General features: G+C 45.2%; 1 protein-coding gene across 4 annotated transcripts; it reads left to right on the top strand.

Moving 5' to 3' along the window:
• The first annotated feature begins 5,793 nt into the window (after window positions 1–5,793).
• LOC100273670 (transportin-1) lies at window positions 5,794–30,012 on the top strand. Of its 4 annotated transcripts, XR_002265647.3 has the most exons (31): window positions 5,794–6,251; window positions 9,062–9,349; window positions 9,452–9,541; window positions 9,758–9,835; window positions 9,906–9,986; window positions 10,226–10,276; window positions 10,487–10,572; window positions 10,840–10,906; window positions 10,991–11,047; window positions 11,138–11,167; window positions 12,276–12,335; window positions 12,418–12,534; window positions 12,997–13,110; window positions 13,624–13,722; window positions 13,924–14,049; window positions 14,156–14,230; window positions 14,342–14,413; window positions 14,564–14,674; window positions 14,914–14,997; window positions 15,607–15,714; window positions 17,214–17,315; window positions 17,399–17,461; window positions 17,537–17,611; window positions 22,788–22,859; window positions 22,943–23,067; window positions 23,163–23,214; window positions 23,286–23,354; window positions 23,434–23,493; window positions 23,577–23,829; window positions 25,969–29,537; window positions 29,619–30,012. XR_002265647.3 is itself a non-coding variant. In XM_008665535.4 (29 exons), the coding sequence occupies exons 1-29, from the start codon at window positions 6,075–6,077 to the stop codon at window positions 23,658–23,660; spliced, it is 2,673 nt and encodes an 890-aa protein (XP_008663757.1). In that variant the 5' UTR covers window positions 5,794–6,074; the 3' UTR covers window positions 23,661–24,174. The 4 variants fall into 4 exon arrangements, 3 of the variants coding, with proteins under 3 accessions (XP_008663757.1, XP_035819482.1, XP_035819483.1); XM_008665535.4 differs by lacking the exons at window positions 25,969–29,537; window positions 29,619–30,012 and having other exon boundaries at window positions 23,577–24,174; XM_035963589.1 differs by lacking the exons at window positions 25,969–29,537; window positions 29,619–30,012 and having other exon boundaries at window positions 5,849–7,566; window positions 7,648–9,349; window positions 23,577–24,174.
• The last annotated feature ends 42,077 nt before the right edge of the window (window positions 30,013–72,089 follow it).

A 72,089-nucleotide genomic window follows, 5' to 3' on the forward strand; every position in this document is an offset into this window, starting at 1 on the left:
CGGCCATTTTTCTAATTTCATCCTCCTCCTTTGCTTTGGGGTCCGCCAATGGCTCGGCGGGCTCTGAGGGAGGAGATAGTGCGACTGTGATGCAAACCGTAAATAAGTTCGAAGTCATAAAATTAGAACATAAAATCAAAAGCTATTAATTAATACCTATTCGCCTCTCAAGATCTGCACTTTTCTCAGCGGCCTCTGCTACTTTTCTAGCATCGTGAATACCTTTTTCACTTTTCCTTATAATTTCTTGAGCCATCTCCCGACCACCATTTTCTCATATGTCGGTGAAAAATTTTCCACCAACCAAGCTTGCTTCGGCTGAGGGGTCTCTTATACCTTCAATGCATAAGGTAGCCTCGGTCTGCGCCAAGGATTTCACATGTTCGCAGTCTCTTCTCTCCAAGATAGCGGCTATCCCCCTAGCACCCGAGAAGGCGCATATGTCCCCGCGGCCACTCAAAATTTCTTCAAAAGCTTCGGCCTCGCCGTTGATCCAGTCAATTGGACCTTCAGAATCTCCCAGTACGAAGTTGCCTTAATTCGAATATGCGCCGACGCTAGAGAAACTAGTCTTAATTGTTTCCACACATTTCATGGATTTTTCATAACATCTTTCTTTTGAAGACCGAAGTTCTGCAGTTGTTTTCTCCTAATAATTTTTCCAATAATCGCTGGCGTCTCGGTCAGCTTCGGCAATTGCATACTTTAGTTTCGCTTCAGCCAGCTGTTTCTGAAGATCTTCAATTTCGCACTTCTGGGCTTCAGCTTGGGCCTTGGAAGTAGCTTCGTCTTCTTTTATTTTATTAAGCAACGAGTTTAATATTTTATCTTTCTCAAGACCTTCGTTCCTTAGTTCAATCACTTCGGAACGAAGGTTATTCAACACCATGGTACATCCTTCGTCTTCAGCGCTTTTCTGCGCTCTGAGGGCATTGCTAAGAATAAGGCCCTGTAAAAGGAATGTGGTATTTAAAAATAAGCACACGAATTTTAAACGTACAAAAAGTTTATTTTCTCACCTTTAAGCTATTGTACGCCAAGCTGTCGACCAATTCATCTTTTGACAACACTGAGAGCCCGTCTTCTAGTGTTGGGAATCCGAAGCTTCTTGCCATCTCCCGGCAGACAGAGATCTCCTTGCTGTCTGGGAGACAATACAAGAAGTCTTCTTCTCCGCTGCTGTTGAAAATCAATGCCCCCTTTGGATATTTCAATTTTTGGGCATAAAACCGAGCCTCTTGCTTTTCTTTTTCAGTTAACTTTTTCCCCGAAGCATGTCGTAAAATATAATTGAAAGCTTCGGAAAATGCTTCGGGGGCGGCAGTGCCAGTTTCTTCAGCCAAAATTTGTTCTGCTACTTCTGTTTCTTTGGTTTCAAAGGATTTCACCTTGGCGGGCTTTGAAGGCCCAGCTTCAGCCTCAGCTTGCTGCTTTTGTAGCTTCGGCACCAAAAGCTTCAATTTGCACTTCGGGAGTTTCGGCAATTTTCTTCGGGGTAGTGCTTGAAGACTTTATTGTCTCCAGTACATCCAGAACGTTAACCATTCTTTTTCTTTTGGGGGTCACCGTTGGACCTTTCTGAGTTTGTGGCACTCCAACTTCTGCTGAAGGGCTTAAAATTTCTGATATTTTTGTCCCTTCAGCTTTCGGCTCTTCAATTCTTTCAGCCTTCGGTGTTGCAGTCAGCTCTTCAGTTTTCTGCGCAGGTATAGGTTTTTTGGCTTCGGTAGCCGAAGAAGCCTCACCGACAAACTCGGGCACTATGGCCGGTTCAATAAAGCGCGGTCGGTGAGTAAGGACTTTTACCCTTTTCCTCTTCGGCACAGGCTCGCTTGGAGCAGACGAAGCATCGTCTTTCCCGGAAGTTGCTTCTTTTCTCTTTCGCCCCCGTAGAGGGTAGCGGTAGTTAGGGTACATAAACCCAATAGCATCAAAAACTCGGTTGAATCTTTTCTTCTTTCGGCCTCCGAAAGCCGCGGATAACGCAGTATCTTCTGCCTTTGAGTATGGCCCAAGCAATTCATCGCTTGTAGCTTCAATACATTTCAGCCAATCATCATCTGGCTCGACAAATTTACCCTCGTATCTGAAGGTGAACTTCATCCTAACCAGCCCACCTTCGTCAGGCTTGGTGATAGTTTCCTTTGGCATTTCCCACTTTTCTACAAGTGGTCAAACTCTGAAGGCTATGTGCTCTTGGACTAAATCCCTCATTCCGATGAAAGAGTAGACTACGCCGAAAGCCCTCTAGCATTCTTCGACTACTTCGTCAACATTCACCTTCAGTTTCCGGAGTCCGAAGCGCTGCCAGATAGGGCGCATGATGACATCTTTAATATCTTCTCGTGCCTTCAAATCGTTTTTCACATAGAACCATTCCTTCATCCAGTCCCCGGGCCATCTCTTCCGAAAAGTCGGCACGGGACAGCTTGACCCAGAGCGAGCACCGAAGCTATAACAGCCAAAATTGTTATGATATTGCTCTTTATCCCAGGGTTTTGTCTCATATACTAGCTCATGTATATTGCAAAAGCTTTTTGTATTTGGCTCCAAGCCCTGGCTCCTCACGGCCCAGACGAAGATTCCCATTCTTATGATTGCTTCGGGCGTAATTTGATGAAGGTAGATTTGATAAATCTTTAAAACCTCAACCACAAATTTGCTTAATGGAAACCGAAGCCCAGCTTTAAAAAAGCTTCGGAAGATCACAACTTCATTCTCTTCGGGAGTAGGCACAGTCCTCTCTCTGTCATCAGCCCTTACAATAGACATGTCCCGAAAATATCTTCCCCTCATATTATCGAGATGACTCTGTTTAATAGCTGATTTTCCAAAAGCTGCATGACTTGGTCGCCAGGGTCGATCTTCGGAGTCTTCTCCACCACTTTCCACATCATAACTGTCACTATCACCAGTGTCTTCAGATAAACCTTCTAAAATCTCCCTAGTAATCTTCTCTGTATTTGTCTTTGCTATCGATTCAATAAAGCCCAGATTCTTCTCCTCAGAAAGGCTCAGTTTCATTTCGGCAACAACTTTCTTTTCCTGAGACATCCCTTCGAAAATGCTGAAAATGTGCTCTTAGGGCCGAAGCTAAAAATCTAGAAAGCTGGTCAAGTGTTTGTGGGCAAAGAGCTGTTTGAGCAGGCAAAGCAAATGACAAGAAGGCGTGCCAAATGAGCTCGCGGTAGTAACATATTTATACACCCAGGGCATTGCAAGTGGGAGGGTTCCGCTTGCCATTGATTGTTGCTATTCTAGCAAGAGGAAGGTGTTTTTTCGGACCTTCGGCTTAGGGCCTTCGTCCATTTCGTAATCTGAATTTATTATCCTAACAAATTAATATTGCGAGCGGCTACTGTTGGGGGCCTTCGGCTTCCGAAGGTCCTCAAAAACGTGATTTGACAATGTTTCTGGAGTGTAATACATGAACAGGTACCTTCGGACATGGACCCTTCGGATATGTCAAAATCACTGTATGAAGAAACTCAAGGAGAACGAAGGATGAAACAGAGCCGAAGCTGTGTGCGAGGAAGCTTCGGCATGTTGGCAGAAAAGAGGAAACCGACCTAAAGAGGAAAAGACTATCTAGACCCCGATAAATTACTATAGAGTTATTATCAAATGCAAAGGGTCTGGATGTAATTTTACATAGGCTGCGACCCGTGTCTATAAATAGGTGAACAATACTCCCGTACTGTTCACGCTGACTTGGCATTTGCTTTTGCGTCACACTTGTACTTTTGATCTCTTTCAAGCCGAAGGTACACTTGTAATTTAATGTCATTTCTATTCTATGTTAATAAAATAGAAATGAGTTAATAATGATATATAAATGTTCATGATATCTTTCGTACTTCATGCGTTTAACATTTTCACTATCATATGCCGTAATGATGAATGTATGTCCTTCATGACCTTCGTCCGAAAATCATTATCTCTCAAGGGAAATAATGCTTCAAAGGACGAAGGGCTTTAATATTTAACATTTTCTGTGTTGCCTTCTTCTTAACTTGTAGCATTTGAGAACAAGTCCCCAACAATACCGAATTGCATAATTATCTACACAGTGTGGCATATTTTGTATCAGTATATATCATAAAATGGTCATTACGAGTATAGCTGCATGGCTGTTGCAGCGATCCTAAATTTATGGAGGAAATAAAACATTTAAAATAGAAACCGCCACACATATCTTTCCTAAATTTACGCGCATGCAAGGGAACGTGTTTGACTCATGCATACATTTTGCCATAATTTTTGGATCTGTATAACCACATGCATGCGACTGCCATGTTTTTCGGATCTGCCATAAAAATAGGATCGTAATAACAACCTACTAGAACTATCAACCTCTCACATTGTCTCAGTATTTACGCTTATAATTGAAGGATTTTATGCTCAAAACTTAAGGTTATTACGCTCCAACCCGGAGATGCGTCCACCAGTGAACAACATGCCAGATTTTTTACGCAGTGTAACGAATTGCATAAATAGCTACACCATATAGTATAATTTATATCAATATATATCATAAACTAGATCTAATGTGTTTAGCTGCATGGATGTTGGAGGGATCCTATATTTATGAAGGAAAGAAAACATTAAATACGATTTTTTGTTTCTATGCGTGCAATTCATTTCCTTTCATTGCACATTATTTTCATCGTAAATTCATGTGCATGCAGCTGGTAACAGATTTTTACGCAGTATACTGAATTGCATAATTATCTACACATGGTAGCATATTTAGTAGCAGTATATATCATAAAATGGTCCTTACGAGTCTAGTTGTATGGCTGTTGCAGCGATCCTAAATTTATGGAGGAAATAAATCATTTAAAAATAGAATCCGCCACACATATTTTTCCTAAATTTATGCGCATGCAAGAGGACGTGTTTGACTCATACATGCATTCCTTTTTTGCGTGCACAGACGTGGGCGCGGGTGGTGCAATCGACAGCCTGGTCCAATCGGTGCGCTGAGTTGAAATATATATATATATATATATATATATATATATATATATATATACACACACACACACGAGACGAGGGCAAAGCACACGGACAGGCACGTACGGTGGCAAACGGATTTGGGGGAAGTCGAACTGCGAACAGGAAACAGGAACGACGGTAAATGGATCTGTGGCTGGCGAGCGCTGAACACTAAACGATTCGACGACTCCCAACGAAAGGACGACGACTGTGACGGAGGAACGGCGAGGACGGACCTGGCAGCGACTGTGAGGCACCGACGACGACGAAGACGCAGGCGGAGGAGCTGCAACCGCGTTGGAGCAGGCACAGGCGTGGGCCCCGGCCACCGGATGCCAGCGCCTCTCCCGGAGATGTCGGCGCGTGTCGCCATGACCACGCCCACACACGGGGACGGATGTGGAGGCGAGCTGCGTCGGAGATCTGAGAGACGGCGACGGATGCGAAGGCCAGATGCGTGCGTGGGGAGCTGTTTCCAGAGGCCAGATGCCGTGCGGAGGTGAGACCAGAGGCCGGACAACTGTCATGTGGGGACGACCGGGCGAGCGTGCAGCGCGACCAGGCTGCGAGCGTGACACTGCACATCTGTGATAGAGAAGCGTCCGCGTGGTGCACTGGTGCGTGTACGTGTCGGCAAGCGAGAGGACTGTGGCGCGGGAATGCGGAGAGAGGCCGAAACGCGAGCGCGTTTTAAGACTTTAGATATATATTATTTCGGACTCATATTCCTGGTTGTAACCTGGTTTATATAATTTTGTAATAAATATTTATACTATACCCTTTAATTTCTGTAATGTGTATAGTTTGTATTTTGCAAAAGAAGAAAAATCCGCTACGTACAAGTCGACCGAGTGAGGAAGTTGAACTAATTGCCGAGCGAAGAAGCAAAAATCATATCAATAGCCATAGAAGCACATCATTAGTCTTGCGCTTTTCACTAGTTTGGATTCGGACTTCCTGAGCTCCGCCGATTCCTTCCTCCTCCACCTCCTCTCCTCCCCCAGCCGCCGCCGCTGCTCATCTTATCTTTATCTCATCCCCATCGCCCGCCCTTGCTCCGCCCCCGGGAATCGTCGATGGCGGCGTCGGCGTTGTGGCAGCCGCAGGAGCAGGGGCTCCGCGAGATCTGCGCCCACCTGGAGGCGCATATCTCACCCAACTCTGACCAGGCCCGCATCTGGCAGCAGCTCCAGCAGTACAGCCAGTTCCCCGACTTCAACAATTACCTACTCTTCATCCTGGCCCGCGGAGAGGTGATCCGTCCTTTCCTCCTAGTGCCAGCTTCATCTCAATCGCTCGCTAGCTTCTTCCGATAGCCACGCCGTCAGCAAAACCTAGGATTTTTTTCGATGATACTAGAGACTTCGAAGCTTCTTGTTTGACTCCATAAACCCCTAGGTCGCCATTGGAGTTTTAGCGCTTATATCGCACGTGCTAACTTCTAATCCAAATCGATATTGATATCCTGGTGTTTTAGCGTGGAAAATAATAACGTACGTCATGCGTGCTATTTGTGTGCACACAAAGGCGGAAAAGATGCTCTGGCAATCAAGCTAAAATTTCAGTGCCGACATAAGGCTATACCTACCCGTGTAGCATTTCAGCTTCATTCGCTGGTAATTTAAACAGTCATGTTGTGGCGTCTGAGGTTCAAATAGGGCTTAGGGCATGTACAACCCTGAGACGATGGTTCTGTCTAAGTAAAAGAGACACTTAAGAGACTCTGTGATACAACCTTGAGCACCTAGACCATAAATGCAGTCGTCTTTTGTATTTTTTCATCAAACCCCTTAAGAGACTCCATATTAAATGGGGTTGTACATACCCTTAGGGTCTGCAGATATGTGCCGATGGACTGTGCAAAATACTGTTTTGCACTGTTGAAAATGTCAATGAATCTAGGCGCGTGGTGGCAACTCCAGCTTGTATAAGTCCAAGATTTCCTCTCCCTCCTGAATTCTGATCCTACTACCATACCCAAAAGCTTCATAAACCGCCTCAAAACCTGCACTTAGACTATCTCCAGCAGACTTCCTATCTCAAACTTCACTCTGTAAACAGTGCAATCTATTGTGCAAAACAGTGCTTTGCACGACCGTTTATATGGCCTGCTGGAGATGGCCTTATTGTACCTACATGCCCATTGAGGTCCCTCCTACGAAAAACTTCTCACTTAATAGGTATAACTCCAACCATGCCATCTATGCTTCCTAGAAAAGTCACTTAGCACTCTTATCGTGGCCTACTTGGGGGCATTCACACTAATTACGTTCAAGACCAAATCATCCACGACAATCTTGACTAAGGTAATCCTATCTCCTTAGAGCAACTCCAACAGCCTAGGTATAAATCCTAGCTAAATATAGAGTTTTGAGGGCTGTTTAAAAAGATAGATAAGTTCCTATGGATAGATGGATCCAACAAACTCTCCAATTTTAGATGATGATCGGAAACTGTCAACAACCCAACGCAGTACCGTTCCCTTTTTGGCGCAAGATATTTCAGGGTCACAGGCGTTGAGATCGTTCGTTGGCGGCGCTGGGTTCTTGACTCCCGTGCAGTTTCTAGGTACGTTTCGTTCCTAGCTCTGGTGTGCACATACGGCCGATTGCATAAAGGCACACGAAGGCTCACTCCTTTCATTACCAGGACCGCGACAAGGGGACACATTGGATGACGACGCGTTACTCCGTTCGTGCCCAGCAGTGCGACAACACGACGCCTTGGACATCACCTTGTACCACGTTTGTTGCCAACACCGACGACGTGACGTCTTGGACGCCTGGTGCTACGTACATAGTGCCTCGGGGTGACGGAGAGATCTGAACATGGCGAGACAAGGGCGAGGGCGGAAGGTGGCGGCGCTGCTTGGTTGCGGTGGCGACCGTGAAAGGGCGAGGAAGCCTAGGCAAGCCGCGGAGGTGAAGGGACGGAGCGGGAGGAAGCACGGGCAAGCTGCTGCGGCAAGGGCGCGGAAGAGGGCTGAAGCGCGGGAACAACAAACTGCCACGACCGGGAGGGCACGAGGGATGGAGATGGCGAGTCCTACGCCCTCGGCAAAGATGACGAGCGAAGGGGATGAGATACCGAGCATGATGGAGAGGAACGGTAGAAAGCTAGTCTGTTGGATGCGATTTAACCGTACTTTTCTTTTTTAGCTAATCTATTTAGTTTACCTAAGCTGTTGGAGTTGCTCTTAACTCCTACACCACACCGTTCTTGAGACACTTATCGACCAAAACTTCTACTCCATTTCTATTTGCAGCTGCCCCAGTGTGCCAAAGCTTGAAGCTGGTATTGTCCACCTCCTTCGCCTTCTGACCCTTCCATTTAGTCTCTTGGACACATAAGATATTTATATGCCTTTGAGTCGCTGTCTTAACTAACTCCCTTAACTTACATGTAAGCGACCCTACATTCTAAGTACCTAAACAAATCCTAATTGTTTCGACTAGCTTCCTTACCCTTCGCACCCATCGGTGGTGCGAAGACCCTTGCACATTTTTCTCTACACCTAGACACTGATGTAACGTGACACTAAGGAAGCAGCGACCCGATCCTTGCTCATTTGACACGGTGCCGAGATCGCGACACGACGCGTCACCAAGAGAGTGCTGACCCAACCCTTGCCCATTTAACACCATCCTCGAGTTCTGATATGGCGTGTTGCTAAGGGGGTTACGACCCAAGAGTTTTCTTTTGGGTTTCATCTCCATAGAATGGCTAGGTTTAACGTTGGCTTGCCAAGCCTAACACAACCTTCCCCTTTACCAGGGCTTGGGACCTACTATGTTGAGGCAACATAGGCGGAGTTAATGTTAAACATGGAGTGAATGTGTGATGAAAATTGTGGATTGTGTGCTTCCCTTGTGTTCTTTTCCACGCTTATTCGTACTAAAATCTTTTCGATGTTGGATGCCTTTTATAGGTAGCCATGCTTGTAGTTCATAAATTATCAAACTTGTTATGGAGCAAAATTCTCTTTCGATATTACTATGCTTGTAGGTCCAGCTATTTTTTCTTCGGCATATCTGACGTCGAGTTACTTTTTTGTTTGTACCAGGGGAAATCTATTGAAGTTAGACAGGCAGCTGGTCTATTACTGAAAAACAATCTGCGAACGACTTACATTTCCATGCAATCTTCATCCCAGCATTATGTTAAGTCTGAGCTGTTACCATGTATAGGGGCAACCAATAGGGCAATTAGATCCACAGTTGGAACAGTGATCAGTGTGCTTTTCCAAATTGTACGAGTTGCTGGATGGATTGAGTTGTTTCAGGCACTCCATAAGTGTTTGGAGAGTAATGACCTGGATCACATGGAAGGTGCTATGGATGCGATATACAAGGTAATGTACACTCCTGTCATACTAGGGGTTCCATGCATTAAACCAGTATGGTGTAATGTATCTTACAATTTGCTTTTTCAAAATGTTGCTTTCTGATGACAGATCTGTGAGGATGTCCCTGAAGAGCTTGATGTTGATGTTCCTGGTTTGTCTGAACGACCGATCAACGTGTTTATGCCAAGAATACTGCAGGTCTATATCCAACATCCAGAAACAGCCAATTACATATCTACACAATTGACACTTTGACTCCTCTCTGTAAATTGGTCATATTTATGCCTTCGTACACCAATTGTCTATAAATCAGCTAAGCATGCATGTGTGGTGGCATATAAATGCTTAAACAGTCTGGTTTAACAAATTTATGGGGTTCCATTCTGATACATGCTGCCTTTTTTCTTCCTTCAGTTTTTCCAGTCACCACATGCAAGTTTGAGAAAACTATCATTGGGTATCATAAACCAGTACATAGTAGTGATGCCATCGGTAAGAGTCCTTAGCCCCATCTTCAGCTTATCTTTCTCAGTGCTTTTGACTCACTGTTGGATTCACACAGGCACTCTACATGTCTATGGATCAGTATATTCAGGGATTATTCAACCTTGCAAAGGACTCTTCAGCAGATGTTCGGAAACTGGTATTTACCGTACATAATTACTTAGCATACCAACTTATTTGTTATAATGAAATTGCACATTATGGTGTGCTACTTATTTGCAAGAGATTAAGACTCAAAACCATATAAATATAATTATTTAATAATTGAAGCTGGATTTATTTTCTAGGCTTATAGCTGAGTGTCAGCAAGCATAAATGCCAATAACGATTGTTCTATGGGACATACCATCTTGCTAATTCTCTGTGTTTACTTGATAGGTTTGTTCAGCCTGGGTTCAGCTCATTGAAGTTCGCCCATCAATTTTGGAGGTGTGTTGTGTTTGCTGTCTTTTAGACTTTTTTTCCTGCTCTCACCTAATATGTATTAGTGATGTAATGTAACTAGTGCTCCAACCATTCCCATTTTCCTTTATTTTTCCAACAATTTTTCTGATGATGAACATGTTTTTTGCCTTGACTTGTATTAGTTTGGTTATTCCCTTGACATAGTGGATCTAACATTGGATATTGAAACTGCAGCCACATCTTAAAAATGTTACTGAATTGATTCTGCAAGCTAATAAAGATTCAGATGATGAAGTTGCTCTGGAAGCTTGTGAGTTCTGGTATGTTTTAGTAAGTGAGTGTAATGAGGGCTGCACAAAGAATGCACCTAGTAATTTGCATTGACTATCTGAATCTAAGTTATATTAGTAGTACTAGGGGGGGATACTGTGATGAATACGGCCCTTTTACAACAATTTAATTAACTATTGGTTCTAACTTTTGGCGTTCACATTTTTTTGCTCAATTCAAAGCTAAGTCTGAATAACTAACTATATTGTGAGGAATTAGAAGCCTATTGTCAATTTTTAAATTGTTAAATCTTTCAGGTCTGCATACTGTGATGTGAGCATGCCTCCTGAAGGTTTACAGGAGTTCTTGCCGCACTTAATCCCGGTATATATCTTTCTTGTACTTCAATTTAGTGCAACTGTACCTTGGTGCTTTATATAATTACTTGCGTTCCAATTTTTTTCCTAGACTTTGTTGTCGAACATGGTATATGCTGACGGCGATGAGTCCCTTGATGATGCTGAGGTGTGATAAACTTTTAATATCTTTCATGTTTTATTCAGTGGATTGTCAATGGCGATATCTTATTCTGATAAATATTAATACATTTTTTAGGAAGATGAATCCTTTCCAGACAGGGACCAGGTTGGTTTTATTCTTTTTGAGCAATATTTATAACCAATAATAGCCTAATTTTATGAATGATTCTATCTGTGGGCATCCATTGTAGCGGTTAGACCTGTGTCCCCAGAATGAAATGATCACATAAAAAAACTTGGTTGGGGAGGGTTAGACCACCCGTGACAATGGTCCTGACTGAGAAACCTCTGAACCCTATCCTCCCATCACTAACAGACTGGTTCAAGCTGTCCACTCTACAAAGGTCCACCCAGGCCCAAGGGTGCCACACAGCCGAGCCGTAACCTGAGAGTGGGCGAGGAACACGAGGGGATTTTTTGGTGCAGGGTCAGAGGTTGAACCCGTAACCTGGTGAAAGGGACCCCGCTGCCTTCACCACTGGGGTATTACCCCATCTGCAAATGATCACACATAGCTTTAGCTCATTTCAGGAGTATCACTGAGATCTATTTTTTTGGGTGGGGGTGGAGTGGTGCATCAGCAATGCATTGACTGTGTATCATCACACCCCCTCGCTCACAGTGGTTCTGTTTCAGGACTTCTTTTTTTGCTGTATTTTACCTAATAACTTTTGACTGGCTTCGTCACTCGGGTGTGTAACTGTGTATCATCACACCCCTCGCTCACACACGTGCTGGAGGTTGAAGAAGAGGAGATAAGAGAATACACACAGTCACACACACATATGAACACACGTGAATGAGCTGCTGAACTACTCTGGCTGCAGCTAGTTCCTTCCTTCATATAGAAGCAAAGATTACAGAAGTCAAATTAAGGGCCATACTCTGCCCACTACTTACTACTGTAGCCATACTAATTACTAAATGTCACTATAGCCATACTCCCAACTACTGCTGTGTGCTGTCCTATTGACATTGACATGAAGGGAGGGAGCAGTCACTGTTTTTATGCTCCTATGACAAAAGAAAGATGTGAGAGCAGTAGATTATCTCAATAACATGAAAGCTTAACCATGCAGCCATATACTACTGAATTGTAAACGCACATAGAATATTGCAGATTTGTCAGTAGTTAATTCTTTTGGAAGTCAGTTAACGCAATATAAAGAATAATGTGAGTCTCTTTCAACATATATGTACACAATGTGTAACAGGATTTGAAGCCCCGCTTCCATGATTCTCGATTGCATGGATCGGAAACTGGAGATGACGATGTGAGTTTAGAATTTGTTTAATGGCTTTTGCCACCCCACTGCCTCATTAAATGTTGAAAAAAATTACTGGTGATTCGAACAGGATGATGCTGATGCTGTAAATGTCTGGAACCTGCGGAAGTGTAGTGCTGCTGGGTTGGATGTTCTCTCTAATGTGTTTGGTGACAGCATCCTTCCAACTTTAATGCCATTGATTGAGGTGACTTGTACTTCTGATAGTTAAGTAGTGGTGCTTTTTGTTGAAAAACAAGTACTCAAATGGCCTGAACTGGAGTCATTTGCATGGCTCATGGAAAAATATTGTGGGTTTATGATTTCTTTATTATAGCTGTATTGTTCAGTCTTTGTATTTAATTGAAAACAATGTGAAACTCCTCAATAGTCGCCGAAAATTATTATTATCAGCACTAGTCAAATATCATGGCTTGAAAACCCTAAAAGCCACTCCTGAAAGTTGCCTAATCATCAAAAGTGCAAAAGTAATTCCTAATGTAAACCTGTGATTGCATGGTAGTCTTCAGAACATATTTCCTTGTATCATTTGATGGTTGGATCTGTCCAAGTGTATATGCCTTTTGACTGCCTTTGTGTTACTGTTAGTATGTGCTGCTCTTAACCTTGCATCTTTGGTTAAACATACATCATTTTCTGTAATTTGCAGCAAAACTTGGCTCGAACAGATGATGATTCTTGGAAGGAGAGGGAAACTGCTGTTTTATGTCTAGGCGCTATAGCAGAGGGGTGCATTAGTGGTCTATACCCACACCTTCCTCAGGTAATCTTAATGAGTAATGGATAATTGTAGCTATGTTCATATGCTCTGCAAGAATAGTAGTCAAATGTATTTTCTTTTGTCTAAATGATTAAATATCTCATTGTGGTGGCTAACCCTATGCTAAATCTTCTTTATACCATCATAAACGCTAGTATATTACATGCATTATAGTTTAGTTCCAACAAAGGCAGCCCTATAGACTTAATGCTTGATTATGGTACGAGCCCTTGAAAACATAGCTATAAGATTGTTACAATATGTGGTGATTTTAAAATGCCTGTTGCAGGAGCATTATGTTGCAATCTTAGTATTTACTGGATAAATCAAAACTCAATATATTTATTATTAATATTAATATTATTATTATTATTATTATTATCACTCGATTATTTTTATTAGATTTGTTGTCCTCTGCAACTATGTGCTGGTCATTTTTCTTATTATCTATACTGTACCGCCATGCGTCTCGCTATATATGCTGTACGATTATAAGATAGATTCATTGAAATGCAGATTGTTGCCTTTCTAATCCCACTTCTTGATGATAAATTTCCTCTTATACGGAGTATTACGTGTTGGACGCTCTCTCGATACAGCAAATTCATTGTTCAGGTAACATGGCACATTTGTTCCCTGATATTATTCTTATTCTTGCCATCCCAGGGTTTCAGCGGAAACTCATTATGTTCAAATCATTTTAAGGATGTGGAGTTGACATTTATGCATCATCTTTAGGAAAAGTGTTACTTCTGCATTTTTAAATCTGTACATTATTATGGTTCTTATGGAACTGTATTCTTGTCTCCAATGCAGAGCCTTGATCATCCAAATGGACGCGGACAATTTGATAAGATTCTTATGGGAGTGCTCAGAAGGATATTGGATACTAACAAAAGAGTGCAAGAGGCTGCTTGTTCGGCGTTTGCAATCCTTGAAGAGGTCATTGCCATATTTTAGTATGCTTTATTGTTTTCAGGAAATTGCATAAGAATTAGTATTATGCATGCAAGTAAGTTGCAGATCCTCATCTGTATTCTGTTTTCAGGAAGCTTCTGAAGAATTAGTACCCCATTTGGAAGTAATTTTGCAGCACCTCATGTGTGCCTATAGAAAATACCAGGTTTTTTGAGATTTAAATAATCTTATTTTGTCCGTGCACTGATTGTTACCAAGCACTGCTATGTTAGCTCTCACATTCTTATTTCTAATTTAATGTGTTGCTTCCAAACAGAGACGAAATCTCCGGATACTCTATGACGCCCTCGGTACCCTGGCTGATGCTGTTGGAGCAGAATTAAATCAGGTGCTAACATTTTTACAAATCCTTAACTGATTTCTTCTGTGTATTGTGAAAAACCATTTCGGTTCTTTTAGAGTCCAGACTCCTTGGTGCCATGTTCTCTTGCATGCCGATTCCTTGTGAAGATACTAATTCTTCTAAGCTGCTATGCAGGCAAAATATCTAGACATATTTATGCCGCCTTTAATCACAAAGTGGCAGCAACTTTCCAATTATGACAAAGATCTATTTCCACTCCTTGAATGCTTTACATCTATCGCACAGGTACTGTGGTTTTAATCTGTGTAAATCATCTATGTAGTTCTGTATATACCTTATCTGGAAGTCACCTATTGCAGCAGTTTGGAGTAGGAGCTGCTTTTAGTTGCTTATTGTGGTTCCAAACTAGAAGAACCTGAATAATTAGAAGGATTTCTACAGTTTTGGATCCCCCCCCCCCTAAGCTGTTCCTAAGATGCTCATATACAACATTGGGACTTCAATGCCTTATGTTTAATCTTCAGGCATTGGGACCAGGATTTGCTCAGTTTGCGGAACCAGTGTTTCAAAGGTGCATTAATCTTATCCATTCGCAACAGTTGTCAAAGGTCTGTCTAAGCTTCGCCTTCTATAATATGTTTATCATTTGAGTCATGTTCTCTATGAATCACTCGTCTCAGCCAAGTATGCTACTTTTTCATGCACAGTTCAGTGACAAACTTGTTTTTTGTGAGACCTGATCAGTGATGTTTTCTTTTTTCCTTTTCATTTTGACCATAGTTTTATTGTACAGCCATACTAGCGCAATGATATGCTTGATATTAATACCAACTAGATGGTTGGTTAACATTGACTGTTCAATCTTGATTATCATGTCAGAGAAATTATTAATATGATATCAAATTGGAGCTGTTCAATTGTGCAAAACACACATTATTCTAGCTGTTTAATATAATTAGTGAAACTGATTATATAATGTGTCATAGTTCATGGAAGGAATTAGATGTTCACCTTAGTGGTTACGTGACCTGCGAGCTGTTTCTATGTATTTTGGTCACTTGTAAGCACAGAAATTGTCTTCCGGCATGGTAATGTGCTTTCTGAGTACCCTGGATCTAAGATTACCTGAAAAAAATAAATATGATAAGCTACAAGGTCGAATCACATGTGCGACTCATACATTTTATGTTCCTTTATGATCTTCTTCCAATGTGCAGATTGATCCTACTGCAGCTGGTGCGGTGTATGATAGAGAATTCATTGTTTGTTCGTTGGACCTACTATCAGGACTTGCAGAAGGTCTTGGCGCTGGTATTGAAAGTCTTGTAAGTTCTTGTCTTTGCATATGGTATCATTTTCCTTTCCAAGTACATTTTAGACATGATCACACAAACACACCACTCACATACCCACATGGGTGCGTCAGGGGTGGAGTTCAATTATTTAATCACTGGGTTCAATCATACTATCATATTGGGGCCATGCTGAATATGTACTTAGAGGAAGAATTTGCTATTGTTAAAGGGGAACTATAGTGTATTAAACAAAAGTCATCAGGGCCAGCTGGCTCTGATGGAAGCACGTAGCTCCGCCCCTGGGGTGTATCCTAGCACACATCTAAACTAGGGAGGCCTACTCACAGAATGTATCACATGCGATGATGTGAGCCTTAAGATCTGAGTGGGTTAAATCCTAAACAACTGACTACACTTGGTTCTCTTTCGGTAGTATCTGATGTTTTTGCTGTATACGCATGAATCTCTTATTCCATTTGAACTTGTTAATGTGAGACAATACACTGATTGTTCCAATATCTACTGTATTGTTTACAGAAACTATCAGTTCTGTTACATGGGGCTGTACCATGGGTGCCGAGTAGATTGTCCAGCTGGTAATTTTGCTGGTAGCTGAGTTTAGGCATTTTTAAACAAGTTCCAATTTTGTCTGTATAGCATGTAGCCTGGATGAATGTTAGGTGCGACTCCTCAGGCTTGAGATCTCACTTCTCACTGGAATACCTGGATATGTTTTTCTTTTCCAATAGAAAGAGTTAGTTCCACTTGTTATGTTGGTTTTACCAATGACTGTCATATAGCGAAGTCTGAGTTTATTGAAACTAAGTGCTGATGCTCGGCCATGATACTGTGCAGTAATAAAATTGAATTAAATCCTTCCATCTCTCACCCCTCTCCAACCTGTCTATCCGTCCTTCGACCCACCATCTTTCACTATTACCTTTCTAGCATTGAGTTTGGGCTTGCAAAACCTTCGCCGCACCATTCATGTCATGGCCTGGCTGCCTGAGACCGTGTGCATTGTGGCACACCTATGGACATGTGGTTCGACTTCCACCTTTCTTAAACTCGGAGCAGGTGCACACAATAGCCACCCATTTGAGTTGAGCGCTGAACCTCTCTATGGCCAGTATAGTGGCCATGTGCAATTCTGCTCAGGTGAACAGTGCGCGTGCATTCCTGTTCACAACGGGCTCAAGGTGGGTATGTTGCCCGTTTGTTGGTTAGAGATTAGACCAGATTGCGCTGTTTTCTATTTCCTTAATCCAAGAGAGCTTTATTCAAGGTCAAGTCTTTCCATGTCACTAAGCAAGGAATAGATTGAAGTTTCTAGTTACCTCCCTGCCCTTTGTGGGGTATAGTCACACTATTGTGGATTTGTGGTTTAGAGCCAAATAAAGTATGGCTGTGACATCTGCACTTTCTTGAAGGGCAATTACTCTGAAGAATTTTCCTTTGTTTGCTGATTATACTTAAAATTTTAGTACCAAATATGCATAAGTTCGATAGGTATCTTTTCTTTGTTGTAGGTTGCACAGAGCAATTTGAGAGATCTACTTTTGCAATGCTGCATGGATGAAGCAGCTGATGTTCGACAAAGTGCCCTTGCACTTCTTGGAGACCTTTCTAGGGTTGACTGCATACCACCATAGTTCATATTATCTTGAGATAATTTTCACATTACAAAAAAAATTAACACTTTTTGTTATACTAGGTTTGCCCAATACATTTGCATCCACGCCTTCAAGAATTTCTTACTGTTGCAGCGAAGCAACTGGTGAGCAAATTCTGTGTGGTCCATATGTCGTTATCATAATAATCTTGATTCATTCCTCACTCGACTTTGCTGCAGAACCCTCAATCTGTGAAGGATGCGGTATCAGTAGCTAACAATGCTTGTTGGGCTATTGGAGAATTAGCAATCAAGGTTAGTGCCTACCTTTATGTTGTATACCATTAGATTTAACTCAGTGCTGAATTCTTTATCCATAAAATATCTGTCGTGGTTTCGGAAACCGGGGGACAATAAGATTTGTATTCGGCAGGGGTGCTAGCATGGACTTACTCCGAATGGCGAGCCACGGGGGGGGGGGGGGGGGTCCGAGGGGTGGATCTGAGACAGGGGGTTATGCTGGTTCAGGCCGGGGCCCTAGTCCAGTGTAGTGCTGATCATAGTTAAAGGCGTTAAGGCGACTGACCCCCTTTTTATCTTTTAGGCGGTAAAACGTAAGGCGAGGCGACACCTTAATAATATATATATAAATATATAAATTATACCATTTATATATTACTAATTTAAAGATAATGAGCAAGTTAGCACAATTATAAAACATATTAGGTCCATTTCAGTCTAGTTAGAAGAGGGAAACAGGAAAAAAAGAAAAAAGCCCATCAACCCAACACAACCCAACAGTGAATATCCTAACCCTAAAATAGCCCCTAGCTGCTCTCTCTCTCCCCCACGCTGCCTCTCTCACTCCATCCCCACGCCGCCAGCCTCTCCCTCTCCCCCGGCGCTGCTGCTCTCCTCTCTCGCCCTCTCTCCTGCGCCGTCGTCGCGTGGCCCTGCGGGCCGCCGCCTCGTGGCCTTGCGTAGTACCGTTGCGGGCGCCCTGCGCGCCGCCGCCGTGCCTCGCCTTGCTCTCGGCCAAGGCGAGAGGACACCTTACGGGTCCAAGCACGCCTTACTGCTTAGGCGTTGCTAAAGCGACGCTTTAGTGATGCCTTAATAACCATGGTGCTCATAGTAGTATTGCTTGGAGCGTGTTACAGTTAAGTGCTTGTGTGAAGCTGTGGATGGTGTCCTTTGAAGATGGGGGTTGTCTTGCCCTTTTATAGCTCAAGGGTAGACTTTACAAATGAGAACTTGTATCCTGTCGGGGTGAAGTTTGGCCTCCTGCTCCCGGGCGGCTTAGCCCCTACAGTGTCGTTTGCTGGGTCGTGCGCCGTCGTACCCCTGGTATGGCGTCGCGTCTTGTCCATTCGCCATATGGGTTCTTGTAGCTATTCTTATATAGACGTAGTTGTGCTTGGTGGGTCTCGCTGAGTCTGCTCGTGGTGAAGTTTAGGGACGTCTTCAGTACAACTTCATCTTCCGTCATCCCCTCAACGTCACCTAGCGTATGCCTGGTACGACGTATTGCCCCATCCCTTCTAGCGTATGGGTCACTATAGAGACCCTGATGTTGAGGTCTCTACGGCTGGGATTGACTGGTCCCACCAGTTAGCGGCTCACTTTTGATGGCTAGGGTCTCGGGTGCGCGCGAGTGCATCTGCTAGATGTAGCCTCCGAGCCTCTGAGTAATCCATGTAGATTGCTTGGGGGTTTATGCAGTGTAAGGGGCGGACCCTTTCCCTCGATGTTTCGTCACGTGCGGGGCGTGAGTCCATTGGCCACTGCCTGATTTACCTTTGATGGCCAGGGTCTCGGGTGCACGCGAGTGCATCGGCTAGATGTGCGTGGGGAACGGATATCTTCTCCTGGTCTTCGTGTAGTCTTCTCCTGGTCTTCGTGTAGATCTCCTGGCTTAACGTGCCTTTGCCTCGTCTAATCGGAGTAGAGCGCAGGAGTAGGTTGCGACGTAGGCTGAAGCGCTACCGTGTGTAGGGATGCTCAGGCGACGTCGTCTTGTCTTCTTCGCCTGTCACCCTTTGCCTCGGTACCGTGCATGCTATAGTGGGGGTCATGATTGTGGCAGCCCACGCGGCGCAGAGTCAAAGGTCATGCATTGGTAACGCGCAAGCTACTGTGCGGCCCACGTACTGCGGACACAACACCTGCCACTGGAATGGGCAGGTATACGTTTCGTCCGCAGTTAATGCAGAGGCGCACTGTACTTCAAAGGCCGCCATCGGGTTTCTCCGATGGCTCACGTTACGTGTCGTAGAATATGTGGCAGTGTCGGGCCTCGCCTTGTGAGGGGAGTAGCGGCAGGGACTGCCCCTCCTTGTGACAACTCCGACCCGCCCCCTCGCCTGGTGACCTGCATTAAAAGGGCGTCCCTGCATACGGCCTTGTTATGGCGCTTAACAACATACCCATGGGTCCTCGTTCTGACCGCCTTCAATCCTCTGGATTTTGTTTCTAGACCTTGCCGAGCAGGGTCTCGGGACCTGTCCCTTGGTCAGGATAAGGTTTAGGCCCCTAGGGGTCAAGCCCTAGGCACTGGAATAGTCGTTCTAGGATGGCGGAGCATGCAGGCTTAGGGTACAGGACCAGGCTAAGCGGCTACACGTCTCCAGATCACCCCCGAGAACGTGTTCCTTTTCCCTGGATCTAGCCCTTCGCGACCCAATCCTTACCCATTACAAGGGAAAGTTCTGAAACTGAGTGACAAGGTGGAAACATAATCTAGGTTTCATGAATGTAATTAGAAATCGGATCCCGCTTCAGATCTTGTTGTAACCAATTCTCCAATAGTAGTGTTTATTCTAGCCGATCCTAGTTTGGAGCATCCCTTGAGTTTGGACGAGGTCCGGACCTCTAAGTACTCATTCCGAGGTACTAGGTCAGCTGTTCTAGGGTGGTGGAGTATGTAGGCTTAGGGTACAGGACCAGGCTAAGCGGCTATACGGCCCCGGGTCCTTTCCCTGGAGTAAGCATTCAGTGATCAGATCCTCATTCATTATAAGTGATGTTCCAAACCAGGTGCAATAATAGGCACTATTATTCGGTTTTCATGAGTACAACAGAAGTTTAGATCCCCGAAAGGGGTAAAGGGAAACAACATGCGTAAACAGGAAAAGAAAGCAATGGATGAGAACTGACTTTTTCTTCGCAATGGGGTACATGTGTCACCCGAGACCATATTCATAAGGGCGGCTCTCACCAGGCCGAGCCTCGGATGGCACCAGAGACCGGGTTTATGAAGGCTGACCTTGCCGAACTAGGACATAGATTAATGTAACCCTGTTACAAAGGAAGAATTCGTTCTCATGCTACTTCCGGATGTAAGGTTCGGGGCTGACCTAAACCGTCTGAGCTCCGTCGCGCTTCTGGCTCGAAGGGTAAGCAACACCCGGTGGAGGTTGTTGGCTGCTACCTCGAACACCATGGAGCTTGTGGCCGACGGGTTGGGTCTTGGAGACACCAGTGCACGTGGGGAGCTTCCATGGGCCCTCCTCACCCGGCTAACCACCTCATGCATGATGAGGTTGCCGAACACAACCCATTAATGGCTTGCTGGTCTCCACTAGCACATCGACGGAGTTGGGACTTAATCCCCTCCGAGCGTGGGTGACGGTGGAGACTGAGCACGCCATGAGTTTGTGCGGTGGCTGACGACGGTCACCGCATACGCCGAGGGACTAGGACACAAACCAGCGCAGCGGACTACGCTAGCCTTGCTCCTGGCCCATGGGGCCCTTCCAATGGATTCCAGAGAGGTCATGTTAACGAATGCGTAGCCTTCGTTATCATGGCTTCCTGAAACCCATTGGCAGATAGAAGAAGTCATCCCCCGCAAGCAGAGGAGATGACTGCATTTACTATGGAGCATAGCGGTCGATAGCCGGTGGCGGCCTCGCCCGTGCCTGGATGCCGGATGACAGTGACCACCTTGAATACCACCGTGCTCTGTCGGAGGACGCCGCCTGCGACCTCGAGCATGACGGAGCCTGGAGGAGGGCCAACGTCGGTAACCTCAAGAAAAGTGCTTGAGGCTTCCACCGCCTTCTGCCTGATGGCGTCGACACGATTGTTGAGGCGCCGCTTGAGATCGACGGCGTGCATCTTGAGGTGTCGCTTTTCTGCCATTCGCCATACGTCGACGAATCCACCTTGGCCGAGCTCGGCGGCGGATGAGTGGGGTGTCATCAGGAAGGCGCCAGGCTAAACGCCCCGCCCCCTACCTGGCACGCCAACTGTCGTGGTTTCGGAAACCGAGGGAATAAGATTTGTGTTCGGCAGTGGTGCTAGCGCGGACTCACTCCGAATGGTGACCCACGGGGGCCTCGAAGGTGGATCTGAGACAGGGGTTATAATGGTTCAGGCCGAGGCCCTAGTCCAGTGTAGTGATGATAGTAGTATTGCTTGGAGCGTGTTACAATTGAGTGCTTGTGTGAAGCTGTGGATGATGTCCTTTGAAGATGGGGGTTGTCTTGCCCTTTTATAGCTCAAGGGTAGACTTTACAAATGAGAAATTGTATCCTGCCGGGGTGGAGTTCGGCCTCCTGCTCCCGGACAACGTAGCCCCTACAGTGTCATTTGCTGGGTTGTGCGTCGCCGTACCCTTGGCATGGCGTCATATCTTGTCCGTTCGCCATACGAGTTCCTATAGCTATTCTGATATAGACGTAGCGGTGCTTGGTGGGTCCCGTTAAGTCTGCTCGTGGTGAAGTTTACGGATGTCTTCAGTACAACTTCATCTTCCGTCATCCACTCAACGTCACCTTTCATCATGCGTAGGTGTATGCCTGGTACGACGTATTGCCTTGTCCCTTCTGGCTTATGGGTCACTGTAGATATCCCGATGCTGAGGTCGCCGTGACTGGGGTTGATTGGTCCCACCAGTCAGCGGGGATACTCTTCAGAACGTGTCCGACGCCGTGCTTGATAGAGGCCCTTCGACACCGTTTCCATGGTTCGGTCGCAGCTTGGTGATGATCTGTCTCATCGTGCCGTCGTGGCTTGATAGTACTAGGTCAGCTCTTTCCTCTTGTAGATGTGTTCGCCAGAGAGTCGGTTGTCGTCTTGCTGGGTTGCTTGGCAGGCAGGTTGATCGGCAGCCTCGCCTCGCCGGGTTGCTCATCAGTGTTGTTCGGCGAGCGGGTTGGTCGGCAATCTCGCCTCGCCGAGTGGCTCGGCGGCCGGGTTGGTCGGCAGTCCCGCGCCGGGTTGCTCGGTGGGCGGGTCGGTCGGTTAGTGGGCCATCTTTGGGAGGCCTTCTTCGAGCACCCGGTTCCCAGGTACCCGACAATACCTTTCCTTTGTTTTGTTGCTGTTAAAGTTGAAACTGTTTGGCATGGGTTTTCTCTTGGTATGTAACTTATAAAGTTGCAGTGCACCAGCCCCAGAACAGAGCTTATTTCCTCTTAGTAATGCCACTACCAGTAGTGGTTGGTATTTATGAAGTTTCTTACATATATGTGATATCTGTTTCCAGATTGGCAAAGAAATAGCGCCTGTGGTGATCACCGTTGTTTCGTGCTTGGTTCCCATTCTAAAATCCCCAGAGGTGAGTGATTTTTAGTGTTTCATTTAAGATCTTAACTAAATGACTAGTTTTTTCTTCTTCTCCCTTTTCCTTCACATTGGCAGGGTTCGAACAAGTCACTTGTTGAAAACAGCGCGATCACTCTTGGGAGGCTTAGCTGGGTGTGTCCAGACATCGTGGCCCCTCATATGGAGCATTTCATGCAAGCATGGTGCAAGGCGTTGTGCATGTAAGGGCCCCCCTTTTCTGGAGTCTTTTTTAAGCACATCCCAAGAGTTAGAGAATTGCATGACGAATGGAACTTGTTTGTTTGGTGTGATCCAGGATCAGAGATGATTTTGAGAAAGAGGACTCGTTTCATGGATTGTGTGCAATGGTATATCCAGACCTCCTGGTTATGGACTGGGTGATTTTTGTTCTGAAATCTTATTTGGTTACTTACACCAGGTGGCAGCAAACCCTACAGGAGGCGCCGGTTCATTAGCTTACATCTGCCAGGCCTGTGCGAGTTGGACTGTGAGTTGCGATTCCTATTGTTCAGCTATATATAGCCGTCCCGGCCGTACTCTTTTGATTTGTGTGTACGTACATACAGGAGATAAAAAGTGAAGGTCTTCACAATGAGGTGTGCCAGATTCTGAATGGCTACAAGCAGGTAAAGCTGGCCTCCTCCTTTTGCATCTGCATAATGGCGATGGTAAATGATGCTAAATAGTTATTGTTTTTGTTGTTGTCTAGCTGCTTGGAAACGGTGGGTGGGAACAATGCATGGCCACCCTGCAACCGGATGTTGTGCAGAAATTAGCTAGATACGGAGTATGATGGCAGTGGTCGTGTGGTTTCATCATCTTTTTACGCTGGAGACAGAGATCAGGATGGTTGGTTGGGTCACTTGCTCGTCCCTCCCGCCTCCCAGTCCCAGGCAAGGCGACATTGATGAAAGAAAGGTTTTTGTAGCGTGTAATTCTTTTCTTCCTCTTCCTCTTAGCAGGTGAGTCCAAAATTACATTACCAATTCATTTTTGCCCAATAATAAAAGATGAAGATCCATGGGATTTGTTTATCCCCCACTCCCTTGTTTCTGTTACTAACCATCTTCGGCAGCCTATTCATACCCTTGTTTGTAGTACAATCTACAATACAAAACGGTGACATTTTTAGAGACCATAGATATGGGTGAACTAGAACTACTACTATACACTGTGGTCGGTCACCGTTTGTTTTGCACTGTAGATTGTACTGTTTGTAAAGTGTAGATTAGATATAGACTAGTCATATGCCCGTACATTGCTACGGTTTTTATATATAACATAGAATAGATCTCTATTATATTAAAGGATCAGTTTCAATGGTCGTTTTGCGTCAATATTTTTTTAAAAAAACATCTATATTTCTTTAGAATCAACCTGCACTCCTATAATATCTTCTCTACTACTATAATATGAGAGTTTATATAAAAAATAAGGTGAAATCATGTATAAGTTAGTGTTTGAACCTTGTTGGCTCTACATTCACACCCACATAATCAATAACATATATTTTATGTTTTATTAAAATAAAATTTATTCTATGTTATATATAAAAACCGTAGCAATGCACGGCCATATAACTAGTCCATATTTAATCTACACTCTTAAGGTGTTTTTTTGAAAAATATTGATGAAACCACACGACCAAGGTATACCAGTTGGTTGTCCGTGCATTACCACGGCTCACAATAATATCCACGTAAACTATCCACCAAAAAGATCCTAAGATTTTTTTATTGATTGTCTCTACTCTCCGCATAATATTTTTTTATTTGACTAATTAATATTGTTTACTTCATCCAATATGTCTTGGTACAACACAGCCAATAAAAGGATCGATTATAATAGAGTTCACAACGATTGACTGAATGTATGGAGATTATATAATGACATAATTTTACCATACAGAGACAAAAGAAGTTTGTAAGCTCTAGTTTCTAAAATAAGTCGGTTGGCTCGCGACTGTGACCGTGGGCGATGGCGGTAGGTTGGGGAGGAAGAACAAGGCGAAGGCCGAGAAGACGAATGAGACATCCGACGATGGCGAAGGCCGAGAAGACGAACGGGACGTCCGATGATGGTGCGCGCATGCTGTGAAACGTCCTCGTGGACGTGCAATAGCCACTGCGCGGGTCGGTGTCGGGGCTGGTGTCGGACAAATACGGGGAGGAGGCGTCTGCTTCCACACCCTCTGCCGAGAATGGAGTGGTGCGGAAGCGGAGGCATGAGGGGAGAGAGAAAAGAAGCAGGATGACGAACGAGGTGGCGGCTAGGGATGAAAACGGTCGAAAACGATCGGTAGAAGGCTAAACCATTTTCACTTTCATTTTTTTCCCGAAAACGGTAACGATACGATATTGTCGAAAATGATAACGGCGTCGATATATCGATAATTTCGAAAGCGAGACTATTCGATCGAAAGCACATCGATTACGGTCGAAAATTATCAAATCGATATTTCAAAAATGAAAAACATATCAAACTATATAACTTCGCTAATAGCATAATATTATGATAGATATCATACATAAAGATAGAGATGACTACCTTCCTTGACACATACATCATAGTGGCATACACTAATAGACACATAGTCACTCACATTATAATATAACATAGACAGTAGAACCCATCTTAGAATCCAAGACAACCATACAGGTGACAGGCTCGTAGCCTCACATTATAGAACATTAGACCATTCAAAGATATGTTGATGATAGTTGACAATGCTTGTCCGCTTGAGGCTATTTGCTACAAACCCTAGATAATTTCGCTACCTACAGTTGAACCTCAGGCAAGTCATCATCTTCAGCACCCACGTTGTCACCTCCCACGTCCAAGAATGCATCCTGTAATTTGCATGATAAATATAGGTCGGTACACTATATACTAACAATCAATAATCCAAATAACAAAAGGAAATAGAAAGAAAGAACCTCTAGTATCAGATTCTCCTTAATGACTTCCAGAATCTCAAGATCATTGGGCATAGAAGAAATATTCTTAGACCCTAAAAATATAAAAGGAAGCTATACGAGTAAGTATTGTTAATTTCTTTAACATATAAAACTAACTATGTGCTGAAATTTTACCTCTTTTAGATGCAATTATCCAGTCCTTTGTGCAAACAAGGGCTTCCACCATCTCAGGATCAAGGCGACTTCGATATGGATCGACAACACGACCACCGGCACTAAAAGCCGATTCAGATGCAACACTCGAAACTTGCATGGCCAACACATCACGAGCAAGCAGGTAGAGGGTAGGATATTCTTCCATCTGAGATTTCCACCATGCTAAAATATCAAATGTATTCTGATTAGCTTTAGTAGCCTTCAAAGGTGGATCTGCTATGTACCTATCCAATTCACTCACTTCTCCATCATCATCAAATGACTCGTTTTCAAATAAGAAGTCAAGCTCAGTAACTACAGTATCCACAAATTGATCAGAAGATGTTGCATGTGTGTTACTGTTCTTTGCAGATGGTGGAACTGAAAGATAGCACTGAAACATATTCCTTAGGACACCATTAAATTTGTCAAGTTCAGCTTGATAGGAATTTCTATGGAACCTTTTCAAGTAAAATTCCACAACTCTTCTTTTGAACCTAGGATCAAGAACATTTGCTACAGCCAGTGCAACATTAGACTTTCTCCAGTACTTATCGAACTTGACACTCATTGCATTTGCCATTTCACAAATGGTAGTATCACTACTATGACACCAATCTGATAGCAGTAACTTAATCTCACAAAAGCCACAGAAAAATAGATTTGCTGTTGGATATGTAGTACCAGAAAATATCTCAGTGAGGTCAAAGAATTTTTTTAATAATGGAATCAGATTGTGCGCATTCTGCCAATCCTGGGGTGAAGGTGCAATACTGCCATATCTATGGCGTTCTATGGAAGTAAGTCTCTCAAAGGCCGCCTTGTAATATAAAGCATCCCTCAACATAAGATACGTTGAATTCCACCTTGTAGAAACATCAAGTGACAAAGAACGTTTTGTATCCAATCCACATTCAGTTGCACACTTTTGGAATTGTTCCCACTGAATTGGAGACCCCTTAACAACAAGTACGGATGCTCTAATCTTTTGAGTTGCAGTGGAAATCACACGCATGCCATCTTTAACAACCAAATTAAGGATGTGATTGGCACATCTCACATGAAAAAATAGCCCATCACAAATCAAAGGACTATGTTTTTTTAGTTCTATGATTAGATCTTTAACAGCAACTTCATTTGCAGAAGCATTATCCAAAGTCAAAGAAAACATCTTTTTCTCAACATCTGTCGATGGCTGAGATTGAGAGCCAATGATGGCGATGTCACAATTTGGTGCTGGTGCTTGTGCGTCCATTGGTGACCGTCTGCAATCAGTAATAGAGAGACCAATGCTGCAATGCACACCACACAGGCACACAACGATATGAGCAGCAGCAGGCTGGCATGTCATAAAAAAAGATGACAAGAGAGGAGGGGAGACAAGGAGAGAAGAACTCACAGGAAAGCTGCAGGATAGACTCATCAGCTGACAAAGCCGAGGGAGACACGGCGACGCCACTCTTGGGCCAGAATGGCGAGGGCTCAAGACGATGAGATACGTTGGCTGATCGGCGGCAGGTACTTGGAGTCTTGGAGACGAAGAGTCGAAGACTGCTGGCCGAGTGGGATCGTCTGTCTAGCTGCTAGGCCTAGGTTATCTGTCTGGCTGCTGCTCGAGTGCTGGTTGGGCCATTTGGGCTGGACAGCTGGTTGGGCTGCTAGTAGATGGCTGGACCGCTGGATGGCCGGATGGGCCAGTTGAAGCCGGTAATTATCGACGGTAAATTACCGACCAAATGTGGTAATTTTCGAAAACGGTCGGTAAAGCCTGAAACCGTTTTTGCTATCGTTTTTGAATTTTTTTGCCGTTTTTTATTTCGAATTGTCGGGTACCATTTCCATTTTCGTTTATCCCTAAATTCCGATAAAATATCAAAAACGATTCTCGATAATCGGCAATTATCGCTTTCACTTTCATCCCTAGTGGCGGCAACTGAGGCGAGAACCATCATTATCGTGCGGAGGTATAGATGGCCAAATGGGTTGTGTTTGACGGGCCGTACCTGGGCCAGCCCGGCACGAGCGCTGTGCTTGGGCTGTAGCCTCGGCCCGTAGTGCTGGTCCGGCCCGACACAATTATATATTTTTATTTTACTAAAAATGTATATACATATCTACAATTTATATTCAATATTAAAGGTACTTGATCATGATGTTCTACTGGTTAGACAACTTCACCCAGTGTCTCTCGCTCTTCTTCTATCAGGGCGTGGGTTCGAACCCCACCTCATGCACCGCTTTTTTAAACATTTTACGCTGATTTAACCAAATAGCCCAACGGGCTAACGGGCCAGCCCGTCACAGTTAGCAGGCCGGCATGCCGTGCCTGGGCTAGAGTTGTGGCACGCGGGCGTCGGGCCCGTGCCTGGTTATCGTTTGGCCATCTATATGCGGAGGTGTGCTTTGGGACGTGGAGGTTGGTTGTGCGGAGGGAACAAGTGTGCATCGAGTTAATTTGAAATATATGCGAGGGGTTATTTATAAAAAGATGATATGGGACGACCATTGAAAGTGATGCTTTAATATTCTAATATGACTTTCTATATCAGTAGGGCTACTTGATAACCACCCAAGAATTTGAAAAAACAATCAGCAGGCCGGCCGTGCCTAGGCCAGAGTTGTGGCCTACGGACGTCGGACCCGTGCCTTGATATCGTTTGGCCATCTATATGCGGAGGTGTGTTTTAGGACGTGGAGGTTGGTTGCGCGGAGGGAACTGACGTGCAGCGGGTTAATTTGAAACTACGTACGTGCCCGTGGTATGCTACAGAAAAATTGATGAGACTCCAACGACCCTACAGATGGGAAACACAGTATAAATAGAGAAACACAATAAGTCAGACAAGGAAACATCAATCATACATGCAACATATCCTAATTAAGGAATATAATCATGCATGCCCTAAAAAGGAAACAGAGAATAAAAAAAGAAACACAATAATGAGGCAAAGGGAATGTGCATGCACCCGATCCTAATTAAGGAATCGTCAATCATGCATGCAACACATCCTAATTAAGGAATATAATAATCATGGATGCCCTAGAAAAGGAAACATAAAATAAAAAAGGAACCACAATAATCAGGCAAGGGAACGTGCATGCACCAGATCCTAATTATTAATAAGGAATATATAATAATGCAAGGGAACGTCAGGAGCAAATTGAAGGCAGATATCTAGTGCTCAAATATATTACATGGCATTATATAGAATACAACCAGGAGCAAATTCAGATACTATGCTATGGGCAATTCACTATTCTAGGACAACTCACCATTCACTTTGCAGTCTATCCAATACCATACTTCACTTGCTAATAAAGATAACATGTTACTAAAGGATTACATCAACAAAATCTTACTGATTTTTTTACAATAAGCATGTTGATTTTTATTTCTTTACATCTTCTCAATCAATTAAGCATCACAATCGGTATCACCTTCTTTCACAGCAACACCAAGCTTTTCATGGATTTCAGTTGGCCTGCATTAAACATATTAACATGTAAGGATTCGAGGAACACATGGTGGAACACAAAATGCAAAAAAGTAGGGAAAGGTAATTGTTGGGGGCCTTCGTCTTCCAAAGGTCCTCAAAAACACGACTAACATGTTTTTCAAGTATAATATACTGTTACAGGAACCTTCGACTTTGAGATGAAGATGCGCACGGTATGAAAGGCACGGTCTGGAAGATTGATGAATCAGTTCCGAAGCTATGGATGAAGAAGCTTCGGCTTAGCGCAAAGACGGTGATGGAGAATGAAACCGACCTAAAGGGGAAAAGACTGCTTAGTCCTCGACAGATTACTCCTTAGTCAATAGTAAATGTCAAGGACATGAATGTAATTTTACCCAGGCTGCGTCCTGTGCCTATAAATAGATGAACAGTAACACAATATTGTTCACGCTGATTTGTAATCACTCGCACGTCGCTCTTGGATTCTTACATTCTGTCAAGCCGAAGATACAAATGTAATTCAATATTATTAATGTTTGTTCATGATCATATAATGAGAATATAAATAATCTAATGATTTATGATTGTTCATGTTCTTTATATGTCCCATATGTTCTTGCTTTTTATTATTACATATTGAGATGATGAAGGTTTATCCTTCATAACCTTCGTCTGGAGATCGTTATATCCTAAGAGAAATAATGCTTCGAAGGACGAAAGTCTTTAACCATTAACATTTGTGTTGCCTTTTTATTAACTCATAGCATTTGATAACAAGTGATCAACAGTAATCAGACTCAGATCACCACTCATCACCTAGGGAAATATCAAAAGTTAAGTGCATCAAATGCAAGTGTTGTATGGATTTATCAAAAGTTAAGTGTTGTATGGATTTGTCAAACATATTACCTGGGTCTAATTTCCAAACTGTTTTAGCTATCAAAGTATTAAGCACCTGGCAATCAATTTGCCAAAACAAGGGCATGGATTTTTAGGCAGACACAATAGCATCAACTACATTATGGAGTGAAAAGTTTAGTTGTACTTATCACAACATGGTCAGAAAACTTGGATTCCTTGAATGGAGGTGGTTGGGGGGTGAAAGGATCACGATGCCCAAGGGGGGTGAATTGGGCTTTTCTAAAAGTCAACAACAATTAAACCCTAAGCAAAAGCCCAACTTCACCCAACTACTAGCAATAAGAGAATACTACTAGAAAGACAACAATACTAAGATATTACTTCAACTACTTGCTAAACAATTAAACAAAGTAAAATGCTTGAATTAAATGCGGAATGTAAAGCAAAGTGTAGAAGACTTCTTCAATTTTTTTGCCGAGGTATCGAAGAGTCGACACTCTTCCCTAGTCCTCATTGGAGCACCCGCGCAAGGGTATCACTCCCCCTTGGTCCTCGCAAGAACCAAGTGCTCACTATGAAATGATCCTTTGCCACTCTGACGCGGTGAATCCCTCACGACCGCTTACAATCTCGAGCCGGGTCACCAACAAATCCTCCAAGGTGATCACCGTGCTCCCAACGCCACCAAGCCGTCTAGGTGATGCCGATCACCAAGAGTAACAAGTCATAGACTTTCATTTGACCAAGAGAAGCCTAATGCATGCGGTGTGTCCTCTAGGTGGCTCTCACTTGCACTAATGAGGTCCTAATACGAGATTAAGATTTTCTAAGCACCTCACTATGCTTTGTGGTGCTTGCAATGCTCTAGCAATGTATGGTCATCAATGTGGGCAGCAAGACACTCACTATGGTAGGTGGAGGGGGTATAAATATCCCCACACACCAAACTAGTCGTTACCAGGGTTTCTTACGCATGGGTGCACCAGACAGTCTGGTGCGCCAACGGTCGACTTCAACGGCTAGTTTTGACAGCTAGCCGTTGGGCTGATGGCACACCGGACAGTGAACAGTTCCTGTCCGGTGTGACGGCTAAAATTCAACTTCGTAACTCGTTGTTCTCGGGTTTTCTCGGGGGCGAGGCTCTGCCCTTGGGCCTGACTGGCCCCACTGCCAGGGGCGCACCGGACAGTTCGAAGCACACCGGACAGCCCGGTGCCTCTAAGACAGAAACCCTAACTTTTTCATTCTGTTTTTCGAATCCGTTTTCGTTCTAACTCGTGAGTGTGTTATAGAGTGACACCTAGCACTAGATGTGGGTGTGAATATGCACCAACACTACACTAGAATTCTCTTGGTCAAACTACTCATGCACAACCCCTCTTTATAGTACAACTAAAATAAAATAGAAGACCTAACTCTATACCGAGTGTCCACAACTCCTTCGACACTCGAAATACGAAGACCTTCATCTTTTGATTCATTGTTTTAGCCGTCGCTTCAAGTTCTCATCTCAGGGATTGTTTTCACCGTTGTAGTACAACTTCCTGTAATGCGACCTAACTTACCATTTGCTCTGCAAAACACACGTTAGTCACATAATATTATGTTGCCATTAATCATTAAAACCAACCAGGGGCCTAGATGCTTTCAATCTCCCCTTTTTTGTGATTGATGACAACCCTACAAGAGTGTGAGAGTAGTTTGTTCGTTTTTCTGTCAATAGAGAAGATGGTTAGTTATACTCAATAATTTTGACCGAAAGAGGCGTGTAAAAGAGTAGTAAGTATATGTGCATACACGACGTAAGTTTCTTGTTCATATAAAAATGAAATGAAATCCATAAATAAGAGTTGAATGACTGGTGATAACATCTTAGATGAACACACAATACACACATAGTCAATAATAAACATCGAGAGCATATCATATAGTTTGTGAGTTAAGCGTAATACAAAAGTGGAGCTAGTACAGAGAGTATCAAGAAAATATATTACATAAAAAAAGACACTCTCAACTAACTCCCTAACTCCCCCTAGCTCTCACAACTCATATCTCTCCCCCTTTGGCGTCAAACACCAAAAGGGTTACCCGAACCTACACACCAGAGGAGGAAGGAGGAGGCGAGGGCACATCCAGTCATGATCGAGGCAGAAGCGCAAATGCAAGCTGAGGATCAGAGTCATTCTCGGATCCAGGATCTGCAGTAGAAGCTGGAGCTGGTACTGACTCTAACGAAGGCTGCGATGCAGGATCCGCCGGAGCTATTGCAGTCACGGACACCGCCACAACAGTAGTGGTAACAGCAGGCGCTGGTGGCATTAGCGGCTGAGCATTGACGGTTCCGACGACTGGTGACGAGAAGTCCAAAGTGACCGGCCGAAGCAGAGAGGGAGAAGGACCAAAAGAGGGAAGCGGGGGTCCTGTCTGAAGAGCTGGTACAACAGCTGGCTGAAGAGCTGGAGGAGGGGCAGACTGAACTGGAGGGAGCTGAACACCGGTGTGCTGAAGGATATGTGTCATGAATGTCCGTTGCTCGACACTATCTACCAAGAGCTGCTGCTGAAGAGTGTCCTGACAGTCCTGGATAGTCTGAAACATGGAGAGCATCCGTTCGAACATCTGCTGCTGGATGGCTGCCTGTCGAGCATGTTATGCTGCCAGATGAGCCTGTTGCTGCGTAAGAGACTGAAGTATCGTGACCAGAGCATGATCAATAGCTGGTGGGGCAGCAAGGGCAGCACTGGAACTACCCGCCTCATGATCATGTGAGCGAGGTAGCACAGGAGGCGGTGGCGGGATCCCAAGGTCCTCATCATCTGAAGATGTGTCAGCAACTGCACCCTGGGTCTCGAACAATTTGAAGGTCTCATCCTCAGCCCGAACATCTGATACTGGATCTGGCACAGGGACTGGGTCCTCAGGGGCTGGATGATAGGAACCAAACTTAAGGCGAGAGGCCTCGAGGGTGCCCTGGAACTGAGGAGGCCTGATCAGCTGTGCAAAGATGTGACAGAGATAATGAGCATACGTCAGCTACCGACGAGCACGGTGACCATCCAATACTGTATCCTCGATCTCACAAATAAGGAAGTCAACCACGTCAAACTCTGAATGTGAGACCAAGGCACCAAGTAGCCATAGCTGAATATGAGTGGTAGCCTCTCTGTAGCCCATCCTGGGTAGTAGTGTCCGTCTCATCAGCTCATATAAGAACTTCGCTGCAGTAGTGAAGTCAGTAGGAGATCGTCGCGACCCATCTGTGAAAGGAGGTCTGAACATGGCCACAACATGAGTTGTAGCTGGTGCAACTCCGCCGTGAGGGCGACGAGGAGGATCCAAGGTGCCATAACACAGACTATGGAGCCGAGTCGACGACTCTGGAAATCCAAAGAGCTAGCAAATTTGGCTGCATGTAAAGTGACATCCTCTCTCTCGAAGCGGAATCACATCCATTGATGGTCAGGGTCAATCCACACTGTAGCATAGAACACTTTGACCCACTCAATATATCTGCCACTCGCGGACGACAGAGAAAGGAGTCCTGGCAGATAGGTGAGATGTCCCTCTGAGTCGGCACCGACGGCTAATAGAAAAGCAGGCAGATCCAGAAGCCGGTGCGCTCGCAAAGCGATCTAAGCTGACAGTTGTGCCCGAAAGAAGGATTCTTGAGTCCTGGTACTGAAGAGAGGCACAACTGTTGGGTCCCTCTGAGATATCAACCAGGACTCCATGGGTACGTGTCTGAACCGACGTACCCGAGCCGCAGTGACTCGCTGAAGGTCGAGCAGACAGGGATCAGCAGCTAGGGGTCGCACCTCAGTCTCGTCACGCTCCCTGAAGCGAGGTGGTGGAATGGGAGCGGGAGGGGGAACAGTGGAAGCTGGAGTGGTGGAGGTGGTGGGTATAGCGGAAGTGGTGGATGGCTCTGGAGCGATAGGAGCTGGTGAAGTGGGAGGTGGAGAAGACATTGTGGCGGAAGGTGTGGAGGGAGCAGTGGAGCGAGGCCGAGATGCGAGGCGACGAACTCTGTAGGCTATCTGATCAGAAGAGATCTGCAACTGTCCTCCCCGCTCTGCCTGCTCTGATGCCGCTGCCGCTGCAAATGCTGCACGAGCTGCTCTGTCCATACATCGCTTCTTCCTGCCCTCCTGCTGCTCAAGATAAATTGTCTTTCCCTTGACTCGCCTGAAGGGGCGAGGAGGGTCCTCGTCGTCTCCTCCCCTGATGATGAGACATTCTTTGCCTGCACCATCCTGACCAGACTGCTGCACGATAGAGTGAAAAGCTAAGTAGGAGTAGAGAGCAGCTAGTAGGATCTCAAATGGAGTGAAGGCTACCTGGAAATCTCACGGGAGAGAGAGAATCCAGGCAGGACAAGAGATGGGCACGCAGGCAGACGAGATCACTGAAATGACAAAAGAGGTGAGCACGTATTAGTCACATAGTCATAAGTATATGAAATGTGAAGAAATACATACACAGAGAGTTAAGACACAAAAACAAAGTGATTTGGTGAACCAGGAGTCAAACGACGCGAGAACGACGTTTGAACGATGAATTATGCCATAGGAGGTGTGAAATGTGAAATGGGGCATGAAATGACTTGGAATTGAGCCGATACTTCACGAGTAGGTATATATGAGTGAATATGAGTGAAGTGTGTGTGCTTGGTTTGAGGTTTTGCGAAGAAAACGAATTTTTGGCACTCGGCTCAGAAACGATCGCTATAAAAGGATCACAAAGGTGTATTCGGTGTCTTGGATATCAGATAGACATGAATTTTGGTGAGGAAGTTACTGGAGGTGTCATGAGGGTGAGGGTGCTGGAAAAATCTGGGGTCAATTTGAGCAAATTTGAGTGGTTTGGACATTTCACCGAGCACTTGGTGTGCAGGTTTTAAGCTTGAGGGTAAAATGTCTATTGGAGTAGATGAAACCCTCCCTAGGGAGATGGAAACATGCAGGGAAGCTCTAGGGACATATTAACACACAAGAGTTCACAGGATTTCAGAGATCTTTGATTGAATTTGAGGATTTTTACAAAGGGGTGGAGGAGTTCCTCTCAGCTAGAGAACAGAGAGAATGGGAGAGAAGAGAGGATGAGCTGCTCACCGGGAGGGGGGAGCACGAGCACGAGTTGAAGTGGCACGTCGGAGCACGGTCGCCGGCGATCGCCGCTGGTGAGAGGAGGAAATCGCGAGAGAAGAATTAGAGACAGACAGTGGTAGCCGAAGGAGAAAATGAGCCCTGGCCACAGGCTCGGACGAGGAAGGATTTTTTAAAAACCGATTATGGGCATACCAGATAGTCTATAGTGCCTGTCCGATGCACACCGGACAGGGGAGTACAAGAACAGATCTACGAGCCCCCAGCCGGTGCACCGGACATTGCACAGTGCAGTGTCCGGTGCACACCAGACTGTCCGGTGAGCCCAGACAGAGGGAATTTTGAAATTTTCTAGGAAATTTTGAACCAAACCAAATCCCAAATTATAAGTACACAAAAGAACACCTGTTGGGACAAGTATTGGTACTCTCACATTTTCTCTCATATTTTTCAAAATAGTTTGCCATAGGCTAGATAGTTTTTAGAGAAAATAGACAAATGGTGAGATTTTCATTTCGGCTTTGCACTAGAGGTTTCATGAACGAATTGAGTTTTGAATACTCCCCCTAAGTGCAGTACCACATGCATATCTCAAGAACCAACAATTGCATAGTGAATGAAATTTTTAAATACCAAAAAAACTTAAATGCTAAGACTTGTCAAGTTTGAGCCCAAGTTAAGCTTTTTCACTCGCTTTGTTGGCGGTTATCTTAGCTAGGTTAGACAAGCCCTAAATGAAATACAAGAATTTTAAATATGCAATGCAAGCATGACATCACCATTTTGAGATTAAGTAAAGTTTCTGAGATCAAGAATATTTAGCTCATTTCTCAACATATAAAAGCGAGTTTTATCTAGAGGCTTTGTGAAAATGTCCGCTAATTAACCTTCCGATCTCACTCCTTTTAAAATGATATCTCCTTTAGCAACATGATCTCTAAGGAAGTCATGACGGATATCAATGTGCTTGGTGCGAGAGTGTTGTACATGATTATTAGCAATTTTAACAGCACTCATTGTCACACAACAAAGGTACCTTTTATAAAACTACACCATAGTCTAGAATAGTTTGTTTCATATAAAGAATTTGTGTGCAACAAGCACCCGTGGCAATGTATTATGCTTCGGCGGTTGACAAAGCAACACTATTTTGTTTCTTAGATATCCATGAAACTAGTGAACTCCCAAGCAAGTGGCATCCTCCGGATGTACATTTTCTATCAATTTTGCAACCGACATAATCTGAATCGGAATAGCCAATAAAATCAAAAGTAGCTCGTTTGGGATACCAAAGACCAACGCTTGGGTGTGCTTAAGATACCTAAGAATTCTTTTAACAGCGCGAAGATGGGCTTTCTTAGGGTTTGCTTGAAATCGAGCACACATACAGACAATAAACATGATATCAGGCCTAGATGCCGTCAGATACAATAAACTACCAATCATGGAACGATAGAGAGTTTGATCAACCAGTTTACCTCCCTCATCTAGGTCGAGATGTCCATTAGTTGGCATGAGTGTCTTGATTGGTTTGCACTTCTCCATACAGAATCTTTTCAACAAGTCTTTGGTATACTTCTCTTGTGAGCGGAAGTTCCCATCTTTCATTTGCTTGACTTGAAAGCCGAGGAAGTATGTTAGCTCACCAATCATTGACATCTCGAACTCATTCGACATCAACTCACCAAATTCCTTGCAATGATAATCATTTGTCGAGCCAAAGATTATATCATCAATATAAACTTGACAAATGAAAATATCACCGTTATTTTTCTTTGTGAATAAAGTTGTGTCGACGGTCCTGATTTTGAAGCCCTTTTTGATGAGGAAGTCGCGAAGACGCTCATACCAAGCACTTGGAGTTTGTTTTAGCCCATATAGCGCCTTGGACAACATATAAGCATGATTAAGATATCCAGAGTCTTCAAACCCGGGTGGTTGCTCAACATATACAAGTTCATTAATGAAGCCATTTAAAATGCACTTTTTACGTTCATTTGATAAAGTTTTATGTCATAGCATGATGCATACACAAGTAGGATACGGATGGCTTCAAGTCGAGCAATCGGTGCAAAGGTCTCTCCAAAATCTAAGCCTTCAACTTGAGAGAAGCCCTTTGCAACAAGTCTTGCCTTGTTCCGCACAATCACACCTTGATCATCTTGTTTGTTTCTGAACATCCATTTTGTTCCAATAATCCTTGCATCTTGTGGAGGCTTCTTCAGGGTCCAAACTTGGTTGCGGGTAAAGTTGTTTAATTCTTCATGCATGGCATTCACCTAGTTCGGATCCTGTAGCGCCTCATCTATACATGTAGGCTCAACAAAAGAAACAAAAGAGTGATGTTCAATAAATGAAGCATGTTTATGAGAACGAGTGATAACCTATTATGAAGGACTCCCAATGATTTGATCTTGTGGGTGTGCTTGAAATAGTGATGAGTTTCTCTTGTCGACCACTTGGGAAGAAGATCTTGGAGCATCAACATCTTCAGCTTGTACCCTTGCTTGTTCATGAGAGACAAATGTATCTTCATTTGCATGCCTCTCATCTTTTTCATCATCATGTGGTACATTTGATGAAGAAGGCCTGTCAATATTTTGCACATCTTCTTCATCTTCTTTTGGTTTGATGGCTTTAATTGGCATGTTTTCATAACTTCCCTATGTGGCTCATCAGCTACATCATCAAGATTTTCAAGTGCTCCTTGGAAGCCATTAGTCTCATCAAACTCCACATCATATGTTTCTTCTACCACGCCAGTGGCATGATTGAATTCTCGATATGCTTTGGATTTTGATGAATAACCAAGTAGGAAACCAATATCACAACGTCTTTGAAACTTCCCTAGGTGATGGTGTTTTTTGTAGATGTAGCATTTGCATCCAAACACCCGAAAGATGGAGACGTCTGACTTTGTCCCATTTAGCAGTTCATAGGGAGTCTTCTCAAGTAGCCGGTGAGGAAATAGCCTGTTTGATGCGTAGCATGCAGTGTTGACAGCTTCAGCCCAAAACCTCTTTGGTGTGTTATACTCATCAATCATTGTTCTTGCAATAGTGATCAAGGTCTTGTTCTTTCTTTCAATAACTCCATTGCGTTGAGGTGTGTATGTTGCAGAAACTTCATGCTTGATCCCAATCTCATCACAATATGCATGAATATTGGTGTCACTTCTAATCCTCTTGATTTTGTAATCAAATTCATTTTGTGCCTTCTTGGCAAAATTCTTGAATATAGATGCAACCTCAGAATTATAATGAAGAAAGAACACCCAAGTGTATCTTGCAAAGTCATCAACAATAACCAGACAATAGAGGTTGCCACCACCACTAGCATAAGTTGTTGGTCCAAATAGATCCATATGAAGGAGTTCTAGTGGCCTTGATGTTGACATAAAAGCTTTTGTAGGATGTGTGTTAGCAACTTGCTTTCCAGCTTGACATGCACTACATGGCTTGTCCTTTTCAAATACAACATCCTTTAGTCCTCTAAACATGTCTTTCTTCAGTACTTTCTTGAGTGTGTTCATTCCAACATGTGCAAGCCTTCTATACCATAGCCATCCAAGTGATGCTTTCGTAAAGAGGCAAGTCCTTAAGTTTGCATCTTCAGAGGTGAAATCCACTAAGTAGATATTGTTGTATCTAAATCTTTTGAACACCATTGACTCATCATCCATTTTTGATACAACAACTTCTGTAGGAGTGAATAGGCATTGAATGCCAAGATCACAACGTTGACCCACTGATAGTAAGTTGAAGCTCAATGGTGCAACCAAGAGAACATTTGATATTGAAAGATCATTTGAGATAGACACCTTGCCAAGCCCTTGAACTTTTCCCTTTGAATTATCCCCAAAAGTGATTTTGTCTTGTTCATCAACATTTTCATCAAGTGAGGTGAACATCCGTGGGTTGCCAGTCATATGTTGAGTGCATACACTGTCAATAACCCAATGGCTCCCACTGGTCTTGTAGTTCACCTACATGAACAAATAAATCAAGCTTCAATTTTGAGGGCCCTATTTTGCATAGAACCAGTGACTTTCTCAATCAAGGACTTTGCAACCCAAATTTGTCTCGGTCTACTCTTGCTTAGTGGATCTAGGAATGAAACTTTGACTTTTCCATTTGCTACTTTTCTTAGAACATAATGAGCATTGAAAGCAAATGGTCTTGAGTGCTTTGACAAGGAAGTTGGTGGTTTGGCTTTGCAATTGTGGGCAAAGTGTCCTTCTTTTTCACACTCAAAGCATTTGATAGGCTTAGGAGTCTGTTTTGCCTTGTTGCTTTCTTTTGCACAAAAGAATTATATCCAATACCACTCTTGTTATTTTTCTGACAGTGTTCATGAGCAACTCATTTTAAAGGTATTAGCCTTTGTTGAACTTTTGCACACTTGTGGCAAGATGTTCATTTTCATTCTTAAGTTTCTTGACCTCATTTCTAAGCCTTTCACTGTCCACTGCCAACTCATTGTTAATGTCATTGCTCTCTATGGCAACATTTCCTCTAGTGGTTGCATCTGTCAAGTATCTTTTCAATTTCTGGTTGTCTAGTGTCAAAACTTCAACTTTTTTAGTCAATTCATCATGAAGACTAGATTGATCATCTTGGCTCAAATCATCACATGAGGTTGCTACATCAATCTTAACAGCAGTGTTAATAGCCTCATGTGTATTGCAAGATAAAAGCTCATTTGCAATAAGAAGATTATCATAGTAAATTTTAATTTTTGTATAATCTTCCTTAACTTTGACAAGTCTATCTTTCAATTACCTATTTGCTTCATTTAATTTTTCACACTTATCCTTAGCATCTTTTAGGTAGGATTTGAGCTCATTTGCAGCGGATGACATAGTTTTATTTTCTTCTTTCATTTCATCACTAGCTTTTACAACTATATCATACTTAGCAGTTAAAAATTCATTTTCATCCTTTAACTTATCACATTTAGCCTTTGACTTCCTAATGATTTGAGTGTATTCTTTAAGTAAGTCAGCTAATTTATCATAGGAAGGAGAAGCAAACTCATCATCAGTATCACTATCACTATCATCAATAATATCATTCTCAATTTGTACCTTCCGTTCACCTTTAGCCATGAGGCATAGGTGAGAAGTAGATGAGGTGATGGTGGTGGTGAAGAGAAATTGTCACACCCGGTTTTGGAAGGTAAACCAAATGCGAACCATGTACGTGTCAGGATCAGAACTCATGTACACAGCGATTACATAATTGGACATCATCACACAATGCTCGAATTAAATAACGGAAAGGTACTTAATTACATCAAGATGTCTAAGACATCCACAGAGTCTAATACATATCCATAGGGTTCAACAATAATATCAAAGTGCGGAGTAACGAAACGTAGAAGATAAGCCTGCACAGGCAGCTAACTGGGGGTTTGCCACTAAAGTAAACTAGAACTCGTCGTAGTCCTGGAACTCCTCAAAGTCCTCCATGTTGCCAACATCTCCTCCTGAGCACTGAGTACAATGGGGACAACCTAGGGTGGGGTGGTTTGTAAAGCAAGGGTGAGTACACATCAACGTACTCAGCAAATGTCCCGTTTGGCTAAAGTGGACTAGCTGTATGTGGAGTTAAGGTTAAGCAGTTGCTTTTAGTTGGTCAAATTTTATTACTATAAGTAGAGCCAAATTTTAGTAATAACCCAGTTATTACCCAGAGGCACTCCCTCCAAGAGGAAATACCAGAGATCAGATTTATAACCATCATTGCTATTCATCATCATAAAAGTAACCAAAGTTCTTCTAATCGAAGAGGATCCCAAGGTTGCTCATAACCGTGAGCACGACTGATATACCAGTTTCTAACACTCTGCAGAGGTCGCACACTTTACCCACAAGCCGTGATTTCCATTCTGCCCGGAGTTCTAGCCTCCCCATTGATCACTACCAAGGTGACCTAGCAGGGTCTCACTACGTAGCCTTTACAAAGAATCCCCAGAGGTCATAGTCGCCCGTTAGATTTCTCCAATTTGATAAACACAGTACATCTTTCCAAAGGAAGGGTGACTAACAAAACCAAATCAAAGAACCTCTGCAACCAGCCTCGGTAGAGCAAGTACTGTGCCCGAACCCCATTGACGGCCCTACGGCGAAGCCAACTACTTCTCTGGTTCCTCTAATTAATCAGCTAAGGGCGTCCCATTCCACCCTTATGGTTGCACTGTTATCCCGGGATGTCACTCCCCAAACAGGTCCTTACGGAGAGGTACTCAGGAAACAGCCTGAGTCCCCTAAAGTAATCACAAGAACCTCATCGGGATAACATCATCGTATCTCATAAAAGATCACATCATGTTCATTGATTAAGTTTAAGCAATAGCATAAGCTAACCATGATTAACCCAAAAGGTAAACAAGGGTAAGGTAAATACAGACTAGTCAATCCTTAAGTTTCAATAATGTAATGCAGGACAGTGAATTATAAAGTAAAGTAGGACATGATAGGTCTGAGGACACTTGCCTTTACCAGGTTGTTGCTCAGAGAGATCTTCGGCAACACACTCAGGAACCACGAGCTGCTCGTTGTCTAAATAAAGCGAGCATACATTCAATACATTTGGAAAGTAAAAATGAGGTAATACTAAATAAAGAGGTAATACTAAATAAAGGAGAATAAGATGAAGTTATAAAATGGACTAATCTTAATTGGGGATTAATTACTCTCTAAGTGTTGGAACATAGCTCAAAAAGGTTAAGTAATAATTATACCAAGAAAAGGTTAAATTATAAGATGAACTACTCTCATTTAGGAATTCGATTATCCTTTAAGTGTTATCCATAATTACATACCTAATTCTATTTATTTCATTAAGACCTAAAGGTTAAACCAAAAATGAATTCATGTACTGCATATCACTAATCTCACAAGATTAAATATATTTTAACTCCTAGGGCTTTCATTTTATTTATTTCATTAAATAAATAAATTAACATATACATTAATCCTATATTCTAAGTGTAAAATTAAAGTATACAGATTATAGTTGGTCATATTTGAACAGAGAATAATTTTATGAACATTTTGCAATTTGAACCACTAAATTTAGAGTTCATATGAAAAGATATTAAATAAACAAATTTTTAAGTTTAAAATATGAAATTAGGGCTAAATCTGTGATTAAATAAAAGTACAGGGGGTTAATTAAAACAAACCAGGGGCCTGCGTGCTAAAACAGAGGACGACAGGTTGATTTCCTGAAACCAGGGGGTTCTTAAGCAAAATTCACACGCGAAGGGGTATAGGGTAACCTCGGCCATCGGATCAGAGATCAGCGGCCCAGATTAGAACGCGCGGGCACGCGTATGCGGCTAACAAGCGGGGCCAGGGCGTCAGTAGGCCAGGGCGGGCTGACCAGCCAGGCCCAGAGGCAGAGACGCGGGTGAGGGGGAAGAGAGAGACGGTCAGATCTAGATCGGAGGGCTAGGATTATCCGCTCGGGTTAAGTCTAAACCGTCCGATCTCGGACAGACGCCCGAGATCTAACGTCCAAGGGCGGGCATGGGCGCGGTGGCGCCGCTCGGTCCCGCGGCGAGAGCTCGTTGGAAACAAGAAGGTTGGCCACGGCGGGGCTCCAGAGGCTTGGGGGCTAGTTCGGGCGTGTTCAGGGCGGCCTGGTGGACTCGGCCATGGGTATCACGCCGGCGTGGGAGCACCAGAAGGCGCTGCACACAGCGAGGCAGGCTAACGGCGGCGCGGGACAGTTCCGGCGAGCAATCGCGCGAGCAACAAAGCAGGAATAACCAAATTAAGGGTGCGGGTGGGTTGCTCACCTTGAGGGGAAGCGCTAGAGTCACGGGGCAACGACGGAGGCGCAAGGACGGGGCGACGACGGTGGGGCTCCGGCTGCGCAAAGATCGCTCCGGTGAGCACGGACCGAATGAAACAGAGAGGGGAAGGGCACACCGAACGGTGTCCCAAGAAGCTAACAGCGAGGCGGAACTCACCGTGGCATGGGACAGGGCACGGATGCGACGGTGGCCGCAGAACAGGCAGCGGTCGAAGGCGGGCGGTGGCGGAGCTCTCTGCACGCGTGGGCAGAGCGAGAGAGAGGGCGAGAGGGTTTCGCAGAGGGCGCAAATGAGAGAGGGGAGGTGGGCGAGCAAGGCACGGGTGCGCGGACGTTACCGGAGAACGCGCGGACGTGGGCGCATCCACGGCGGGCGATCGTGGGTGGGAGGTTGAGGACGAGCTGACAAGTGGGATCGGCAAGACAGAGAGAGAAGCGGGCGTGCGTGCGAGAGGATGGCGCCAACAAGCCTGGCCCACGGGGCAGCGAGAGAGAGGGGGAGAGAGGGCGTGCTGGTTGGCGCTGACAGGCAGGGCCGCCTGCCAGGCACCGAGGCCGCGCGTGTGGGGTTGGGCTTAGTGGGCCGACTTGGGCCGAATTGGGTTTTTCCTTTTTCCAGGGGTTTTCTAATTGCTTTTCTATTTATTTTCTCTAGGGTTTTCAATTCAAATTCAAATCAAGTTTCAAATTGAAACCAAATCAAATATATGCAACAATTCAAAGAATATTTAGGCTCAATATGATGCAACATTCCATGACTCATATGTTTTGGGCAAAATAATATAAATAATCCTTCACTAATTCAACTAACCCTAATTAAAAGGAAAAGAGAGGAAGAAAACTAGAGAGAGTGAAACTAGAGTGGGATAGAGTAGAGTAACACCTGAATTTGGATGGTCATAACTCATAAGAAAGAAATTTTATACCCCAAATTCAGAGTGTTACAGAAATCCCCAGCAATAGCGGCAACTTTTTCGTCATTTTCTTCTTCACTTGAAGAAGACCCACTTGAGGACTCAATGTTAGTGAGCTAGTCACAAACAATGTATGTCTTTCCATTTTTCTTCTTATGGAATCTTTTGTGATTTCCATCCTTTCTCTTGAAGAATTTCTTTTCCTTTTTCTCATGATCACTGTCATCATCTTTCTTGCCCTTGAACTTGTTCTTTTTGGGCTTGTTGCGTTGATGAGAAAGATGACCGAGTTCTCCACAATTATAGCAGTCCATTTCATAGATGAGCTTTCTTTTACTGGAGAAAAACTTCTTTCTTGACTCGAACTTGATGCCTTCACTATTGAGTTTCTTCAACATTTTGGTGGTCTTTCTTACCATCAAAGCAATGTTGGCATCAAGATCATCATCACTTGAGGATTCCTCCTCAATTTGCACTTTAGCTTTCCCTTTCTTTTCTTGATTGGATTTGAGAGCCAAGTCTTTTCTCTTGGAAAATGTCCCATCCATGTCATTTATGTGCACGTACATTTCGTGAGCATTGGTCTTTCCCAATATTTATGTTGGAGTAGCAACTGAAAGATCCATCTGATGTAGCACTGTGACAATGTGTCCAACTGTCCATATTTGTCAATCGGGAGAACACTGAGAATCTTCCTCACATCCGGTTGTGAAATTGGGTGAGTCCCAAGCCATTGACTTCCTCTACAAGAATGTTAAGACGTGAGTACATATATTTGCAAGCATGCAATATCTCTCCTCACGCTCACTTTTAGTCCCTGCATGTAGAGCAAAAATATCCATCCACAAATCATAAGCATTTCTATGATTTCTTACTCTATTAAAGACATCTTTGCAAAGACCTCTAAAAATAGTGTTTTTGGCCTTAGCATTTCACTTTTCATAATTATACTCTTCTACAAGATTTGTGGGATCTTTTGGTTCGGGGAACCCTTGAGTGGCGGCTTTGTAGACACCAATGTCTATAGCCTCTAAGTAAGCTTTCATACGAATTTTCCAATATGGAAAATCGTCACCATAAAAAACGGGAGGAGGTCCATCCCCACCGGACATCGCTACTCTAGGCCTCTAGCGGCTAAGCTAATCTAAGAGCAACAAGACTCTGATACCAATTGAAAGGATCACGATGCCCAAGAGGGGGTGAATTGGGCTTTTCTAAAAATCAACAATAATTAAACCCTAAGCAAGAACCAAACTTCACCCAACTACTAGCAATAAGAGAATACTACTAGAAAGACAACAATACTGAGACATCACTTCAACTACTTGCTAAACAATTAAACAAGGTAAAATGCTTGAATTAAATGCAGAATGTAAAGCAAAGTGTAGAAAACTCCATTTTTTTGCCGAGGTATCGAAGAGTCGGCACTCTTCCCTAGTCCTCGTTGGAGCACCTGCGCAAGGGTATCGCTCCTCTTGGTCCTCGAAAGAACCAAATGATCACTATGAAATGATCCTTTGCCACTCCGGTGCGGTGGATCCCTCACGACCGCTTACAATCTCGAGCCAGGTCACTGTAACATCCTAATTTCCGAACAAAAAAATTATTAAATTCATCAAAACCTATTAGAGTTCTTTAGAAATTTAAGATTTGAAAGTGTCCTCAATTAAAATTATGAAATAAAGCTTAGTTACTAAAGTTAAATAAACAATGAATATTCATTCCGAACATGCACTTAAACAATAATATAGAAGTAATGTATACGGTGGGATTACTGATCATTTAGTTCCTATTTGTGCATACTATTCTAAGTAGAGTAGTGGCTATGAATAATTTTTATTTTTGTCTTAATAACATAATAATTTAGTTTGAACCATGTTAGATTTTTGCGTCTGCATTCAATATGAGAATTGGAATTCAAACTCAAATTTAGATTAGGAGTTAAAACTTGAAAAAAAGAGAAAAGCAGAGAACCGCTTGGGCCGCATCCCCTTCATCTCGGCCCGATCCTCGCTTCCCACTCGGCCCACCTAACTACTAACCTGCGCCAGCCCACCCCTGCTCTCACTCGCTGACGACCTGGGCTGCATAGTCCGGCACACCGCACACACCCGTGTTTGTGCCTTGCTTAATGTCATGGTCACTGCCACGCAGGCCCGACGCGCTTGGTCACTGACTGTGGGTCCAGCCATCGGGTGCTTCTTCTCTAGCTGAAGTCCGCGCCGTCAAAATTGCGTTCTGGTCAAAATCCGATTTGGTGGCCGCGTGATCTCCGATGGATTCGCTGGGGATTGTTACAACAGCCAGCCGACCACCATGGCTACGGGCGTATAAATCCTCACGCCTGTGCGGGGAACTTGGCGCAGTGCAGAACTGCTCCGCCACGCTCGCGCGGCCGCCATGAAACGTCGCCACCACTTGTGCAAAGCTCCGGGAGAGAAGAACTGGATCGTGGTCTCCCTGCGTCGGTGGTTGGACGACAACTACGTGGACGAACCGTGCAGCACCGCTGCGACAATGGAGGGTCGCCGCTCCCTCTCCTCCTCGGTCCGCGCCCAGCCGCCGCCATGGATCTAGCCGCGCCGTCGTGCTCGGATGGAATGATGGAGATGGCCTTCACGGGGCAGCGCAGCAACTAACCCCAACCCACGAACCTCTTCTGGAAGAAACCTTCTCCTCCGTGTCTGCTCCGTCCCTGCCCACCGCGTGCGGTCGCTCGTCCAACCGTGGGCTCTGGCGCCGTCGGGTCTGGCCGGTAGGAGGAAGAAACACCGGAGCTGTTGGATCAAGTCGTATGACTCGGATTAGGCGCAAGTATACCTCTTCGTTCTGTTGAATCTGAGTCGTAGGAATTGGAATCAACCGTCAAGATTAGACCGTGGTAGAGCTGTTTGGTTATATGGGATCCGGGCCTTCGGATCTCGATCCAACGGTCCTCTGCCCATACCGATTCATTAATGGGCTAGATCTAATATGAGCCATTGAATCCTGATCGTGTGGCTGTGGCACACCCATACCCCTTCGTCCATGGTATAATTCATAAAGAACCCCCACACTTATTTGAAATAAACCCGCAGTCCACACTGTGGGAATACTGAGTCTTGGGAAAATTGTGATTTAGGCCCCTGATCTTTTAAGAAATATTGTGCCCAGTCCAAAACACTTAGGATATTCAGAAATTAATAAAGAAATAGGTTTTTAGTATGAAAATAATTCCATAAACTTGTATAATTCATAGTTAATTCATTTAGCTCCAAATTGAGTCAATGCAGTTGAAATAATTTTGTATTAACATTGTCTATCGATTAGTAACACTGTTTAGCCATGAAACTTGAATTAAAAATTTTTATTTGGATTAACCTATTCTAAGCGTTAAACAACTTCAAAAATTCATAGCTTAATAATCGTAGCTCCGAATTTAGTGGTTCTTGTTTCTACGATCTCATTAGAACGCGTAGAATATTCTTATATAGTTTGTTCTTATGTTTGGTGTGATGTTAATTTTGCCTATACCATGCTTGTTTGTATTGCTACGACTAGCGCGAGGTTACGTGTCATCTGAAGAGCAAGTTGGTACCTGGAATCTCAAGTCCCAGGCAAGTTGTGCCCTTGATCACTTCTTTTTACCCAGTCATGTTCTGATTAATCATAATAATCTGCATAGGTTAATTTTGATGGGACCCAATAGGTTACCCTAGTTTGACTATCTTTATACCTTGTTTACCACTAAATTTTTGGGTAGTACCTGCTATTGCTTTATGTGGTTCCGGGTATGGAGATACATTACTATTCATGATTATACTTTTATTATCAGTTGTTATTTATTGTTCATGTTAAGATCATTATGTTAATCGGAACATGGAGAACCACCCGGGAAAACAGTGCTACCACAAGGGTTCAATGGGACGCCCTTGGCTGATTAACTAGGAAAGCTAGTGGATGACTACCTTACCCGAAAGGGGCAAGGGCAGTAGGGGAGTGGTCAGTGTAGGGAGGTCCTTGGCTGATTTTGCTGCGATGGCGGTCAGCCGATGGATTCCTACACTGGAGCTTCCTATAAACTGTAGCGTGTTTTCTGAAGCTAGTGGAACTTTGTAAAGGCCTCGTAGTGTTACCCTGCCTCGCCTCCTCGGTAGAGGTGTATGAGATTGGCCGTCTCTTGGCAGATGGGTAACATGACTTGTGGGTAAAGGTGTGCAACCTCTGCAGAGTGTAAAACTAGTATACTAGCCGTGCTCACGGTCATGAGCAGCTCGGACACTCACATGATTAAATTATGGAACTTAAACTCAATTTGTCATATGCATTGCATCGCAGGTGATGTTGATACTTTTGTTCTACTATTTAATTGGGTTTGGTATTTACTTATACTTAGTAATTGCTAATAAAATTTTGACCAACTTTAAAAGCAATGCTCAGCTCTAACCATCCTCTTTGGTAAGCCTTACACTTCACGTGAGCTCCCACCTTTGGCGAGTTCATGCACATTATTCCCCACAACTTGTTGAGCTATGAACGTATGTGAGCTCACTCTTGCTGTCTCACACCCCCACGGGTCAAGAACAGGTACCGCATGATGAGGCGCTTGGAGGATGCTGTGACGAGTTCGTGAGAGGTCTAGGCCGTCGTCTCCCAGTCAACTTTGGGTTGCTGGACCGTTGTCTCCTTATAATGTAATTATTTATTTATTTTGTATAGAACTCCTGTTATGTAGTAAAGATGTGACATTCGATCCTGTGTCATGATTCATCATATGTGTGAGACTTGGTCCCAGCATACCTGGTGATTATGTTCGTGCCCGGGTCTTGGTGCCCCAAAATCCAGGTGTGACAGAAGTGGTATCAGAGGAATGTTGACTGTAGGATGAAACCTAGATAGAACTGGACAACCATTATCTACTTACCTTTGCTACTCTGATTCTTTTCTAAACTTTTCTTAATCTTTTCTCATCTATTTCCGCTTTACTCTGATTATTCTTACCTTTTTCTTCTAAAGACAAATGTGGATTTCACACTTTGAAATCCCGTGCTTAAAGTGACTTTTAGGAATAGGAGACCTACTCTTAGGAACAAAAACAAAAAAAACATTTTTTTTGTAAGTATCTATACGCTTGAGTGTTTGTTCTTATGATACTTGTCTGATTTGGATCTTTGACTGAGTGTGATGAGTTGTGGAGTAATGTCCACAATTACATCTGCATATACATATAGGCATAAATATAATAAAATTCATAAGATAACTAAACAACCTAGATTATCCTTCATTAAAGTGTATCTATTTTAAATATATCCATCTTGGCTTAAAAGATTCTCTCTTATCTCAATAGATTCATCTCACCTTGACAGATTCGTCTTATCCTAACAACTTTGCTTATCTCATCCTAAAGTAACAACCATGATCTAATCCAAATTAATGAGATCTTATCTAACAATCTAACCTAGATCTGATCTAATGTGATGGATTAAACTAACCTAACGAAGTCTAACCTTAAGTTGAGCTAACCTAAGGTCAATCACTTAACCAGTTGATAGTGGTAAAATAAATGAGACTCCACCCCTATAAAACATATTTTAACTTATTGCACTCTGCACTAAATTAAGAACGACAGACCAACTCGTCCGTGAACAAACAACATAACCTACCTCACATGCTACTTAGTCCATTTGTCCTAAAAGCAAAGTAAAACTTCGTTCAAACCTACCTACCTCGTGTACCCCGGCTATCCTAACTATATATCCTTAGCCATATGTCCTTAACACGGATGACAACTCCAAGAATAAAGGCCAAAGAAGACCAACCACGTCAAAGGAGGATAAGCATCAACTCAAGTCTTCTAAGATCAAGTTAGATCGCCAGAGGAACCAAGATCCACAGTTCTGGATGAAGTCTGTCCTTATTATACCATTGCCAAAACCGTGCCTCATGTGACATAATAGATGGATAGACATACAATATCCATATATTCCAAATCGTCTACTAACTCTTATGAAAAAAAGTTGAACAAAACTTTGATTTCCAAAACCCAATGAGAAACTAAAATTCTAAACCAAACCTATTGTATCCCTTTTCTTACAAATCTCGGGGACGAGATTTCTGTTAAGGGGGTAGGATTTGTAACATCCTAATTTTCGAACAAAAAAAATTATTAAATTCATCAAAACCTATTAGAGTTCTTTAGAAATTTAAGATTTGAAAGTGTCCTCAATTAAAATTATGAAATAAAACTTAGTTACTAAAGTTAAATAAACACTACAGGAATCCACTTAATTCCCGTCGGCCTGAAACCGACGGGAATAAGCCCTAAACCGACGGGAATTACTTATTCCCGTCGGTTTAGGGCTTATTCCCGTCGGTTTCAGGCCGACGGGCGTCCCTTGTCGGGGATAAGGTTATCCCCGTCGGCGGCTGACGGGAATAATTAATTCCCGTCGGCTAGATAGTGGCCGACGGGAATTACGGCTAATTCCCGTCGGTTCTGCTGGCCGACGGGAGTTATTAATTAATTCCCGTCGGTTCCCCAGGCCGACGGGAATTAACTGGGCCAACGGGAGTTAGTAATTAATTCCCGTCGGTTCGACCATAGCCGACGGGAATTAACTGGGCCGACGGGAATTACTCTATACTGCTACAAAAACAGCACTAAATTATGTCACTATTTCTGCACACATAACATATATCAAACATAATCACATATAACAGCCACATTACAAACACATATAGAGATACGGCATCCACAAACACATGCATTTAGACATAAACACTTGCATTTATAATTAAAACATCCACCAACGTGTACGACATAGTATTCAAACATAGCATCCACCGACATCAAACAACGAGTACGGCATAGTATTGAAACATAACATCCACCAACGAGTACGACATTTCAAATATAAGTTTAAGTGTTTAGAGATAACCACCACTTGGGTGGTTAGAGCTGTGACCGCTGCCGCCTTCACCACCAGGAGGAGGGAACGCGAAGAGCGAGTCAACAAATCTAGTCCCTACTGCTGGATCAGACCCACTGCCACCCGCTTCAGGCGTAACCTATGCAAGTTAGCAAATATCAACACGTTAAATGCAAATATCAAAAAGTATACAAGTGTATAAATTAATGGAGAGTTATCAAACGTACCCTATCTCTAGGTGCAGGTATATGTGTCGGAGGGGTGGTGAACTGTGGTGGTGGAACTGGTGTGTTTGCAAATTGGCTCCATTGTGGTGGCGGTGGAAAATTTGATGTCATGCCCTGTTGCTGCATTAACTGTTAAACACATATGTGTTACTACTGAAGATGTTGTATTGAAATATAGTAATTTAGAGTTCAGATTATGTGTACTCACTTGATACATCGCTTGATTATGAGCATTGCAAGCCTCCATAAATTCGCGTTGTTGTCTCATCTCTTCACGCATCCTCATAATCTCCAACTCCTGCTCGTTCGGTCGACGAGAGCATGAGCTACGGGAAGATGAACCCGTCCTCTGAGATCTCACCGACGACGAGTCAATGAATCCGTCGAAGAGTGCGTATCTATAAGTGATTCAAAAAATGTTATTACTGCATAATCAATTTAGTGTCAACCATATAATTTCATAAGTTAGAGCTTACCGTCCATGCGCTTTGCCACCACCACTTGCGTACACCACCGAGGGATCCACCGGTTCATGGCGCCAGTCGTAGTCAGGGCCATGGCGACGAACCATCTCCTCCCCATATGCCGCCTATACATCATTCACAACCTTACAAATGCAGGAATTTATATACTTTGAACGTTTGAACTTTTGAGCCAAAACTCACCAAGCGATCCGTGGCTGTCTGGCAGCAGAGCTGGTCAGGGTTGTTTGGGTCTGGTCCTTTGTGGCCCTCCTGGTACACCTCAATGTCACTAGGCTTTTGGCCACTCGTAGCTTCCTGTATAAACAAAAAACCTTCATAAGCAATCGTATTATTTGTTGATCGACATAGAAAGATCAAACTTACCATTCTTTTAGCTTTTCGTATCATGTCGTCACCGCCAAACTTGTGGTTAGGATTGGTTCCTCGACATTGTCTGTGATGCGCTGACGCTTTCTGGAAGCCTTCGGAAGCCCAATATCGACACCAAGCATAGTACGCATCAGGCACGGGCGCCATCCATGGAACCATCACCTGCACACACACAATGTTACATATTATATCAATCACAACAATAAATATAAAGGGTAAAACAAATTGAATACTAACCTCACGATATTGATCCTCAGTCAAATATATCTTTGAGGACCCTTCCTTTTTATTCAAGGGGCCCGCTTCTTCCGGATGCTTTTGAAAATACAGGTTTGTAGCCTGAATTCTCGCATAGTATATGGCATCCTTCACCAGCTTCTTTGCATTGTTTTGCAAGACACGTTCAGCGTGCCCCATGTAATCCTCTCCGCCAGGCAACCGATATCGAAGCTACAACATAAAGAATACAAATACAATGGTATAAGTCATAAATTTACAATATTAAGAAACATAACAAAAATAATAAAGAATTCATACCCAAAAGTCATTACGCACAAGTCCCTGTCTGTCGGTGTGGTTTCGTTCCTTTTTAAACTTGTACTCATCCCAGGTACTGACGAGCACCTCATCCTCGGTATCACCGTTTGACACCTTCACTATACCAGGGTAGTGAAGGCGGCAAAGAGAACCCAACGTAAGGTTAACCTGAGTGTGGTGTCCCTTGCCGTCAAAGGACAGGTCCTCCCAATTCCTGCATTACACAAAAACATTAACAATACACATAATAGTTATATTAGATAAGTTAATATATTACACTCACCGATCTCCATGTGGCATGATTAAAGTCCTATCAGCCTCTCGCTCTATCGCGTGACGAGGCTTTACTGAGTGGCTTTTTCTTGAGCGATGTGTGCGTGTCGCTGAAGAGCCTCCCGAGCCATCATCCATCGGGTTGTCAACCGGTTCGCCCTGTTGGCCCCACTGGTCCCACGCTTGTTGCTGCTCTCTCTGGTGGTCCCACTGGTCCCATGGCTGGTGATGCTGTGCGGCCTGGTCCCATGTCACGTGGTCCACCTCCTCATTGTGCTCCACCTCCTCATTGTGCTGCTCAGCCTCATTGTGCTCCTCCTCCTCAATGTGCTGCTCCTCAGTGTGCTGCTCATCCTGGTACATACAACTCAAGATTTATTTGTAAATATGTAAACAAATTTATTTGTACATGATATGTTACCTCATCTCCATGTACCGTGCTCAACAGCTCTCGACGTCTGCTGCTGCTCGAAGAACTGCCCTGAAAAAGGCCCAGGCCCTTGAACAACCCCTTCACTGACTTCTTTGATTTTGGCGGCATCCTGCATAAAAAATAAGAAATTATTCATTAGTGCATCAAAAATGACATAATACTTAAAATATAAACAAATGAAATAACAAAACAACTTTACTTGTTAAATATCATCAAAATCAGGATCTATTTGTTCTCTTCTATGCAGAGGTTGCCATGTAACTTTTCTCCTAACAGGTTGTCTTCTCCGTCTCTCAGGAAAAGTTAAGTCGTTAACGTCTGCAACTAGTGAATCTAATGCCGGTGCAGGATCAATATGAAAACTAGTTGGCAACTCTTCTTGAAACACCTCATCAACCTGCTCAAGGTGACCAATTTGATATTCGTCCTCACCAGGAGTGTATAGGCGTTCGCGGGGATTTACATTGTACACAACCCTCCATTTAGACAACTTTTTGCATGGATATGTCGAGAAATAAACTTGGTCTGCTTGATGGGCAAGGATATACGTGTCGTGTCCTTGAAGCAATTTCTCAGGTTGGATCTGTGTCATCCCAAATTCGGTCCTATAATACTTCGGGTCATACCATTTACACTCAAAGAAAACTAGCACTAAAGTCTTATTTCCAGCAAATGTAATCTCGATTATATTTTTGATTTTCCCGTAATAGCAGGCTTCGTATCCTTCCATGTCGGTTGCCCTAGTAACGACTCCACTATTTTGAGTGGCGGCCATAGGATGACTTCATTCGAAAATGCTTGAACGAAAGCGATATCCATTGACGTCGTAACGTCCATAGCTTTTGGCAGTTACACTTCCAATAGATAACTGACGTAAGTCATCATTCAAATTCATTTCCTCCCCAAACTGTCAATCATGCCACAAAGCATTAGCAAATTCTGTAATATTAGTTAAATTAAATTAGCTCTCGGAGCCACATAATTAAGACTTACACGGTCCCGAAGCCACATAATGAAATTAGGTCGCCCATGCATACCATCGCGTCGCAATTTGTCTATGTCTCTCGCTGTTGGCCTACCGAGACACCTCATGTTTTGTTCATCAAACTCGCTGTCAAATATTATTGTATGACATGAGATATTTGATAACATAAACTAATTCACATATGAACAGTTTAAGAAAACAAGTCTTACACAAAGTATTTCTCCACCTCAGGCATATTCGTGAACATGTACAGTAAAGCAGACTTCCGTTCTTCCATACTTAGGTGATATGCCTTGGGTGGACCAACGACTTTGCCGTTTGTCTGAAAAATCGAAAGATCACTACACGGAGGCATCTCTCGTTCATCATCATGGTACCTTTTCTTTTGAGCAAATACATTATGTTCTTCTGCAAAGTAACAACTTGTGAAGTGTGCTACCTCCTTTAGTTTAAATTGTTCCGCAATACATCCTTCAACTCTTGCCTTATTGCCCACCATTGCTCTAAGCTTCTTTAATGCTCTTTCTATATGAAACATCCACCTATACTGAACAGGACCACCGACCTTAGCCTCATATGGAAGATGTATAAAGAGATGCTGCATAGGATTCAAGAAACCCGGTGGAAATATTTTTTCCAATTTGCACAAAAGCACCGGTGCCTCTTTCTCCAGCTGTTCCATCACATCTCTTCTGATTTCTTTAGCACACAACTGTCTGTAGAAATAGCTAACTTCAGCTAACGTTTTCCACACAGCTTCGGAAATGTACCCACGAAACATTACAGGCATGAGCCTCTCCATAATTATGTGGAAGTCATGGCTCTTCAGTCCATTCATCTTCATTGTCTTCAAGTTCACAGATCTTCTAAAACCAGCGGCATAACCATCGGGAAATTTAATATCCTTCATCCACTTCATCACTTCTTTCCGTTGCTTAGATTTCAGACAATAGTCAGCTTTTGGTTTGCCTCCGTTTTCTCTAAGCACTTGGGTTGGACGATCACATATCACTGCTAAGTCCATGCGTGCCTTGTCATTGTCTTTCGTTTTATCAGGGAAATCCATGCATGTATTTATGAGGGCTTGGCAAAAGTTACTCTCTTGATGCATGACGTCGATGTTGTGCATCAAAATCAATGACTTAGCATAAGGAAGCTCCCACAAGCCACATATGTGAGTCCAGTTATGCTCCTCACCAAAACCTTGATACCTTTTCCCACTCTCGTCTAGGACAAGTTTTATATGCTCTTCTGTAATTTCTATCCCACTACGTCGCTTGGGCGGTCCCTTCGTGACAATGGTGCCCTTCCTAAATTCCTTTCTCTGCCTTCTGAAGGGGTGATTGAAGGGTAGAAAACATCTATGGCAATCAAAGTAACATATCTTGCCACCAGCACTAAGATGAAAACAATCTGTATCTTTAGCACAATAAGGACACGTCAATCTACCATGCACGCTCCATCCAGAGAAAATACCATACGCCATAAAATCATGAACCGAGAACAGATATGCAACACGAAGATTGAATTTCTGCTTCTTGAAGCAGTCATAGGCTTCCACACCTTGCCATAGCTTCTTTAACTCTTCAATCAGTGGTTGAAGCATCACATTGAGGCGTACGCCAGGATGCTCAGGCCCAGGTATAACAAGACATAGGAACATAAACTCATATTTCATGCATAGAGCAGGTGGAAGGTTGTAAGGTATGGCAATGACAGGCCAACATGAATACAACGCAGCGGTCATATTGAACGGCGTGAAACCATCAGTTGCTAAGCCGATACGGACGTTTCTTGCATCGCTGGCAAAATCTGGATCAAATTTGTCAAGAGCCTTCCATGCATCACCATCTGACGGGTGCACCATTAACCCATCTTGTCTGTCCGTACAATCTTTATGCCACCTCATGTGCATAGCGGTCTTCCTCGAGAGAAACAAACGTTTCACTCTAGGAGTGAGAGGCATGTACCGAAGCTGTTTATGTGCAACCTTTGTCACCACCTTCTCCCCATCTTCATTTACAAGCTCCACGTACCTCGACTTCCCACATTTTAAGCATTTCTGTTCTCTGCCATGTTCCTTCCAAAAAAGCATACAGTTGTCTTGGCAAACATCAATCTTCTCATACTCCATACCAAGACCTTCAAGCAATTTCTTGGACTGGTACATGTCTTTGGGCATCTTGTGACCCGTAGGAAGAACCTCGCTAATCAAATCCACAAGCTCCTTGTAACAATTAATTGAGAATGCAAACTTGGACTTGATTGACATCAGCCGGGTCACGAATTCCAGTACGGTCACGTCAGTGTGCCCGTGAAGAGGCTCTTCTGACGCTTTGAGTAGGTCGAAGAACTTCTGAACCTCCGGTGTAGGTGAATCATGATGATCTGGTGCCAGTTCAGGCTGCAGATCCTCAAGCATCTGGTCCATCCTATCAACATCATCTTCACCATCATCAACTTCTACTTCTGCTGCTCGTTCAACATCTTCACCATGGAGATACAAGACCTTATAGCCTGGCATGAAACCATGCGAACACAGGTGTAGTGTGACTTGCCTCTTGGTGTGGCTCGTCATATTTCTACATTTATTGCATGGACACCTAATATTATCTATTTGTGACAAAGCAGCTGCATGGTCCAGAAACATCTGCGTCTTGACAAACCATTCACTTGTATGACACCCACCCTTCTTGAAACCTTCATACATCCAATCACGTCTATCACCCATTATTGCGGCTGTGTGTACGAGTAAAGAGTGCGTGTGAGACATTTATGTTTCTACACGTCACACATATATCTATAGGTAAGTAGTAAAACTATATATATATATACATAACATCACCTTCATCACATTAACATGATAATAATTAATTAACAATATTGCAACATCCAATTTTAAGTCAAATCATACTAACAAATAACATGTGATATTAAAACCGACGAAAATTAACATGTGATATTAAACTAACAAATTGTAATCGTATTACAGTTAACTCCCGTCGGCCATAAAAACCGACGAAAATAAACAATAAACACACTCTAATCAAGCCACATAAACTAACTCTAATCACACTCTAATCACATTAAAGCTAACTCCCGTCGGCCATAAAAAACCGACGAAAATAATCACATGTATTTACATATAGGTAGGATTATACCTCGACGAGGGCTAGAAGCGGCGTTCGGGCGGACGGCGGCGCTCCGGGACGAGCTGAGGGCGTTGGCGGCCTCGGGGGCGGCGTTCCGGCCTCGGGTGGCGGGCCTCGGATGACGGCGGCGCGGTGGCGTGGCGGCTCGGCGGCCCGGCGGCGCAGGAGCTCGGCCACGCGGCTGCTCGGGCGGGCGGCGGCTCGGGCGAGCGGCGGCGGCGCGGGCGGGCGGCGGCGTTGGGGGCGCAGGCGGCGGCGGCGGCGTTGGGGCGCGGGCGGGCGGCGGCGTTGGAGCACGGGCTGGCGGCGGCGTTGGGGCGCGGGCGGGCGGCGGCTCGGACGGGCGGCGGCGGCGACGGCGGCTCGTCAGTTTCAGACGAGAGAGAGGAGGAAGAATGAGTCCGCGCGGGCTCGGACGTGGCTCTAAAACCATTAATCCCCGTCGGCCTATGACGTGGCCGACGGGAATTAAATAACCCCCGTCGGCTTAGGGACAAAGCCGACGGGAATTACTTAACCCCGTCGGCTAGGTGACGTGGCCGACGAGAATTAAAATAATTCCCGTCAGCTAGTTGACGACCGACGGGAGTTACTTAATTCCCGTCGGCTTTTACACTGGCCGACGGGAATTAATCTGGCCGACGAGAGTCAACGGAATTCCTGTAGTGAAACAATGAATATTCATTCCGAGCATGCACTTAAACAATAATATAGAAGTAATGTATATGGTGGGATTACTGATCATTTAATTCCTATTTGTGCATACTATTCTAAGTAGAGTAGTGGCTATGAATAATTTTTATTTTTGTCTTAATAACATAATAATTTAGTTTGAACCATGTTTGATTTTTGCATCTGCATTCAATATGAGAATTGGAATTCAAACTCAAATTTAGATTAGGAGTTAAAACTTAAAAAATAGAGAAAAGCAGAGAACCGCGCCTGGGCCGCATCCCCTTCATCTCGGCCCGATCCTCGCTTCCCACTCGGCCCACCTAACTACTAACCTACGCCAGCCCACCCCTGCTCTGACTCGCTGACTGTAAGGGAATTAGGCTTACACCTTTTTCCTAATTGATTTTAGTGGTTGAATTGCCCAACACAAATAATTGCACTAACTAGTTTGCTCTAGTCTATAAGATTTACAGGTGCCAAAGGTTCACAATAAGCCAATAAAAAGACCAAGAAAGGGTTCAAACAAAGAGAGCAAAAGACAACCCAAAGGCACCCTGGTTTGGCGCACCGGACTGTCCGGTGGTGCAACGGACAGTGCACCAGGGCACTCGACGCTGAACTTGCCACCTTCGGGAAATTGGGAGGCCGCTCCGCTATAATTCATCGGACTGTCCGGTGTGCCAGCGGAGCAACGGCTACTTCGCGCGCAATGGTCAACTGCAACGCATTTAATGCGCGCCTGCGCGCGTAGAGGACAGAGCACGCGCAGTTGGCACACCGGACAGTCTACAGGACCTGTCCGGTGCACCACCGGACAGCCCAGAGGCCCCACAAGTCAGAGCTCCAACGGTCGAACCCCAACGGCTGGCTGACGTGGCTGGCGCACCGGACTGTCCGGTGCACCATGCGACAGCAACCTTCCAACGACCATATTTTGGTGGTTGGGGCTATAAATACCTCAACCACCCCACATTCAATGGCATCCAAGTTTTCCACCTTCAACACATTACAAGAGCTATAGCATTCAATTCTAGACACTCCAAAGAGATCAAATCCTCTCCCAAGTCCGAAATCACTCCAAATCAAATAGTGACTAGAGAGAGCGACATTCGTGTTCATTTGAGCTCTTGCGCTTGGATCGATTCTTTTCTTTCTCATTCTTCTTGTGATCAAACTCAATTGTAACCAAGGCAAGACACACCAATTGTGTGGTGGTCCTTGCGGGAACCTTGTGTTCCGTTTGATTGAGAAGAGAAGCTCACTCGGTCTAAGTGACCGTTTGAAAGAGAGAAAGGGTTGAAAGAGACCCGGTCTTTGTGACCACCTCAACGGGGAGTAGGTTTGCAAGAACCGAACCTCGGTAAAACAAATCATCGTGTCTCGCTCTTTATTTGCTCACGATTTGTTTTTGCACCCTCTCTCTCGGACTCGTTTATATTTCTAACGCTAACTCGGCTTGTAGTTGTGCTTAAGTTTATAAATTTCAGATTCGCCCTATTCACCCCCCTCTAGGCGACTTTCAATTGGTATCAAAGCCCGGTGCTTCATTAGAGCCTAACCGCTCGAAGTGATGTCGGGAGCATCCGCCAAGAGGGAGTTCGGGACCGGCGAGAAGCCCGCCACAAGCCATGGGAAGGCTCCATCCGGGGAGTCCACCAACAAGGTGAAGGGATCCCCTTCACACAACAAGTCGCGTCGGAGCGGTGATAAGAAGAAGAAGATGAGGAAGGTGGTCTACTACGAGACCGACTCTTCGTCGCCATCCACCTCCGGCTCTGACACGCCATCCGTAACTTCTAAGCGCCATGAGCGCAAGAAGTTTAGTAAGATTCCCTACGCTACCCTCGCATTTCTAAGCGTACTCCATTACTTTCCGTCCCATTAGGCAAACCACCTATGTTTGATGGTGAAGAGTATAATATGTGGAGTGATAAAATGAGGCATCATCTAACCTCACCCCACACTAGCATTTGGGATGTTGTTGAGATTGGAGTACAGGTACCATCACCGGGGGATGAAGACTATGATTCGGACGAGGTCGCCCAAATCCGACATTTCAACTCTCAAGCCACCACTATACTCCTCGCCTCTCTAAGTCGAGAGGAGTATAACAAGGTGCAAGGATTAAAGAGCGCCAAAGAGATTTGGGACGTACTCAAGACCGCGCACGAAGGAGATGAGGTGACCAAAATCACCAAGCGGGAGACGATCGAGGGGGAGCTCGGTCGCTTCCGGCTTCGCCAAGGGGAGGAGCCACAAGACATGTACAACCGCTTGAAGACCTTGGTGAATCAAGTGCGCAACCTCGGGAGCCCAAAATGGGATGACCATGAGATGGTCAAGGTTATTCTAAGATCCCTTGTTTTTCTTAATCCTACGCAAGTTCAATTAATTCAAGGAAATCCTAGATATACACTAATGACTCCCGAGGAAGTGATAGGAAATTTTGTGAGCTTTGAGTTGATGATCAAAGGCTCAAAGAAAATCATCGAGCTAGATGGCCCCTCCACACCCGAAGCACAACCGGTTGCATTCAAGGCAACGAAGGAGAAAAAGGAGGAGTCTACATCAAGTAGACAACCCATCGACGCCTCTAAGCTCGACAATGAGGAGATGACGCTAATCATCAAGAGTTTCCACCAAATCCTCAAGCAAAGGAGGGGGAAGGATTACAAGCCCCGCTCCAAGAAAGTTTGCTACAAGTGTGGTAAGCCCGGTCATTTCATTGCAAAATGTCCACTATCTAGTGACAGTGACAGGGGCGACGATAAGAAGGGAAAGAGGAGAGAAAAGAAGAGGTACCACAAGAAGAGGGGCGGCGATGCCCATGTATGCCGCGAATGGGACTCCGACGAGAGCTCCAGCGACTCCTCCTCCGACGAGGACGCCGCCAACATCGCCGTCACCAAGGGACTCCTCTTCCCCAACGTCGGCCACAAGTGCCTCATGGCAAAGGACGACAAAAAGAAGAAAGTGAAATCTAAATCCTCCACTAAATATGCATCCTCTAGTGATGAAGATAATGCTAGTGATGAGGAGGATAATTTGCGCATCCTTTTTGCCAACCTAAACATGCAACAAAAAGAAAAATTAAATGAACTAATTAGTGCTATTCATGAGAAGGATGAACTCTTGGACTCCCAAGAGGACTTCCTAATTAAGGAAAATAAGAAGCATGTTAAGGTTAAAAATGCTTATGCTCTAAAAGTAGAAAAATGTGAAAAATTATCTAATGAGCTAAGCACTTACCATGATATTATTGCCAACCTCAGAAATGAAAATGCTAAGCTAATTGCTAAGGTTGATTCTAATATTTGTGATGTTTCAATTCCCAATCTTAGAGATGATAATGTTAACTTGCTTGCTAAGATTGAAGAATTAAATGATTCTCTTGCTAGCCTTAGGATTGAAAATGAAAAATTGATTGCTAAGGCTAAATAATTAGATGTTTGCAATGCTTCCATTTCCAATCTTAGAGATAAGAATGATATTCTACATGCTAAGATTGTTGAACTTAATTCTTGCAAACCCTCTACATCTACCATTGAGCATGTTACTATTTGCACTAGATGTAGAGATATTAACATTGATGCTATTCATGATCATATGGCTTTAATTAAACAACAAAATGATCATATAGCAAAACTAGATGCTAGAATTGCCGAGCATGACTTAGAAAATGAAAAGTTTAAATTTGCTAGAAGCATGCTCTATAGTGGGAGACGCCCTGACATCAAGGATGACATTGGCTTCCAAAAGGGAGACAATGTCAAACTTAATGCCCCTCCTAAAAGATTGTCAAACTTTGTTAAGGGCAAGGCTCCCATGCCTCAGGATAACGAGGGTTACATTTTATACCCTTCCGGTTATCCCAAGAGCAAAATTAGGAGAATTCATTCTAGGAAGTCTCACTCTGGCCCTAATCATGCTTTTATGTATAAGGGTGAGACATCTAGTTCTAGGCAATCAACCCGTGCAAAATTGCCTAAGAAGAAAACTTCTACTGCATCAAATGATCATAACATTTCGTTTAAAACTTTTGATGCATATTATGTGCTAACCAACAAATCAGGCAAGCTAGTTGCCAAGTATGTTGGGGACAAACACAAGGGCACCAAGACTTGTGTTTGGGTATCCAAAGTTCTTGTATCTAATGCCAAAGGACCCAAAACTGTTTGGGTACCTAAAATCAAGAACTGAACTTGTTTTGTAGGTTTATGCATCCGGGGGCTCAAGTTGGATCATCGATAGCGGGTGCACAAACCATATGACAGGGGAGAAAAAGATGTTCTCCTCCTACGAGAAAAACCAAGATCCCCAACGAGCTATCACATTCGGGGATGGAAATCAAGGTTTGGTCAAAGGATTGGGTAAAATTGCTATATCTCCTGACCATTCCATTTCCAATGTTTTTCTTGTAGATTCTTTAGATTACAATTTGCTTTCCGTCTCTCAATTATGCAAAATGGGCTACAACTGTCTTTTTACAGATACAGGTGTTACTGTCTTTAGAAGAAGTGATGATTCAATAGCATTTAAGGGAGTGTTAGAGGGTCAGCTATACTTAGTAGATTTTGATAGAGCTGAACTCGACACTTGCTTAGTTGCTAAGACTAACATGGGCTGGCTCTGGCATCGCCGACTAGCACATGTTGGAATGAAGAATCTTCACAAGCTTCTAAAGGGAGAACACATTTTGGGACTAACAGATGTTCATTTTGAGAAAGATAGGGTTTGTAGCGCATGTCAGGCAGGGAAGCAAGTTGGTGTTCATCATCCACACAAGAACATCATGACGACTAACAAGCCACTCGAGCTCCTACATATGGACCTATTCGGCCCGATAGCTTACATAAGCATCGGCGGGAGTAAGTACTGTTTAGTTATTGTGGATGACTATTCTCGCTTCACTTGGGTGTTCTTTTTGCAGGAAAAATCTCATACCCAAGAAACCTTAAAGGGATTCTTGAGACGGGCTCAAAACGAGTTCGGCTTAAGGATCAAGAAGATTAGAAGCGACAACGGGACGGAGTTCAAGAACTCTCAAATTGAACGCTTCCTTGAGGAGGAGGGCATCAAGAATGAGTTCTCTTCTCCCTACACGCCGCAACAAAATGGTGTAGTGGAGAGGAAGAATCAAATTCTATTGGACATGGCAAGAACCATGCTTGATGAGTACAAGACTTCAGATCGGTTTTGGGCCGAGGCGGTCAACACCGCCTGCTACGCCATCAACCGGTTGTATCTACACCGAATCCTCAAGAAGACATTGTATGAACTCCTAACCGGTAAAAAGCCCAATGTTTCATATTTTAGAGTCTTTGGTAGCAAATGCTTTATTCTTGTTAAAAGAGGTAGAAAATCAAAATTTGCTCCTAAGGCTGTAGAAGGCTTTTTACTAGGATATGATTCAAACACAAGGGCATATAGAGTCTTTAACAAGTCCTCTGGACAAGTTGAAGTTTCTTGTGACATTGTGTTTGATGAGACTAACGACTCTCAAGTAGAGCAAGTTTATCTTGATGAGATAGGTGATGAAGAGGCTCCATGCCTCGCGCTAAGGAACATGTCCATTGGGGATGTATGTCCTAAGGAATCCGAAGAGCCTCCAAATGCACAAGATCAACCATCCTCCTCCATGCAAGCATCTCCACCAACCCAAGATAAGGATCAGGCTCAAAATGATGAAGTAGAAAATCAAGAAGTTGAGCCACCTCAAGACGAGAACAATGATCAAGGGGGAGATGCCCATGATCAAGATGAGGAAGAAGAACAAGCTACAAGACCGCCACACCCAAGAGTCCACCAAGCAATCCAACGAGATCACCCCGTGAACACCATCCTCGGCGATATTCAAAAGGGGGTAACTACTCGATCTCGTGTAGCTCATTTTTGTGAACATTACTCCTTTGTTTCCTCTATTGAGCCACACAGGGTAGAGGAAGCACTTCAAGATTCGGATTGGGTGGTCGCGATGCAAGAGGAGCTCAACAACTTCACTAGGAATGAGGTATGGCATTTAGTTCCACGTCCTAATCAAAATGTTGTAGGAACCAAGTGGGTCTTCCGCAACAAGCAAGATGAGCATGGTGTGGTGACAAGGAACAAAGCCCGACTTGTGGCCAAAGGATATTCACAAGTCGAAGGTTTGGATTTCGGTGAAACCTATGCACCCGTAGCTAGGCTAGAATCAATTCGCATTTTACTTGCCTATGCTACTTACCATGTCTTTAAGCTTTATCAAATGGACGTGAAAAGTGCCTTCCTCAATGGACCAATCAAGGAGGAGTCTATGTTGAGCAACCTCCCGGCTTTGAAGATAGTGAGTATCCTAATCACGTGTATAAACTCTCTAAGGCGCTTTATGGGCTCAAGCAAGCCCCAAGAGCATGGTATGAATGCCTAAGAGATTTTCTTATCACTAATGGCTTCAAAGTCGGAAAGGCTGATCCTACTTTATTTACTAAAATTCTTGACAATGATTTGTTTGTATGCCAAATTTATGTTGATGATATTATATTTGGGTCTACTAACGAATCTACATGTGAGGAATTTAGTAGGATCATGACACAGAAATTCGAGATGTCAATGATGGGGGAGTTGAAGTACTTCTTAGGATTTCAAGTGAAGCAACTCCAAGAAGGCACCTTCATTAGCCAAACGAAGTATATTCAAGATATTCTAAACAAGTTTGGGATGAAGGATGCCAAACCCATCAAGACACCCATGGGAACCAATGGGCATCTCGACCTCGACACGGGAGGTAAATTTGTCGATCAAAAGGTATACCGGTCAATGGTAGGCTCTTTACTCTATTTATGTGCATCTCAACCGGACATAATGCTTTCCGTATGCATGTGTGCAAGATTCCAAGCCGACCCTAAGGAAGCTCACCTTACGGTCGTAAAACGAATCTTGAGATATTTAGTTTATACTCCTAAGTTTGGGCTTTGGTACCCTCGGGGATCCACATTTGATTTGATTGGTTATTCAGATGCCGATTGGGCGGGGTGTAAAATTAATAGAAAGAGCACATCGGGGACTTGCCAGTTCTTGGGAAGGTCCCTGGTGTCTTGTGTCACACCCGGGTTTCGGGGCACCAAGACCCGGGCGCGAACATAATCACCAGGTGTGCTGGGACCAAGTCTCACACATATGATGAATCATGGCACAGGATCGAATGTCACATCTTTACTATATAATAGGGGTTCTGTACAAAATAAATAAATAATTACATTATAAGGAGACAACGGTCCAGCAACCCAAAGTTGACTGGGAGACGACGACCTAGACCTCTCACGAACTCGTCACAACATCCTTCATGCGCCTCATCCTGCGGTACCTGTTCTTGACCTGTGGGGGTGTGAGACAGCAAGAGTGAGCTCACATACGTTCATCGCTCAACAAGTTGTGGGGAATAATGTGCATGAACTCGCCAAAGATGGGAGCCCACGTGAAGTGTAAGGCTTACCAAAGAGGATGGTTAGAGCTGAGCATTGCTTTTAAAGTTGGTCAACATTTTATTAGCAATTACTAAGTATAAGTAAATACCAGCCCAATTAAGTAGTAGAACAAAAGTAACAACCTCACCTGCGATGCAATGCATATGACAAATTGAGTTTAGGTTCCATAATTTAATCGTGTGAGTGTCCGAGCCGCTCATGACCGTGAGCACGGCTAGTATACTAGTTTTACACTCTGCAGAGGTTGCGCATCTTTACCCACAAGTCGTGTTACCCATTTGCCACAGAGTTGATCAGACTCCATACACCTCTACCAAGGAAGCGAGGCACGGTACCACTACGAGGCCTTTACAAAGTTCCACTAGCTTCAGAAAACCCGCTACAGTTTATAGGAAGCTCCAGTGCAGGGTTCTTGCCTGACCGCCATCGCAGCAAAATCAACCAAGGACCTCCCTACACTGACCACTCCCCTACTGCCCTTGCCCCTTTCGGGTAAGGTAGTCCTCCACTAGCTTTCCTAATTAATCAGCCAAGGGCGTCCATAAACCCTTGTGGTAGCACTTGTCGACGTTTCGAGACCGGGGGGGTCCCTGAGCCGACGAGTGAGTGTGCCGCGTGCCCCAGCCCAGATGGGTCGAGCGCGTGGGCGAGCGCGAAGGGGGGAAAGCGAGGTGGCCGGAGACGGGCATGAGAGAGGTGGAAATCCCGCGGCCTTCGTGTTCGTCCCGCGCCTAGGTCGGGTGCGCTTGCAGTAGGGGGTTACAAGCGTCCACGCGGGTGAGGGAAGCGAGCGGCCCCAAGAGAGCGCCTGTCCCGCCCTCGTCCCCGCGCGGCCAACCTTCTCTAAGAAGGCCCTGGTCCTTCCTTTTATAGGCGTAAGGAGAGGATCCAGGTGTACAATGGGGTTGTAGCAGAGTGCTAAGTGTCTAGCGGAGGGAGAGCTAGCGCCCTAAGTACATGCCAATGTGGCAGCCGGAGAGATCTTGGCACCCTGCTGGTGTGATGTCGTGGCTATCGGAGGAGCAACGGAGCCTGGCGGAGAGACAGCTGTCGGAGCGGTTGAGTCCTCGCTGACGTCCCCCTGCTTCCGTAAGGGAGCTGAGAGCCGCCGTCGTCACAGGGCTAGCGGGGCGCCATCATTGCCTATCTGGCGGAGCTAGCCAGATGGGACACCGGCCTTGTTCTCTGCGGCCCGAGTCGGCTCGGGGTAGGGTGATGATGGCGCTTCCTGTTGACGTGGCGGGCCTGTGCCCTAGGTCGGGCGACGTGGAGGCTCCTCCGAAGCCGAGGTCGAGTCTGTCTTCCGTGGCCGAGGCTGAGCCCGAGCCCCTGGGTCGGGCGAGGCGAAGGTTGTTCGGCAGAGGCCAGGGCGGAGTCCGAGCCCTGGGGTCGGGCGAAGCGGAGTTCGTCGTCTTCTGGGGCTGAGCCCGAGTCCGAGCCCTGGGTCGGGCGGAGCGGAGTTCGTCGTCTTCTAGGGCTGAGCCCGAGTCCGAGCCCTGGGTCGGGCGGGCTCGGACGGAGCGGAGTTCGCCGTCTTCCGGGGCTTAGCCCGAGTCCGAGCCCTGGGTCGGGCGGAGCGGAGTTCGCCGTCTTCCGGAGCCTAGCCCGAGTCCGAGCCCTGGGTCGGGCGGAGCGGAGTTCGCCGTCTTCCGGGGCCTAGCCCGAGTCCGAGCCCTGGGTCGGGCGGAGCGGAGTTTGCCGTCTTCCGGGGCCTAGCCCGAGTCCGAGCCCTGGGTTGGGCGGAGCGGAGTTCGCCGTCTTCCGGGGCTTAGCCCGAGTCCGAGCCCTGGGTCGGGCGGAGCGGAGTTTCCTATGGCGCCTTTGGCAAGGCCTGACTGTCTGTCAGTCTCACTCTGTCAAGTGGCACTGCAGTCGGAGTGGCGCAGGCGGCGCTGTCCTTCTGTCAGACCGGTCAGTGGAGCAGCGAAGTGACGGCGGTCACTTCGGCTCTGCCGGGGGGCGCGCGTCAGGATAAAGGTGTCAGGCCACCTTTGCGTTAAATGCTCCTGCGACTCGGTCGGTCGGTGCGTCGATTTAGTCAGGGTTGCTTCTCAGCGAAGGCAAGGCCTCGGGCGAGCCGGAGATGTGTCCGCCGTTAAAGGGGAGCCTCGGGCGAGATGGAAATCCCTCGGGGTCGGCTGCCCTTGTCCGAGGCTAGGCTCGGGCGAGGCGTGATCGAGTCGCTCGTATGGACTGATCCCTGACTTAATCGCACCCATCAGGCCTCTGCAGCTTTATGCTGATGGGGGTTACCAGCTGAGAATTAGGCGTCTTGAGGGTACCCCTAATTATGGTCCCCGACAGTAGCCCCCGAGCCTCGAAGGGAGTGTTAGCACTCGCTTGGAGGCTTTCGTCGCACTTTTTTGCAAGGGGACCAGCCTTTCTCGGTTGCATTTTGTTCCGGTGGGTGCGCGCGAGCGCACCCGCCGGGTATAGCCCCCGAGGCCTCGGAGGAGTGGTTTCACTCCCCCGAGGTCTTAATGCCTTGCATAATGCTTTGGCTGGTCTGGTTGTTCCCTCATGCGAACTGGCCGTAGCCCGGGTGCACGGTCGGGGCCCAAGCTCTCGGGCTGGTATGTTGACGCTGTCAACGGTTCGGCCGGAGCCGGGTTTGCGAGAGCAGCCCCCGAACCTCCGCACAGGGCGAGAGGGCGATCAGGGACAGACTCGGCTTTTTTACATACGCCCCTACGTCGCCTTTCCGCAAGGAGGAGGGGGGGGGGGAGAGCGCCATGTTACCCTCGATGGGCACCGAACATGGTGTCTCCGGTGAGCTGCAAGCGGGTAATCCGAGTGGACGTCCGTGCCCCGTTCGTTGGGGGTCGGCTAGGGGCCCAGAGGCACGCCCAAAAGTACCTGCGGGTGATCTGCCGGACCCGGTCCCCTGGCGACGGGGTCCGAGGGCTCGATGCCTCCCTCTGATGGGATTCCGTTACAAGATCGCTCCCGCTGGTCTCGGAAATGTCCTAGGGTACCTCGGGAGCGCAGCCCGAGCCTTGGTTATGTATCGAACGTAACCCTGGTCATCCCTCGCTCGGGGTCTGAGGCGACTGTGAACCCTTCGGGGGCCAGCCTTCGAACCCCTGATCAGTAATGGGCGCGGAGCCCGAGTAGCCTGAGGCGGCCGTGGAGCCCTTCGGGGGGCCGGCCTTCGAACCTCTGACCAGTAGTGGGTGTAGGGCCCACGCGATCTGAGGCGACTGTTGAACCCCTCGGAGGGCCAGCCTTCGAACCTCTGATCAGTAGGGGGGGCTCGGAGCCCGGCTCCTTCACCGGGAAGGATCCTTTTCGGGGTATCCCCCTTTCTCGGTCCCTGTTGCAAGAGATAGAGAAAGAGGAAAAAAGGAAAAGGATACGAAATCGAACGACGTGGCGTACCTTTTTTGGCGCGGTTATTACGGCGAAGGCGAAGCGTCGCCCGCTTCTCCTGCCAGAAGCGCCGCCTGTCCCGCCGCGGAGTTAATGCGACGGGGCGAGTGGTTGGCGGGGCGGCCGTTGCGCGTGCACGAGCCGTTCGAGGAACGGATCACGGGCGCCCTATCTTCACGCCGTGAGAGGGGGTTCGCTTGCTGCCCCTGGATGGGACGTGAGCCTGGCTGACGACGTGACCGCCGCTCCCGCCCGCCTGCCACCGTCATTACTGCTGCCCCACTTTCGGCTGCATTGACCGTCGCGCCAGGCTGGCGCTGCTGGGTCGTGCGCTGGGCCGCCTCGAGTCGCGGTATTGGTTCCGCAACCGAAGAGGCGCGGTGGTGGCACAAATGGCGGTGCAGTTGCTTGCATGCAGCATCTGGCGCGCCGGTTGTGTGACGCGTGGGCCTGGGCCTCCATGCTGGCGTGTTGGGAGTCGGAGAAGCGCGTCCACCTGGCGCGGTTGCATGCCGCCTGCATGGCTGCCCGCCCCTTCCGCCCGTTGGTCTGGGCAAAAGTGGGGGGTCGCTTGTAACTGCTGGGCGGTTGTGTGCGCCACGCGCGGCGGTTTGGCTTCTTCTGCTCTGAGCCGGTTTGCATGACATGCGGGACCCAGCCCCCGCGCCGCAGGGGAGGGCCTTGGAGCGTGTTGGAGAAGACTCAGCCCGTGACGTTTGGGGGCGCACGTAGGGAGAATTGCCTTTAAAAGGAGGGTGACCCCTTTCGGAAGGCGACCATGTCTTCTTCCTCCCTTATGCGTCGCGTCTTTCCATTTTCCAAGCCCCCAGATGGGGGGTACCCGCCGTCTTTCTGCCTCATCGTTGTCGTCCGTGGCGCTGGCAGCTGCAGCGTGCCCGGCTTTCGGACGCGAGTGGCTTCGGAGCCGCTCGCGGCGCCGGCGTCCGCCACGGCAGCTGGAAGAGGTTCTTCCGCCGGCGTGATAGCCAGGGCCGGCCACGGACTGACCTCCAACTCTACGGCCTTCTGCCCGTCCTTGCCTTACGAGTTTTGGCATGGGCGGGGGCCACCTGGCAGCAGCATCCGCCCTGAGGTCAGTGCTGCCGCTGTTCGGCCCCCCGGAGCGAAAGTCGTCGTCGTCGCCGCTGCTGGAGCAGGTGGCGGCGCGCCGTTCGTCGGTCTTCCGTTGCTCCGCAGGCCTTCCCCCATGGAGTGGGGTTGTTCGTACCTGCGGAGGGGGAACCGGAGTTCCGTTTGTAATGGCACCTTGAATGCCGGTGTCTTTGTTCATTGTGGCTGTCGAGGCCTGAACATGTATGTAATTTCGGCACGGAGCCGTGTTTTTTCCTCATTTTCGAGCACTAAGTCTCGCCTGTTGATTATCTGAACCGCTTCACCAAGCATGAGTCGCCCCGTGTCAAGGTGACGAGTGAGGTATCCGTATCCCGGAGGCGTAGGAGTCCCTCGGCTCGATCGGCCTTGTTGTCTGAGGCTCCTCTAGCTTAGTTAAAGAGACCCCTTGGCCGCTTTTCGACGAGCCGAGGCCGGGGGTAGCGATATTGAAGCGTCCCGATCCTTTGGGACTCAAATGTGAAACAATTACTAGTCCCAGGAGGCTAGTAAACACATTCCTTACTTCAAATAGTACAGAGTTTAGATAAAATTTATTACAATACCGGGGTACAAGCTCGAGAGAGCCAAATAGAGAAGCGCAGTAGGAAAATACACTAGCCCAAGCCACAGGCAGAACTGGGTGCAGACACAGCCCTCTTAATCAAGCATAGCAGAAAAGAAGTCCTCGGCTGCTGAAAAACATAAATAAATCTGGGTGAATACACTAGGTATTCCGCAAGCCCACCCCGCTCCCGTAGAGAGAAAGAGACCTATGATGTACATGCTCAATTTGGTGGAGTTGATGTCACTCATCATTTTCTTAGAGAAAGGCAGTTGCTTGAAGGTTTTCCCATGGTCTTAAAAGTAACCAAAAACTCAACCACCACTGAGCTTCCCGCTCCCGTGGCCTTATTTTCTTTTTCAACACCCATTTAATCACACCTTTCCCTTGTCAAGAAACTTAGTGAAAAAGCTCTAATTGCCATACCATACCAGACTCGTCCATACCAGTGGACGCGGACTATTCGAATAGGTTTCAACTCTGCGCAGAGGGGTACACTTTACCCACTAGTCCGGTTTCTGCGATCTCACCGTCGCGAGACCCGAATGCCGGATCTCTTTCCTTGCTCGTACGTCCTAACCTTAACGGTTATCCGGAAGGAGTCAGGCCACCACCATGTCCAAACCGGACAAAACTTTCCCCCTCCTTATCCTCCCGGTGCTCCCCAGCCTTCTTAACCCTGGGGTTGGACCGCACGAGTTCGGATTGAGTGACTGCCCACACAGTCTCGAGTGGTTGTACGATAAAGGAGTACAGGTAGTGAAAATGACAAGCCGGTCCTTATATGAGGGGACAATCCTTCTGCTCACGCCTAAACCAGCTGAGCCAACACCTTAGGCCCTCCCCTAAACCAGGGAGTCCCTGATCATCCCACTCTCAAGGTGATGAGGGTGAGTACCCTTCATCGCAAAACTTTTCAAAAAGAGACTTTATTTGGAGGAACACATTGCCCTTCTTTCCAAACCACATTTCGTATCCAGAAAGTATATGTTAATGCGGGCCATCTGTCACTCACAATGCAATATTCCCCCATGATTCCCGGCCTAGGCAGTGGTAGAGAGAATGGGTAATTTATGCATCAAGGGAAGGATGGACTTGCCTTCGTTGAAGCTCTCTTGGCACAGAAGATCTACTTCCGGAAGTTCGGGCTCCGACCCTTCTTCCGGAGCTACGGGATCCGGATCTGCGGTTCCCGCTTCTTCTAGGAAACATACAGTAAAACAATACATCAACAATAGTTCATCAATCATAGTGTGCCATTTTCTAACAACATTATTTTATGTGACCTTGGAAATCCTTTTTGATAATTTTTTTGTGCATAAAATATTGATAAAACTATTTAAATGGGAAAAGGGGGTGGAAAAGAAAAAGGAAAAGAGAATTCCTCTCTTCTGGGC

Source organism: Zea mays, chromosome 10, assembly GCF_902167145.1.
Source record: "Zea mays cultivar B73 chromosome 10, Zm-B73-REFERENCE-NAM-5.0, whole genome shotgun sequence".
NCBI lineage: Eukaryota > Viridiplantae > Streptophyta > Magnoliopsida > Poales > Poaceae > Zea > Zea mays.

What these genes read in the sequence shown, in the direction of transcription:
- LOC100273670 (XM_008665535.4), top strand. Translation starts at nt 6,075, where the DNA reads ATGGCGGCGTCGGCGTTGTGGCAGCCGCAGGAGCAGGGGCTCCGCGAG. An exon ending in ACAGCAAATTCATTGTTCAG is followed by an intron (nt 13,723 to 13,923) that starts GTAACATGGCAC and finishes TCTCCAATGCAG; the next exon opens with AGCCTTGATCATCCAAATGG. An exon ending in TTGGAGAATTAGCAATCAAG is followed by an intron (nt 17,612 to 22,787) that starts GTTAGTGCCTAC and finishes ATCTGTTTCCAG; the next exon opens with ATTGGCAAAGAAATAGCGCC.